The sequence below is a fragment of the Alligator mississippiensis genome, chromosome 3 (genome assembly GCF_030867095.1).
Source record: "Alligator mississippiensis isolate rAllMis1 chromosome 3, rAllMis1, whole genome shotgun sequence".
NCBI classification, from domain to species: domain Eukaryota; kingdom Metazoa; phylum Chordata; order Crocodylia; family Alligatoridae; genus Alligator; species Alligator mississippiensis.
The window spans coordinates 282,441,264-282,512,767 of record NC_081826.1 but is presented as its reverse complement, the minus strand read 5'-3'; the positions used below and the strand labels follow the sequence as shown (position 1 = coordinate 282,512,767).

The following is a 71,504-nucleotide window of genomic DNA, read 5'->3' as shown; positions in this document are numbered from 1 at the left end:
TCTAGTTTTATGATTATTTGGGTAATGCTGATTTGATCCATTGCTATTCTAGTGTCACATTTTGTTCTGTGTGGGTTGACCTAGTTTTGGGGAAAAATAAGAACCAGCTCAAATACTGAACTCGTGACTGTTTACCAGTATGAATTAAGGTAAGCAGGATCTGGGGCAGTACAGATCTTGGATGGTGGAGAAAGGTGTACTGGGGTCTTGAGGCATTAAAATGTAAGTCAGTAGGTGAAACAAAAAGGTGTTTGTATTCCAAGGCAGCAGAAAGGTAAAGGGAACAGCTGGAGAGAGGCAGTAAAAAAAAGGGCTCTTGGGTGACCAGAGGAAAGTACATGGGAAGTTCTAAGTGAGAGAGCCCTTTTTCACCATAATGATAATACTGCTAGCACAACACTCTCTAGTATATTCTTTTGTTCTGGCGAAGGCAGCATGTGGTTCACCCTATTTTTTCAGGCAGACCCAGCATGGCAGCAGTCAAAAAACAGCTAGCAATACATTAGGATGGGTAATGGTCTGGTGAGTAATATATTGCCTTTATATAAGGCAATGGTTTAGCCCTGTTTGGCATGCTGTTTGGCATGCTGTGTGTTGCAAGATTCACCCAATCTCAAAAATAATATTGTGGAGCTACAGGTTGAGAATTCAGGATGAGGAGCTTCCTACAGTCATTGTCTGGGTTCCTGCGGAGCAAATCTAAAACCGTTTTAACCCTTTATTATATGTTAAGCGGCATAACAGCCAGCAAACCCAGACACAGACAACATTCAGAAAATTTAGTATTTCACCCATGTTCTTCATGTTATGCCTATGTTTTCTGTTATTTCTTTCTTTTCATTAAATGCAAGGAATGCTCCTATTTACTCTAGTATGTTTGCACTTCTACATGCTCTTAGTAATGAATAAAAAGCCTATAAACATGATGACCTTGGAGGAATCTCAGATGCTGCACATTGGTCATTTCTTCTCCATGTAAGCTAATATTGCTTTGCTGTCTTAAATAACCTCCTTTGGTAGTACTGCATTGCCATGTGTTCTATTATTTCACTAGCATAAAAGCCTGTAAAAAATGACAGGCAAAAATAGGCTACTTGTTATAGGGTACCATGTTTCTGTTATCCACTGTGTCATTTTTCAACTTGAGCTGTTCTGCCTGGTCTTCTATACAACAGGTATCCATCAACTTTTCCAAGGGTCTCCTCTCTAAACACCTTTGGATATTACTTCAGACATTGATCTTCCGTGCACAGTGCATTCAGTCCTCCACGAAGTCCGTGAATCGTACATCTCATCATAATGATCTTTGCTCAACAGGCAACGCACGGTTGTATAATCATATGTTTGTTTTGAAGTTCTGGTAATGCTCGCTGTTCCGATTTGTCATCAAATCCCTCAAATACTCTGGAAAAGGTCTTCTTGGAGGCAGAATCGCTTTATCCTTATGATAACAACTCTGGAATTGGCTGTGTGATGGTCTTTCAGCTTGGAAATTTAAAGAGCTAAAAAAATTGGACAACACATTCATCAATCCACAGCTCTGTTCCTCAATCTCATCTTCAGTGAATATATTGTCTACTCTTTCAGCCTGTCTTCTATTGCCTCTGTGAACCCTTTGCCCTTCCATTGCATCTCTTTTATGAGTCCTCTTTGCTCATCCATTTAATTTGGTCTTACTCTTGCCATTCTTCCTACATTCTATTGCCATCTATTCTCTGCTTCACCTTGGTAAGGGTGTTATGGGTTAAAGATAAAGTAAGGGCGTTAAGGGACAATTTTTGCTTGGATACCAAGTGTACACCATACCTAAATGAAAATAATCACTAAAAGTCCAGAGTAGTGAGCGCAAACATGGCTTTTTGAGCATGACAGACAGAATGACAAAGACACAACCAAAGCAAATTATTATAGTGGATTGTAGTATCTAAAATAAGAGTGCTTCTTTTCCTTTACTTCTCTGATCCTATAATAGTCTTTTCTTCCTTTTAAACTAGATTGATGCTATGGGTCTGATTCTGTCTTCCATAGAACCCCCATCTTGGCTGCTGCCCTTCATGCTGCCCTGCCAGCTAACACTTTTTCTCCTCCTGGACGGGCTGCGAGGCAGCAAGGATGACTGACTGGGGAGCCAGCATTCTACTTTTATTAAGATTTTTTTTTTTAAGTTGATTTCACAGACAGTTTTGAATTTTGTGGTTTCTGCAAAATCACAAAGTTAGGTCCCTAACAATAGATTTGTGCCAAGTGAGGCATCAGCTCATTGAGCATTTGCAAGTGTAGCTCTATGACAGTCCCTTCTACACTTATCAAACATGAAGTTTGTACCAAAAGCCCTGAATGTGGGGCAAGGGTCTTCCTGAGATTTCTTCTTTCCTCAAAATCCTTCTTTCCATGCTTAATAGACTGTTTCCCATAATCCTCGGCAATCTTCTCCCAATCATTTGGCTCCACATTCATTGTCTTCATATCTCTCTTGCAAACATTTTTGAAATGGAGATAAGGATGTCCTTACTGTAACAGCTGAAAATTGTCTGTGTGATAAAGGTGCTTGCTGAAGGCTCTATGAAGATTAGACCAAGTGTTTTTTCTGTCATTTGTTTAGATATTAAGCTATAAGTTGTTGCTAAGAACCTAATTAAAGTTTAAGATGTAGTAAGGCCTTGTATGAAGTAAAGCCTAGTAAATGTAGCAAAGCCTTGAAGTAGTAAGGCCCTGTGGCATAGTTAAAATTAACCTTATCAGAAGAATGCAAGGCTTGTACTGCTATTGGTCAGTCTAAGGACAGTGGAAGTAAAAAGAATTTGAATGGCTGTAAGTGATCAGCACAGCTCAGAAATTATAAATTGGCTTACACATCCAGAAATCATTCAGAAGGAAGATGCAGTTCTGTGAAAGAGACTAATTAGCTGTTGACCTGGATCAGTGGGCCTGTGGATCTCAAGGAGCCCAAGGACTGAATACCAGGGTCCTTCCTGGTACCTCTTGGACTATGCTGATCGGGAACGCCTGACTTGGCTGAGCTTTGTGGAAAGAGAAACTTGTCATACATCAGGCATCAGAGGGGACTGCCGATAAGTTGCCCATGTGAATTATTACTGTCTGTCATTATCCATCTTAATATACTACGTGTAGTTGTGTTTTTGTTAAGTCAATAAACCTTTCTACCCTCGACCATACTCTCAATCCTGAACCCTCCGCTGGCGGCTGGGACACTTGCGGTTGTCTTCCTGTAATGAGTTCTTCATACAAGAGATCCTTCGGTAAATAGCTGTCATCCATTCTCCGCATATGGCCAAGCCATCGAAGTCCATGCTGACTTAAAGAATGGATGCTTGGAAAGCTGGCTCATTTAAAGCCCTCGGCATAACCAACTTGTTCTGCCATGAAATTCCTAGAATATGGCAAAGGAAACGTAAGTGGAACTTGTTGAGGCACTTTATGCTTGAGTACAGTATGTGGTCCAGGATTCGCTGCCATACAAAAGAGTGTTGATAGGACAAACATGATATGCTTAGACCTAAGTCTTAACAGTCAGTTTGTTCTACACTTGTTTGCTTGGCATGCTCATGATACCTGATGCTTTGCCAGTGTGGGTATTCTGTTCAGCGTTAAGTGACAAACCATTGAGAACAATGGAGCCAAGGTACATAAATTTACTTATAACATCCAATACATTTTTACCTCTTGTGATTTGCTCTTCTTGACCTGATGCTCACAAACAGAGAAAAATTGGTGGGAAATGTACCAGTAGATGGCAACTGTGGCAGCAGTGACTATGAGATGATCGAGTTCCGGATCCTGAGGAAAGGAAGGATGGAGAGCAACAGAGTAATGACTCTGGACTTCAGAAAAGTAGACTTAATTTGCTCAGGGAATTCATGGGCAGGATCCCCTGGGAAGCCAGTCTGAGGGGGAGAAGAGCCAAGGAGAGCTGACTGTACTTTTAAAGAAGCCTTACTGAAAATGCAGGAACAAACCATCCCAATGCTCAGGAAGACTAGCAAGTATGACAGAAGACCAACTTGGCTCAGCAGGGAACTCTTCAGTAAACTAAATCGCAAAAAGAAAGCTTGTAAGAAGTGGAAACTTGGGCAAACAACTAGGGAGGAGTATAAGAGTATTGCTCGGGCATGCAGGGATCAAGTCAGGAAAGCCAAAACACAATTGGAGTTGCAACTAGCAAGGGCTGTGAAGGGTAATCGGAGAGGTTTCTACAAGTATGTTGGTAGCAAGAGGAGGATCAGGGAAAGTGTGGTTCCATTACTGAATGTGGGAGGCAACCTAGTGACAGGATACAGAAAGAGCTAAAGTGCTCAATGCCTTTTTCACCTCAGTCTTCATAGGCAAGGTCAGTTCCCAGACTACTGCACCTGACAACACTGCTTGTTTGGGGAGGAGGTGAGCAGCCAACAGGGGCAAAAGAACAGGTTAGGGACTGTTTAGAAAAGCTGGACATATACAAGTCCATTGGGCCAGACAGGATGCACCCAAGGGTGCTGAGGCATTTGGCTGATGTGATTGCAGAGCCACTGGCCATCTTTGAAAACTTACGGTAATTGGGAGAGATCCTGGATGATTAGAAAAGGGCAACATAGTGCCCATATTTAAGAAAGGGAAAAAGGAGGATCCAGGGAACTACAGACCAGTCAGCCTTACCTCAGACCCTGAAAAATCATGGAGCAGATCCTCAAGGAATTCATTTCTAAGTACTTGGAGGAGAAGAAGGTGATTAGGAACAGTCAACATGGATTCACCAAGGGCAGGTCATGCCTGACCAACCTGATTGCCTTCTATGATAAGATGACTGGCTCTGTGGATGTAGACTAGTGGATGTGATATACCTTGATTTTAGCAGGACTTTAGATACAGTCTCCCACAATGTTTTCATAGGCAAGCTAAAGAAGCATGGGTTGGCTGAATAGACTATAAGATGGATAGAAAACTGGCTGGAGCAGAGGGTAGTAATCAATGGCTCAATGTGTAGTTGGCAGCTGGTATCAAGTAGAGTGCCCCAGGGATCAGTCCTAGGGCTGGTTTTGCTCAATGTCTTCATCAATGACCTGGAAGATGGCATAGAGTGCACCCTCAGAAAGTTTGCAGATAACACCAAGCTAGGAGGGGAACAGTACATACGCTGGAGGGCAGCATCTTCAAATTTGTTGTACAACACTGCTTGCTTTCCTAAGTTCCCTCTCGGTTCCATCTGGGCCTCCACCTTGTGATTTTAACATAGCAGTTCATTGGACTCTGATTAAATTAAATCAATTCATATAAATGTCTCAAACCAATCCTGGTTTCTTTGAACCTGTTTGCTGACTATAGTCAAGAGTGACCTCGTTTTGTTTGTTTGTTTGTTTTGTTGTTTCTTAAGCTTCCCCGCTTCTTCTGTCTCGCACAAAGGCAGCTCTGAAGCAGCCTCCTCCTGAGTCTCAATAAAGGGCAAGGTTTTTCTGATGATCAAAAGTGATGGTGATATTAATGCATGGCAAGCACTGATACTTAGGGCAGAAGGTTTTCTTTAGCTTCTATTTGATTCTGGTGACCACAAGTGAGTGATCAGTGTTGCAATCTGCTCTATGGTAGCTAGGAGTAAAGAGAGTGTTATTGAAATTGGACCGCCTAGTGATGGTGAGGCTCAGCTGGTGCCAGTGGCTGGATCTGGGGTGCCTCCATGATACCTTTGTGTGAAAGAACAAGTTCATGATGGGAGCAGAACTCCAGCAGCCTGTGTCCATTATCATTCATGCTTCCTGTTTTATGTGAGCCAAGGAAAATTGGCCAGGATTCACTCTCAGCACCAACTGTGGCACTGACAACCCCCTAAAGATAAGTTCTCAGTATTAGGAATCTTGCCAATAGCACTAGCCAGTTCTTTGTAAAGCTTGTCTTTAACCTCAGCAGAAGAGTGCTGTGTTGGAGCATAGGCACTTGTTAAGGTAACCGTGCCTTCTGAAGGATAAAGGTGAAGCATGAGGGTCCTCTCAACCATGCTACCCATCTCCCATGCATCAGGGTAAACTAGAAATATGCGGTGGAAATGGCTGGGGGTGGATGTAGTGTGAATGAGTCTCAGATCTCTGGATAGTGAAATTTTGTGGGTCTAAGCGGATCCACTGGGACTGTCCTTTGTTGTTGTTCTGTTGAATACAGATGACAGCAATAATTGGCTTATTTTCCTGCATTAAGTTCTAAATTGGCAATCACTATGTTCAATTTGTGCTCAGTGATTTTTTACGACTCGCAGTCTTGTGTTTTCACTCTAACAAAATTTGGAGGTCTCTAATAACCATGATTACATCTTTGTTCAGGATTAAAGTTAACCTCACACTGCAATTGGTAATAAGAGGCATCAATTCAGCATCTGGCAGTTGAAGTGTATACCTGGGTTTCAATCACATTAGACTCTGACTTCAATTTTAAAATCTAGTGAAATTATATATCCACTCCAAAATATAGGTTCATTGCTGTGGCTTTTTGGTTCCCTTCACAACAAATAGCACATGAGGTGTCAACATTGTATAGCCTTGACCTTCATGGGACAACAAACGTACTTAAATTTAAGCATGTGCTTATATGCTGTTTACAGGGACATTAAAGAAAGCAGGCAGGTGATCTCAAGTAACTCTTATCTATGCTGTTTCTTACTGTGAGGGGAAATAAAGACTCAGAAGGAGATTGAAGCTATTTTACCTATTAACTCTTAGAATATTAGTCAGTCCTGGACTAATAAATTTCTGCATTCTGGGAGCTTACAGACTGCTATAGCATGGCAATATCATCAAGGCATGTGGCAGTATACAGCACAGGTTAGGTCAAACTTAACTGAGCAATGAATAGCCCACTCCATCAATCATAGAAAAATAGGGCTGAAAGGGACCTAATGAGGTTATCTAGTCCAACCCCTGGTCAAGACAGGAGCATCCCTGACTAAACTGTTCCAGCCAAGCATCTATCCAACTCCCTTGAAAATTTCCAGGATGGAGGTTCTGCGACTTCTCTAGGTAGCCTGTTCCAAAACATGACCACCCTCCTCTTACTGCATTCATTTTGTCTAGAAAGAAAGGTTCAATGCAGGGAAGGAGAGGGACAGAGATAGCTGCTTAACTCTGAGCATGCCTAGATTTCATAGACATTTGGGCTGGAAGGGACCCCAGAGGATCATTAAGTCCAGCCCCCTGCCCCAGGGGCAGGAAGTCAGCAGGGATCATAGGATCCCAGCAAGATAAGCATCCAAACATGTCTTGAAGACGTTCAAAGTGGGTGCTTGAACCGCCTCCGGCAGCAGTCTATTCCAAACCTCGGGGGCTCGGACAGTGAAGAAATTCTTCCTTATGTCCAGCCTGAAACAGTCAAGGAGGAGTTTGTGACCGTTCAGTCTTGTCACCTCTTGGGGCGCTCTGGTGAACACACGTTCCCCCAGATCCTGGTGAACACCCTTGATAAACTTATAGGTGGCCATCAGATCACCCCTGAGCCTGCACTTTTCCAGGCTGAAGAGCCCCATGGCTCTCAGCCTCTCTCATAAGGTCTGTTTTCCTGACCTCTGATCATGCGCATGGCTCTCCTCTGCACCCTCTCAAGCTTCTCCACATCATTTTTTTAATTATGGAGCCCAAACCTGGACTCTGTACTCCAGCTGCGGCCTCATCAAGGCCGAGTACAATGGGAGAATGACGTCCCAGGATTTGCTTGAGAAGCATCTATGGATGCAAGCCACCGTTTTGCTTGCTTTACTAGCCGCAGCATCACACTGAAGGCTCATGTTCATCTTGTGGTCAATCATGACCCCCAAGTCCCTTTCATCTGTAGTGCTAACTAGCATAGCACTGCCGAGCCTATAAACATGCTGCAGGTTTTTCCTCCCTTTCATTTTTTGGTGTTGAACACCATCAGGTTCTCATCTGCCCATTTCATGAGCCTGTCAAGATCTGCCTGGATCACTCTCCTGTCCTCAGGTGTGGATGCTTTACCCCAGAGTTTGGTGCCATTGACAAATTTGGCCAGTCCACTTCTGACACCAATGTCCACATCATTGATGAAGATGTTAAATAGTATAGGCCCCAAGACAGAGCCTTGAGGGACCCCACTGGTGACGGCACACCAAGACGATTGCCTCCCGTCAACCACCACCCTCTGGGTCCTACCACAGAGCCAATTCCCCAGCCAGCAGATTGTGGAGAGGTCGAGGCCGCAGTTAGCCAGTTTTGCCAAGAGGTGGTTGTGGGATACCAGATGGAAGGCTTTTTTTAAAGTCAAGATGTACAACATCCATCTCTTCCCCCTTGTCCAGGTGATAAGTCACCTGGTCATAAAAGGAAATGAGACTGGTCAATCAAGACCTACCTGCAACAAACCCATGCTGGGTATCCCTCAGGATATTGCCTTCAGCTAGTCTGTTAAGGATGGCCTCCTTGATAATCTTTTCCAAGACCTTCCCCAGGATAGAGGTCAGGCTGATGAGCCTGTAGTTTGCCAGATCCACTTTCCTCCCTTTCTTGAAGATAGGCACGACATTGGCCCTCTTCCAATCTTCGGGCACTACACCAGAGCGCCAGGAGCTCTCGAAGATCCGTGTCAGGGGCTGGGCTATGATGCTAGCCAGCTCCCTGCATACCCTTGGGTGTAACCCGTCAGGGCCGACTGACTTGAAGGTATCCAGCCTGTCAAGGTGTTCCTTCACAAGGTCAGCTTCAATGCAGGGCAAGGAATCTCCCTCACCCAGGCCTCCCTGACCCACAGTGGGCAGGGCCATCCCATGGGACTGGTGAAAAACTGATGCAAAGTACCCATTTAGCAAGTTTGCTTTTTCCTGGGCATTGGTTGTCAGTTGCCCCATCTGGTTTAGCAGGGGTCCAGTGTTGCCCTTGCTTTTCCTCCAGCTCCCTACATATCTAAAAAAGGACTTTTTATTGTCCTTGATACTTGTAGCCAGTTGGAGTTCCATCACAGCCTTGGCTTTCCTGGTTTGCTCTCTGCAGGTCTGGACCACAGCAGAGTATTCCTTCTTGGTGGCAGTTCTAGTCCTCCATCCTTTGTAGGTTTTCCTTTTAAGATGTAGGAGGTCCGCCAGTTCCCTGGAGAGCCAAAGGTGCTGCTGTGCCCTTTTGCTGCCTTTCCTCCGAGATGGGATGGACTTTGCTTGCGCATCCAGGATTGCTCCCTTGAGAAGCAACCACTTGTCCTGAACTCCCCTCTTCTTTGGGTTGTGGCCTTTTAGGGCCTCTCTGACAAGCCTCCTTAGCTTGTCAAAGCCAGCTTTCCTGAAGTCGAGGACTTCTGTATTACTAACTGACTTCCCAGCTTTATGGCAGATGGTGAAGGTGATCAGCTCATGGTCACTGTCACCCAGCTTCCCTTCAGTCTTTAGGTCGCTGATTAGGTCACCCCTGGTTACCAGTGCAAGGTCAAGCAGCACTTTACCTCTTGTTGGCCCGTAGACTTCCTGCATCAGATTGAGGTCATCCATGCATGAGAGAGAGCTTTGCAACTGCTCAGATTTGGCTGAGTGCTCCTCCCACGCAATGTCTGGGTAGTTAAAGTCTCCCATGACAACCATACACCAGGAGCATGCGGCCTCAGCCAATTCCCTGGTGAACTCCTAGGTATGGGTTTAGGGTTCTACTGGCTAAATCTCACTTCTTAAGCTACCCTTTTTCAATTTGATGGATATTTCCAGGCCATGGACCTAGTGGGGAAGGATGTGTTGAAGAAGTAAACTGACAACTCCGGCCTGTGGTGCTACTGAGAGGACTTCGGTTTATTCGATCACAGTGCACAGTTCACAGAGAGAGGACTCCTAGGAAGGGACAGCATCTACCTCACATGGAGAGGTCCCTGTTCTCAGCCAAGATGGCCAATCTTCTACATAGGGCTTTAAACTAAGATCACTGGGGGATAGGGAAACACTGACTAAAGCATGCCTGGGGACTGGTGCACAAGAAAGCTCCAAAGTTGGGGACAGTAGAATAACCACTCTTGCAAGAGCTGAAGGGTTGGTTCTCCCTTAGTGTGGCAGGAAATTGAGAGTCTCAATTGGAGGACTTAGATGCTTGTACTCTAATGCCAGGAGCATGGGGAACAAGCAGGAAAAGCTATCCCTCTTACTCTTCAATGGGCATTATGATCTAGTAGGGATCACAGAGACCTGATGGGTCTCTTCACATGATTGGAACCATGGGCGACTGGTGCCTCCTGACTTCCCGCCCCTAGTGCCCAGTCAGTGACCGGAGGGGGTCCCCCCAGCTGATCCCACTGGCACTTCTGGGCACACTACTGACACTCCTGGTTGAGCATGATTGGCCGTGGAGGCATGGCGGGGATTGCTTCTTCTGACACCGCCACTCCCCAGCTGGTGCTCTCAGGAGGGGCACCGGCGCTCTTGCTTGGCCTCCCTGCCCAGGAATGCTGGCTGTCGGGGTGCACCAGTGCTCTCAGGGTGTGCACATGCACCTCCGTGCACCTCCTATGCATCACCACTGATTGGAACATAGCCCTAGAGGGCTACACCCTGCACAGAAGAGACCGAGTAGGGAAGAAAAGTGGAGGTGTAGCTCTATTTGAGGGAGCAGTACACCTCCTTGGAGGCCAACATCAACTGCAAAGAAGAGCAGCTCAAAACCCTCTGGGTCAAACTGGGTGGGGGGAAGAAAGAAGGGGGCAGTGAGAGAGACCTAACTGTAGGTGTATACTACAGACCACTAAACCAGGAGGAGGAGCTTGATCTGCAGTTCTCTCAAGAACTGGCAGAGGCCGTGTGCACATGGGACATGGTCATCATGGACAACTTCAATTACCCAGACATTGCTTGGGAGGAACACTTGGCTAAGTTGGATTGGTCGTGTAGCTTCCTCACCTGTATTGAAGAGCTCTACCTGGCTCAGGAAGTGCACAGGCCAACCAGAGGAAATGCTCTCCTAGACTTGGACTTGGTCTTGGCTAAAGGAGACAATCTAAGTGACTTGAACATAGAGAGTAGCCTGGGCAATAGTGACCATGAGATCATCACATTTACTGTCTGTCACAAGGCAGGCATCAGCTACCAGAATTGATGTTTCGGACTTCAAAGAAGTTAAATTCAGCAGGCTCGAGGCAATAGAAGGGGAAGCACTGCAGGACTAGGGACCAAAGGTAAAAGGAGTGCATGAAAAGTGGTCATTCCTTAAGGACACAATCCTCGAAGCACAAAAGGAAACCTTTCCCACGCAGAGGGGCTGATAAGCCCTCTCGGCTTAATAGGGATATCATGGTCCTCTTGAAAAAGAAGAAGGAGGCATATAGACAATGAAAGCTTGGGACAGTTCCCAAGGAGGACTATACAACAGCGGCCTGCACTTGTAGGGAAAAGATTAGAAAGGCAAAGGCAGTGATTGAATTTAAGCTAGCAACGGGATTCAAGGACAATAAGAAGTCCTTCTTTAGGTATGTAGGGAACAGGAAAAAAAATATGGAAGCGTGGGACCACTGCTTAACATCTCAAGACAGCTGGTTACCGACACTCAGGAGAAAACTGAACTCCTGAATGACTACTTTGTTTCAGTATTTCACTGAACTAAGGGGAAAGTCATGCTAGATAAGGTTCAGAATGGGCACGGTGGGAATGACCGCCTTCCTACTGTTGACGCTGAGCTGATGTGTGATCAGTTAGACAAGTTAGACATTTATAAATCAGCAGAACTGGATGAACTTCATTCAAGAGTGCTGAAGGCATTGGCCAGTCATTGAAGGACCTCTGGTGAAACTCTTCCAAAACTCGTGGTGCTTGGGGGAGGTCCCCGAAGACTGGAAGAGGGCCAGTGTTGTGCCCATCATCAAGAAAGGGAGGAGAGAGGACCCAGGCAACTATAGGCCAGTTAACCTAACTTCTATCCCAGGGAAAATCCTGGGAAAATTCATCAAGGAGTCTGTGTAGTACGCTTGCAGAAGGTAGGATTCTGAACGACAACCAGCATGGCTTCATCGCAGGCAGGTCTTGTCTTACCAATCTCATCTCCTTCTATGACCAGGTATCTTGCCACCTGGATAAGAGGGAGGAGGTTGACATTATATACCTAGACTTCCAAAAGGCCTTTGATCTGGTATCCCATGATTGTTTTCACAGGAAATTGAAGGATTGCAGGCTTAACTGCTCAACAGTCAGGTGGGTAGGAAGCTGGCTGTGGGGTAGGACCCAGAGAGCCTAATGAACGGATCTGTGTCGTCCTGGTGAGAAGTAGCCAGCGGTGTCCCTCAGGGGTCCGTGCTTGGCCCAGTGCTTTTCAGCATCTTTATCAATGATTTGGATGTGGGGTTGAAGAGCTCACTGGCCAGTCAAGTTCACGGAAGACACCAAATTATGAGAGAGTGTGGTCACATTTGAAGATAAGCTGTAGATATAGGTGGACCTAGATGGGCTGGCAAGTTGGGCAGATCAGAACCAGATGAAGCTCAACATTGAGAAGTGTAAAGTTCTCCATCTGGGGATGAACAATCCCCAACATACTTACAGGCTCGGTACCACCAAACTGACTAACACCATGACTGAAAGGGACTTAGGTGTAATAATGGACCATAGTATGAACATGAGCCGTCAGTGAGACGCTGTAGCTATCAGGGCAAACAATACTCTGGTGTGCATCAATCGATGCATCTCAAGCAAAACCAAGGAGGTGATTCTTCCATTTTACTTGTCGTTGGTAAGACCGCAACTGGAGTACTGCGTCCAGTTCTGGGCACTGCACTTCAACAAGGATGTGGACAAGCTTGAGAGAGTCCAGAGAAGAGCCACCCGTATAATCAGAGACTTGCAAAGCAAGTCATATGAGGAAAAGCTGAGGGACTTGGGCCTCTTCAGCCTAAAAAAGAGAAGGCTGAAAGGGGACTTGGTAGCAGCTTACTGCTACATCAGAGGAATACATCAAGGGCTCGATGAACAACTGTTCACCAGGGCACCCTTGCGGAAAACCAGAAGTAATGGCCACAAACTCCTGGAAGACCATTTCAGGCTTAAGTCTAAGAAAAACTTCTTCATAGTCAGAGTGTCCAGACTGTTGAATAAATTCCCTCCAGAGGTGGTGCAATTACCTACTCTGGCAATCTTCAAGAAGAGACTAGATGGTCACCTTGCTGGGGTCACCTGACCCCAGTTGTCTTTCCTGCCTAGTGCAAGGGGCTAGACTCGATGATCTTGTGAGGTCCCTTCCAGCCCCTTGCAGTCTATGAAACAGTTACTTGCAGAATTTATCCCAGCAGCGTATTGTTGAAAAAAGGCCACGTTTGTGTTAAATGTGAGGCTTTGGTAATGTTTGCAAATATACATTTATAAGCCAATTAATTATTCATTTGAGAGCTACTTGCACAGTATGCTCATGATCCTGTATATTTTTATGATGTTTAGATGTAATATTTTAAAAGAAAAAGAAAAATGCCTTAACAAGCTGCGCTGTGGGGATCCTTGCTGACAGAACACTATTACACCTCCAGACTAAAGCTGGGAGTTTCAAAGGAGCCAAAATATCCAAATCCTATTGAAAAAATCATGCAATTAGGGTACCAAAGATCCTTTATAGTCCTTTGAAAATCTCATCCTGGGAGTCTGATCAAGAATACAGCTGGGGAGCTTGAGGCTTTGGCCACTGGGTACTGAGGACATGCCTACCCCTCCTCCATATCATGCCTGACAGCACAGTCACGAAGCACATTCCAGTCGTATGCTCCTGCCTAGAAGTAAGATAGTGGAGTTGCCTTAGAGTGGTGCTGAGGACGTATACAGATAAGTCTCAGGTCTGAGGTGTACTCACTGGTGTCCCTCTCGGGGACCTCTAAAGTGGCTACCTGGCCTCACTTTAGGAGCTGGCACATGTGAAGTGGGAATGTGTGAGCAGGGTATGCTTCAGGGTATCGCTCCTGGGTGCAGAACAGAGCAGTGAGGACATGTCCTGAGTCTAGACAGACTGCTGAACTGTGGTTTTTTCAGCCAGCAGAGCTCAAAGCCAGGCCACTATTGTGATCCCTTTGCTGACTATCCTATGGACTGGCATTGGCAGCTGACCATGTACCTGCAAGTGAGGTGGTGTCATGGTGGCCAGTTGTGAAGCAGGGATGGACTTTATTTTTAAGAGCAAAAATAAGAGAGATCTCAGGATATTTCAAAGTGTTACAGAAACTTCAGTGAGGACAGGCTAACAGCCCCTCTTTGCTGACTCGCTCCTCATGCAGCAAATGGCCAGATTCAGACATTTGGGCTGTGTTGAGTAGCGCCTTGCCCAGACAATGGTCCCATCCAAGCCAACAGGGCCTTCTGTAGAGTTAATCATAGTTTAGCTTAGCATCAGTCCAGCACCTAGTGAGCTCTGTACTTTGAGATGCTCTTTTTTTTTTAAAGGGCTTTTGCAGATGCAGAACTTGACCTGCCAAAAGGTCCAAATGTTATCAGTTCTTAAAGGCCTGCAGTGTATCTTTGGGGGATTCGTATGTCAGGCATATTTAGTTTAAAAAGGATTTTTATATAACTCTGACCTTTTCATTCTGTTAATATTACTTTCCTCAGAACACCTAGAGCACACATGTAGATGCCAGGCCAGTACCGGGTCTCTTAAAAACCTACTTTATTTTAAAACCTTTCTCAAATATTAGGGCACTTTAAGAGTGAGGTTTTCTCTATTTGAATTTCAGATTATTATGAGAAGGTTATCTGTCTATCCTCCCACAGGAAAAGGTAGGGATAATGGAGCAGAAAGAGAAACAACATTATATTGTGGCGAGCATATTGTATGCCAAAAGCAACCTACATTCTTAGGTTTCTAATACGAGCACTATGTACAGGTTAGGGGAAGTGAAGAAGGAACTTGAAAGGCTTAATTTCCTCAAATATTACTGCCTTCCACCATATTTCATATAAAAGCCAGCCCTTCATTGTTCTTGTTTCTCCAACAGTAACTAAGGTCAGGTCTCAGTCCGTCTTCTGGCTCCCCTAAAAAACAGGAGGTGAAGCCAAGCAAAGGAATATGGGCCCAAATTATGCTACTAAGATGAAATTTCTCTCTCTGAAGGGGGTTTGTGCATCACTCCAGTCCCACTTGCATTGTACTATACGGCCTTGGCTAAAACTGAATGTGGTGCCCGTTCTTTGTATAGACCCTCTGCCCGGAGGTGAATTTCACCGCACATGGAGAGACAGAATTAGCACACACAAAAATATACCAAGAGGGGAGAGGGATTGGGAGAATGGGGGTGTATGCATTTTATGTTCCAAAACTCTTCCCAAATTAAAAAGAACTTTGCCTCTTCTTCAGACCCTAACTGCTTTTACAAGCAGTTCCCAATTTTTCAGATTGTTTGAATGTTGGTTTGCCAGTAGAAAAGAAATTGGTGCAAGCCCATTGCTCTGACAGAATTTGAGAGGCTTCTAAAACACCAGCAGAGAGTAAGACCCACTGGAGGCCTCATGCTGTAAAATAAATAAATAAATAAATAAAATGCTGCCCTGTTCCCATCCAGGTTAGTTAGTTATTTCTGGGGTTGTGAAAATCCAAGACTTTTTTACTTCAGACTAATCTGACTCTACTCTGGGATGAAGGGGAGTAGATATACAATATGCAGCCCTAAACAAGTGTAAGTCTCTCCACATGGCAATGAAGTTATCCTTTGGACTGTGATGAATAACGATGCAGTGGTGTAAAGTCCATCAGCACATCAGTCCACTCTGCTGGTCATGTGCATCCTGGGAAGCCATCTGCTCCATGCCACCTGTCTGCAATGGGCACAATTACAGCTTGGCAGTGTGGGTTGTGTGTCCACTCTTTTTACTACAGAATAAATTTACTCAAGTACTAATGTCAAGATTTACTTTGGATTTTAATCTTGTCATGTGTCTGTGCCTTGGAAAGCACTGGGTTACTAGGGAGGCAGGTGAGGAACTCGAGCCTTCTCTCCTTCCCCCAACCACAGGAGAATGAATGACTAGAAAACTTTACAGTAAAATGTTCGGGAAGAGGAACAGGGACTCTTACTACCTTCTTCAAGGCCCTTTTCTAGAACTGTTAAACACTTATTAAACTTTCCATTCTGGGATATTGCCCCTTTTCTGCAGGGATATTTCTGCCATGTGGGAAAGAACCCCAGAGAAGTATAGAAAATTGACTGGAAATCATAGCCCAGCCTTCCCAAAGTGTCATCATTGACCAGGTAGTAAGAGGTGCTGGTTAAAGACCAGATTCTAATGTCTCTACTCAAAGCTAAATTATTCCTTACATGGGTCTGAGCAGGGGGGCAAAGAGATGGTGCAAAAAGACTCACCCTATACATAGGACTGGTGACACAACAGCAATCCTTGTGTTCATGGGGCACAAGGACTTTTTCCTTCTTGCACCTCTGAAGGAAGAAATCACCCCAAAGGAAGCCATGTTTTTTCCCTTGCAGATTTTCACAAACCTTCCCTGAGCTCCCTAGGATGCAGAGGGGGGATTATGTCCGTAGGACACCTAAAGCAGGGCATCTCTGCCCCCACATCCCTGCAGAAAGCACCTAGGTGTCTCTCTTTCTCCTGGGCGACCCTTCAGCCTGGGATTCAGGTCCATAACTCTGAACACTGGCAAAGACAGACAAGCTCAGGGACTGTAAGCCCCTCTGAGAGCAAGGTCCAGGAGAAGGTGAGCCCAGTAGAGAGCACCAATCTGATAAATACACCCTAATTTGCTTTTCAATTTCACCAGGAAACTCTGAGAAGTGATAAGGCCTGGCATGGGTGATGGGCTTTGTTCCTGTCTTTTCATCTTTGTTATCCAACCTTCTGATTCCTACTTAGAAGGTGGGAGGAGGGGGGCAAAAAGAAATTTTGAGTAATAATGCGATTATTTGGAAAAAATGAACTGTATTTTGTATCCAGAGATGTGTTTCTTAATGTGATTTTCCAGAAGGCTTTATCCAGTTTGCTTATTTCATGTTCTTCAGTCCAAGTAATTTGTATGCACTGATTCAAATATTTTTATGGTGATAGAGATGTGCTACATTTATAAGCAGAGATCTGCTTGGTCATTGGCTAACACTATCATTGCACTACAGGGCAGAGTAATATTCTAGGCCAAGAGCAACAATATTTTCTGTATTAAGTGACTGTCACTTTCTCAAAGTTAAAATGCAGAGTAGCTCCAGATGAATGCAATTCAGCTGTAATTGAGGAGTTAATTTCTCAAAATATTGCTTGATAGCTCCACATTTCCATCTCATTGCTGTTAGGGAATGAACAATGCCCTTCTTTGTATGCAAAGCAACAGTCCTTCATCAAGCAATTCCAGAAGTATTGTTGACATTTTACATCAGGCCAATCTGTTTCCCTCCATGTCATGCAGAGAGACCATATCCACTCTAGTAATGGTTGGGGATTTGCATACGTGCATAAAAGTTGGGGAATAAGCAGCATCAAAGGGTAAAACCAAAAACTAGAGGTCAAAGTCACCTCTGGAGTAACTCTGTTGGCATCAGCACACAGGGACCATTGTTTCTCATGGGTTTGCTTGTTTGTTTTACAACCCTTGGCACAGTGGGATTTTAGTGAAGACTTTCAAGTGTCACTGTGGAAAATTATTTTAACCTTGTTTTAGGTCAATAAGTAATTTGGCCCAAGTTCTTCAAAATGAATTGAGCAAATAAAATCACACCCCAGCCTAAATGCCCATCAGGCCAACATGTTTAAGACAACTTGTTTTTTTTATAGCCAACAATTTATAGTCATCATCTGATGGCAGAGCAAATGTCTAGCTACCTTTAACTCCCCAGTCTTACTGATGGGGTACCCATCTATAGCAAGATACCCATCTTCAGTATAAGTCTGCAGGGGGAGGGGCAAGGTTTTCCTTACTCCAGAGGCCTGCATACCTATTTGAGATCTCTCTTACATAGCATGCAGGGTCTAGCCCATTCTATGGACAAACTACTTGATTACTGAACTTCCATTCTTAAACACTGCCTTCATTGTGTAGGTGTTTTTTGGGCCTGATCCATAATTGACTGAGGTCAGTGGAACAGTCTCACTAGGCTTTACCTGTATCTACGAATTCCTCTTTGCCTTCTCCTATTCCACTAAAGAAAGAGCTGTGCTGCATCAGCCTTTAACACTTCATCATAAATCTTGCCACCAGTGATTATAGCAACACTGGGAGCACTGGAATAGTTCAAGATATCTTATCAGGATGAAAGGGAACTTAAAACCCCAGGAACTGCCAATACCTTGCCCCCTTTCTTTCATGTCCATGGGAACTAACCTAGTTGTAAAAAGAGTAAAATTTCTAAAGGAAATAAGGGCTAATAAAGGGTCAGTCAGAGGGTGATAATGGAATTGTGTGGTCTGTTCCCTCAGATAATTGTGGAAGTTTTTTGACATCCCCCATGCTGTTGATAAAGCTAGTAATTGGATTCGTTAAAGTTGCTCAAGAAGAGGTAAATTGCTGATAGGTTATTCCATGTTCTATAACTGACATGTAAAGAAAAGCAGTCCCATGGGAGGAGGTTACCTGGATGATGAACTGTGGACTTGAAAGACCCACAGCAATGGATTAAGTAGCCTAAGGGGACTAACTGGAAGTCTTATTCATTAATCCTTCACAGTCAAAGATGATTGTTTTCCACGATTGTCTTATCTGTGCATCTGAAGATGGCTCACGAGGCTGAGCCGGGAATGGCAGATTCTGTGGCAACTTGGGCATGTGTTTCCATGTGGGGTGGGTGGTTCCGGATTTTTGACTCAGTCTGTGACACGCTGTTTCTGCCACTCCCACTTCTCCATCTCCTGTTGTCATGAGGTTTCAAGGTACTGAGACCCTTGCAGCAGACTCTCTTCCTCCATTTGGGGCAGTCCTTGGTGATAGTCTCCTATGAGCTTGATGTCAATGTTGCATTTTTTTAAAGTTGGCCTTGAGGACATCCTTGAAGCCCTTTCTTTGCCCTTTTGAGCGTATACTTTGACTGAGCTGAAAAATAAAATTTGTTTTGGGAGTCCGGAGTCAGACATCCAGATGACTTGGCCAGCCTAGCAAAGTTGATGTCGGATGATCGTTGTCTCAATGCTCATGGAGTTTGCTTGTGAGAGGACACTGACAAATCCCACTGGATTTGAAGGATTTTCTGCAGGCAACTTTGATGGTACTTCTCGAGTTACTTGAAGTGTCCCCTGCACTCTGTCCACATCTTGGCTCCATACAGTAAGGTGGGGATCATGACTGCTTGATAAAACACGAGCTTGGTTTTGGATCTGACATCATGATATTTTAACACCCGTTTCCTCAGGCATCTGAAGGCTGTACTGGCACATTTGAGGCTATGTTGGATTTCTTCATCAATTGTCAGCCTTCTGAGAGAGGTTTTCAGAGGTATAGAAAATACTCAATGTTCTCCAGAGTCTCACCATGAATCTGAATTACTGAAGCCAGGGACCACTCATTAAGAGTTTGTTGATGGAGGACCTTAGCCTTCTGAATGTTAAGCATCAGTCCCATTTTATGTTATGTCTTGGTAAAGATGTTGACAATTGCCTGAAGGTCTATTTCCAAGTGAGCACAGACTATGGGATCATCTGTGTACTGGAGATTGATGATTTGAAGTCGGAGAGGTCTTGGTTTTGGCTCAGTCAGCTGAGATTCAAACAGCTTACCATCCATTTGGGAGTTTAACTCCACTCTGACTGGTAGCTTGTTTGTGGTCAGATGTAGCATCACTATAAGGAGTATCAAGAAGAGTATTGGAGCAATGACTTGGCCTTGCTTTACCACATCTTAACCTTAAAGGAATCTGTGATAAATCCATTACTGAGAACCATTGCTCACATACCATCATGAAGCAGGCAAAGAATAGTGACAAATTTCAGTGGGCTAGAGTCAGAAGGGACCTCAATAGATCATCGAGTCCAACCCCCTGCCCATTGCAGGAAAAAGTGCTTGGGTCATGTGACCCCAGCTAGGTGCTTGTCCAGTCTCCTCTTGAAGACCCCCAAGGTAGGGGAGAGCACCACCTCCCTTGGAAGCCTCCCATTCCAGATTCTGGCAACCCTTACCATGAAGAAGTCCTTTCTAATGACCAACCTAAACCTTCTCTCCATCAGCTTGTGGCCATTGTTCCTGCTTATTCCAAGGGGTGCTCTGGTAAACAAAGCATCTCCTATTCCCTGCTGCCCTCCTCCTCCCTCTCCCCCGGGTGAATTTGTATACTGCCACAAGATCCCCCCTCAGCCTTCTCTTGCAGTGTTTCCACAGTGCTTCTCAGGGGACAGTCAAAGGCTTTTGTGAGATCAAAGACAGCCATGTAGAGAGGTTTATGTTGTTCCTGGCATTTTTTCTAAAGCTGGTGAGCTGTGAAGATGATGTCAGCTCTGCCTCTTGATGCCCTAAACCCACACCGAGATTCTGGGAGGAGCTCTTCAGCAAGTAGCTCTTCTGCACCTGGGGAGGAAGAACCAGCAACATACCTACAGGCTGGGGAACTCCCTTCTCCTCAGTGCCAAGGCAGAAAAGGATTTTGGAGTCATTATTGATGCCAAAATGAACATGGGCCAACAGCGTGGGGACGCGGTCAGGAAGGCCAACTGTACCTTGTCATGCATCTACAGATGCATTTCAGGCAGGTCCAAGGAGGTGATCCTCCACCTCTATGCGACACTGGTCAGGCCACAGCTTGAGTACTGCATCCAGTTCTGGGCACCGGACTTCAGGAGGGATGTGGACAACATGGAGAGGGTCCAGAGGAGGGCCACTCACATGATCGGGGGCAGCAGGGCAGGCCCTATGAGGAGAGGCTGTGGGACCTGAACCTGTTCAGCCTCCACAAGGGAAAGCTGGGGGGGGGGGATGTAATGGCCATTTACAAACTAGTCAGAGGGGACCAGCAGGCATTGGGGGAGTCCCTGTTCCCCTGAGCACTACCAGGAGTGACTAGAAATAACGGTCACAAGCTGGCAGAGGGTAGATTTAGACTAGACATCAGGAGGCGCTACTTCACAGTTAGGGCGGCTAGGACCTGGAACCGACTTCCAAGAGAAGTGGTGCTGGCTCCTACTGGGGGTCTTGAAGAGGAGACTGGATGAACACCTTGCCGGGGTCGTTTGACCCCAGTACTCTTTCCTGCCATGGCAGGGGGTCGGACGTGATGATCTGCTCAGGTCCCTTCCAACCCTACAACTATGAAACTAAGTAGAAGGAGACAGTTCAGGAGGGGCCTCGCAATGATCTTCCCTGTGGTACACAGCAAGGCAATCCATCTAATTTCCAGTCAGACTTGTCTCCTTTCTTGAAAAGGGTTACAATCATGTCCCTGAGGTCATCTAGGATATCCTCATCATTACAAATCCTTAGGATAAGGGATATTTCAGACAGGCTGCACAAGATTTTGTTAAGATCTGATGGTCCCTTTGTCACAGTGTTAAATTACAACATCACGAAGAGAAACAAGTACAATAGTACAAAATCAAATCGGTTCACACCATTCAGTGACTTACCTCCCTTTGCTAAATAGACCTCTATGAGGGCCCAGTAAAATACCCAGTGAAATCAATGAGTCTTTTCACTAAACTCCAGTGAGCTTTAGATGAGCTCCCAAAGGAAGCAAGTGGATTAAAGAAAGGAAGAATAGCTACTTCAGAGAAAGTCACATTTTTATGGTGACTAGTAAATGTGGAAAATACACCAGCTCTTTCTGTAAGCACTGAGGCAGAGACTTTATCCAGGACAAGCCCTCTCTGCGCCTTTCCCTCGCTAATTACTTTAACTGCATGGCCTCCTTCTTATGCTACAGTATTACAAAACCCTGAACCACTTAGTTGCCACTTATTTACACAGAAAACTGCTTCATTAATTTCTCATATTAAACAGGCAGAAGATAAACTGAATCCTCTGGGACATGAAGAATTGCTGTGGAACAAAACTTACAGGCTTCAGTAGGAAGCAGAATTCCCTCTGACGCTCTGGGTGCGCAACTTAGCAGAGCACATAGATCAGGGGTGGGCAAAATGCAGCCCGCGGGCCAGATGTGGCCCGCCAGGCCATTCTATCTGACCTGCGGGTCCCCTAAAAAATTTAGAAAATCAATATATATCTGCCCCTGGCTGCCTGTCATACAGCCCTCAATGGCTTGCCAAAATTCAGTAAGTGGCCCTCCGCCCGAAATAATTGCCCGCCCCGGCATAGATTCTTTTTTAAACTTAGAGGCACTGTCAAGTCCATGGAGCCCATTCCAGTGAATTTAGGAAATAGGGTGTTTTTTGCATATTGAAGCATGAACTTGTATGCATATAATCTGGGTAGCCATTGAATGAACCAGTTTACAGGTGTGAAAAGTGGCTATTTTCATGTGCAAAACTTCAGAAGCTAATAAGCTGATTTTGGAAAATGTGGCCCTATATAATATTCTTATTCCGAGATCTGAGAACCACAATGGTGCCAGAGTTTATCCATATCAGATAGAGTGTGTGCGTGGTGATAAGATACAAGGAGCTGCCTGAAAATAGAGAGAGCCTCACAGAGGTATTTTCTAGTATTTATATCAACCAGTGCAGACTGTCTGTTGCAAGGCTGCCAAGCAAAGGTTGCCTTCCAGTGAAGTAGATGCAGGAGCATTATTGCTGGTATTAATATCAGAATGCGAGCCACTGAGAAAGATGGATAGTTTTTTAGTTAAGGCACAGGACTGAACAAGCCAGGAGATTTAACTTCAGTTAACTACCCCTGCCATTGAGTTCCTTGGTGTTTGTGAAATATGTTGAGCCTCTCCAAAGGTAAAAGCATTATTATTATTATTCAATATATTTTTATCTAGGTGCCCCCAAAACATAATCAGCCTGACAAAAGATGACATAAAGTCCTTGAAACTAACATGTGACTTTCTTTTGCTCCTCCTCAGTTATGCTACTGTTTAGGATTGTGTATTCATTGTAACCAGTATTGTAACCAGTATTATCCAAGGGACAGGGCCTCCCTAAAGGAAAGTGCCATTGCTGTGTCCATAGCAATCTTTTTGCTCATGCTCAGGTGTGTGTGTGTGTGTGTGTGTGTGTGTGTTCTGCTTGCACACACGCAATGCCCGCACAATAGTGTAATACTAGCTGAACATCAAGTCCAGAAGGGGCTTCTCATAACTGGAAGAGCATCCTACTACTTGCATGTGTCCTACTGCTCACTTTGACACCAGTTGTAGGAGGCACATTAAACGAGAAATCATTTGGGGCTCTGTTAAGGACCTGGCTCTTGTAGAAACAAAAAACCAGAAGAGTGTGTAAGGGATTTATTTGGTTTTATTTGAAAACAATGTAGAAGTGGAAACAGTCTGGATGGCCTTGCAAGTAGTGCAGTCAGAGTAGATGGTGAGTAGGGTTTTTTGTTTGGTTGGTTGGTTTTTGTCTTGGCCAGGAAGAAAGTTTTAATCGTCTGTTTTTTCCAATCAAAACTGTACAAGTGAACTTGCCTCAGCACATCAGCTCTGTCTTCCTCAGGCTGATAGGAGAGAGATATAAAGAACAAGTTCACCTATGTACCTTGACTATCAACGCTTTATTAAGAGTTATTAAGTTAAAAAAATGCTCAAGAAACTGAAGGTGTAGAGAAGGATGCAGTCTGCAAGAACTGTTTCCATCTGTTGGCAGAAAGGACAAGCTAAGGGAGGATCTGAAATAAACAAATGTAAATGACAATTAGTGGAGACCAAGAGCAATTAAGTTAAGGATCTGATTACACTGCATGTCAGGCAATGTTCTGAATGAAGTATGTGGTAGATAACCAGAGAGGCCTTTCTCATCTCTGCATAATTCTAGAGGGATTATCTGCTTTGCCAAAGCAGCAAGCAATACTTCTTGATTTAAAGCAGCGATCAGTTAAAAGGCACATTTATATGCAAGCCACCAAGGCTGTGAGTTGATGCAGGCAATGGAGACACGATAAAGACATATGAAAATTAAGTATTTTTAATTAAAATTTTAGAATAATATTTCCTAATTAAAACTGGATAATAATGAAAAGTGTATCTGTTTTTTCCTCCCTAGGGAAATTAAAATATTATTTCAGGAAAAATTAGCTTATTGACAAAATAGAAATATTGCAATGAGGGTGGGTAACATTTTGCTTAAGCTGGTGGGCATGACAGACACCTGTCTGTCAGGCTGAATGAAAGAAGTGCATTGGGCTCCTTTGCAGAACATGGCTGCATGTAAAGGCTAAACTGAGGAAAAGAGGCATTTTGGTAGGACCGGAATGAAAACGCAGAAGGCTGGATAGTGTGTGCTGTTCAGATGAAAGTTTGTTTGGAGGAGGAGGAGGGAATCTGTGACAAGACAGACAGCTGGAAGCAGCAAAAAGAAGAGGAGATAGCTAGAAAAGCCCTGAGAGTGAACCTAGAAAGCAGGAAGGCTCCCTGGGTAGAGTGCTGGCTCAAAAGAGGCTTATACCTATGAGTGAAGGAATGGTCTCCTGTCATTTGAATCCCACTGGCCTCAGAGAAATAGGACCTGGCAGAGGAGGTACCACTGTGAGGGTGGTTTTCAGCCCAGGTGGTTTTACTTACTTGGAAGGGGAGATGCCATTCTTCTTGGCCTTGAATGACTTGGTGTAGCTAGGGGATGGAGACCTGCTCACTGCACTGTGAGCATGCACCCCTGCAAGAGTCTACCAGTACCTCCAAATGCAAGGATCCTGGCTACACAATTTATGCAGGATTGCACTTGGGCTTTCCCTCTAGCTTGCTCCTTTGGCCTTTTGGCTAGGGGCAAGTGAAACTAGGGGCATCTGAACTCTGGGGCTTGCCTGCCATAGGTTTGAGAGTGTGTGACTGGCGTAGCCTGTAGCCCCACACAGACTTGAATGATTGAGCTCTACTCAGACAATAGAATTCAGAACTTATTTGGCTGGTTTGGCCTGAGACATGAAGTTTAAAAGAGAGAGAGAGAAATAGGCCTTTCTGTACATTTCCTGTAGAGGAACAGAACTGCATGAAAAAGCCCAAAGAAGCCTGACTGCATCTTTAGTTTCTTCCAAGAGAAACAGCCTGCAAAACCAGGTCTAGGAAGGGTATGCAGTTGTCCTGTGTTCCCACCAGCCATTCTTGCTAGGAAGCGACTCCATGGGGACTGTAACTGGGGACTAGAGGGACTGGATGCTCAACTCTCTTTTCTTTTTCTTTCTTTGAAATTTAGCACTTAGTTTGTTTTGGCTGGTTTTTGCTTCAACCTTTCTTTTTCTTCCTCCTCCTTGCTGTTTTGGGGTTCCTCTTACTAACATTCAACTCAAATTTACTTAAATCATTGCTTGACCAGCTGGACACATTTGAAGAAGCAGTTTTTCAGCTTAGTGCAGCTGAACTTCGGTAGCTCATGGGATAAAATAAGATGATCATTCATTGCTTCAGACTGAATAATAATCTTTGCTTGCTTACAGGAGGGAGAGTTTTTGGGGGCAATAGATATTGGCAGACATGCTAATAGACCACTTCTACTGCTGGGCAAAGGACTTATCACAACAATCACAATACTTCTCAGAGCCTCCAGGTAGGCACCCAAAAACAGAGGTAACCAAAATGTGTAGATGTTTTTATAGAACCACTGCTAGGGCCATAGATCTGCCTGTAGATGTTACCCTGATGTCTGTGAATGTTCTGCATGTGAAATGTGGATAAAATACAGCTGTCAAGTCAGTGAGAAAGGAAAGCAGTCTAAACCAGTCGCTGACATTAAAAGGAACAAACTAGACTCTGCCTCTGCAGCCTGAGGCAGGAAAGGGAACCCCTTCATATTTCCCCACTCCTCAATGCACATAATCTGATATCAACTTAATTGAGTCTGGGCTACATCCCAAACAATCATCAGGTAAATCCTTCCCAATCCTTAATTCAGCTTTATGCACCATAGTATGGTAGTGGTGGACAGAAGTTGAATGTGTTTTAAATTACGAGGCAGGTGAAATTGTTTTGCAGACCAGCGTATAACTGTTAAAGCTGACTCTTTGTGTATTCATTTAAGTCTTTTGAGCCAGACAGAAGTATCTTGTGATGCCAAGGCAAGCTTCTTTGGGTAGATGTTATATCTTTTATTAGACCAACGAAGTAGTTGGAAAACATCATTTGTAAGCTTTTGGGTACAAATACCCTTCTTCAGGCATAGGGAATCTCTGCTGTGCTGAGATCTCCAAGGAGTGAAAGAAGCTAAAAGTGTGACAGGAGGTCAGTGGGAAAGTAAATAGGAAAACAAAAGGTAGTGAAGGAAAGGGAGAGGGAGAAAAGGAGGGGGAAATAATGCCAAAGATAAGTAAGAGAGACTCCACTGTAGTTGAGTTCTCGAAGGCAGAAAAGAGGCAATCTGTGAAAAAGTAAATAGCTGGAAATTAGGAAGACAAAGGGTAGAAAAGGAGGGGAGGGGAGGGGAGAAAGAGGCAGGGTATAAATGGTAAGGTCAGGCAGGGACCTGGTAAATCAGATGTCAGGCAGGTTGTAATGTGTTATAAATCCAATGTCTATATTGAGTCCATGATTTTTTGTATCCAGTAGATTTATGAAGTGAAGTTTGTAAGCTCATTTATGAAAGGTGTTTTGTAAGTTCCCTTTGAGGATTAGAACTGAGAGATCGGAGATGGAGACTGGGGACAGACATTCAAAAAGCCTGAGCCTGAATGTATTCAATCTTTGCAGGTTAGTCTAACCTGCAAAGCTTAAACCAATTTGGAGGTGGATAGACATTCCTTTTTAATTCCAGAAATGCCAGCACATGCCTGCAGTGGCTCAGGCTAGAAGTCGGGGGTGAGGGGCACTAGAGTAGCCCTCCCTTCTCTTCCACAGTTCTGAGCTGGGGGGCAGGGGTGGCCCTGGCAGGATGCTCTGATTAGGGAGGGGTTCCCCCCCCCTTGCTGGTCAGTGAGGGAGCAGGGATTTACAGAGCATTGAGTTACACAGCTGGGAGTTACACAGGACCATTTATTACTCCATCAGAAAACAAAAGCCTCTCTCATTAGGTCAAGCTCTACTTAAACAACTGTTTCCAAGGAAGGAACAGAGGGGTATTGCCAACTACCTGTTTATTAGCTCCAAAGAGCCCAAAGCTGCCACTGTGCTGTCTACCTTTGTCCTGTCTCTCACAGCACCAACCCTAGCCCGAATGTGGTCTGCTAGCTAATGCTGAGAGGTATCTGTATAAGGCAGAGTGGGGAAATCCCTGATTCAGCAGGGAATGGTGAGGGAGGAGAGGGAGTAGCAAGAGGAAGCCAGTGCCAGAGCTGCCACCAGGGAACAGAGGGAGGAGCCAGCTCTGTTGTGGAGCAGAAAGCCCTGCCCAGTCCAGGGAGCATGCCGGGATGCTGGGGGACTCTGATTTTAGCTTAAACAAGGAAGAGGTCTGGGACAGACATTGCATAAACCGGTTTGATCCAAATCAGTTAAGTCTGATACTATATTCAACCAGGTTTATCTCAAACCAGTTTCATCTATTTTCAAACTGGTTTATGTACACTGAACATCTGTTCTGTTACAGGTTTAAACCAGTTTCTGATCACTTCAACTGGTTTATGTGTAATGTCTATCCCTAGCCAGAGTGATTGTCTTCTGAGAAATGTGCCCCCACAGGTAATTGGATATTTTTGTCTTTGGATTTTTAGTGTGCGTTTATTCTGGTGCACAGTTGTTGTTTGGTTTCTCCTATGTATTTTCCATCAGGGCATTTGGTACACTGGGTGAGATGCATAACATTTCTGGAGGTACAGGTGTAAGATCCAGGAATGGTGATGGTTCTGTTGTGGGGTGTGGGAATTGTGGGAGTGGTAGAAATGTGTTGGTAGGTTTTGCATTTCTTGTCCTGGCATGGTCTGGATCCATTAGGTGTGGCTTGGGTCATAGGGAGCTTGCTTCTGATGATGAAGTTAGCAAGGTTTGCTGCTTGTTTAAAGGCTGGGATGGGTGGTTCTGGAAAGATCTCCTTAAGAGTTGGGTCTTCTAGTATGGGTTGCAGTTGTTTGAGCATTTTGCGAGTAGGTTCCAGGGAAGTGTGATAATGCCATAACTAATGAAAGCGTATGAACTGGGCAGGAACTACAGGGGATCTGATCTTGCATTAATGACACACCGCTGCAATATCACCCAGTTCTTCCCACTGATAGCAGTAGGAGCAAGGATTAGAAGATGTGGTAAATGCATGCTTCAGTTTGCAGGCTGCACACTTAAAACCTTATCTTCTAAAATAGATGCATTCACCTCTTTTAGCTCCATTCTTCTGAAGTAACAGGAACAATTTACTTCCACTCATAGTGAAAGGATTAAGCATTATTGCTTAACTTTTTTTGGCATACAGGTGTAAAATGCATTCACATTTGGAACCATACATACCAGGGACTGGAGGATGAAGATCACCGTGTGTTATTGGTAAAAGCTATGTTGCTTTGGACACGTGCTATATATATTATCATCTGCTGGTGACTTCAGCGTTACAGCGGAATTGTTTGAAATGCTTTTGAAAAGATGCTTAGTGGAATCAGCAATTACGAAGGTGGTTTTCTTTTGCTTTGCAGCCATGAGGCTGTAAATGCGGTTTGTATAGCTTTCCCTGTTAACCTACATTTTTCAGCTCAGATGCAAGCTGCTGGCTAATAGAACTTGAACACCTTTCTTGCAAGCAAATACTTGGGAGTCCAAATATTGACGTATTTGATGTATAGGTAGCAATAATGCTTGGATGTTTGCAAAGGCCACTATGTAACAAGGCAGACAGAATGGAAGAAGCTATATAGTTGGGTATATTAAAAAAGAAAAGAATGATTTGCTAGCTATGGAGTTCAGAAAGTTCTACTCTGCAAATATTGAAGTCAAATAACTAGAGAATGTGTAGGTTTCAAAATACATGTAACCTTCAGTAATCCAAAACCATGAGCCTCTTGTGAGTAAAATAACAAACAAAGCCACAGATGAAAGTGTGGAAGCCTTGTAGCATCTTGGTAATAAGGAAGAAGAAATTTTTTTCTAATACGATCTCCTTGATTCACTAAGAACTATGTGCAATCAGAAATATTTTCTGAAGTCTACTTGGGCAAACTCCTAATTATAAGCAGACAATTTGGCAGTGACACTACCTCAAACCTGGTTTCATATTTAGGTGTGGGTTTTGTACCTCATATAGATGGATCCAGCACTTGTATGAGGAAAAATTAAGCAAATGAAGTTTATTCCTCCTTTGTCTGTTCAAAGTTACCCTCCTGATTTTTCCAAATTCTCTACACACTTTTCATCCCAACTCTCTACTCCAGTAGTTCAGCCTGCTTAGGAATCTCTACAAGGAGCTTCTCTTTACTTATGCTGCCAAACTATTGCATCCTCTGTCTAAGTTACTGTGGCTTCTTCCCTTAGATTTTTGTGTTGAACCAAGCTCCAGCCTATCATGTCTTCAAACTGATTAATAATAGATTTTGTACACAAAAGGGCAAAGAATTCATTTGAAGCCTGTGTATTATTAGGAAACCTATCTCACTAAATTCCCAGGCAAGTCTTGCAAGGCAAGTGAGAGATTTTGATTTTTCTCTTCCTTTTAACCTATCTCTGAGCAAAAAGCAGGAGTGGATACCCACATCTTTCACAAAGAACATCTTTATATGTTTGGAGTTCTTTGTGAAGGATTACGTAGGAATAATAGTACCCAGTAGTATCAACCTGCTGTTACAGCCACTTACACCTCATGCTCATGTTTGAACCAGCTGTAAATGAATTACTGGTCATTTGGGTTGGAGAGCTGAAGGTGATGCTAACCATGTCACTCCCTATGGGCTGCTAGGTTTGGGAGGACCTTTAACCCATCTCTCATGAACACACTACTGATGTCAGACTAGTTGCAACTCCTCAACTTCAGCAGAACTGGCACAGAGCAGGAGTCTGCATGTCAGACTGAGCACACAATGGTGTCTAAAGCTGTGCACTTGCTTTGTGTCAGCTCAACTCTGCAGCTGAGCTGTGCAGAGAAGGTTGCCCATTGCTGAATCGAGCAAACCAAGAACTACTTTGATTTATTCTGGGCTCCAAGAAAAACACAGCTAGCTGTCAACTAGCAAAGGGTCATCGTCTCCATGCCTTCCTCTATACCAGTGGTTCTCAACCTTTTTAGACACAAGCACCCTTTGGAAAGTGCCAGCTCTTAGTTTTAACTCTTTTTTGCCTACAGGAAAATAATAGAGCAGTTTTTCTGTTGTAAAAAAACTCGGAAAGAGCACAAGTATGGGTTTTTATTTGAAATCTTGGGGTTTATCTTGTGAATTGTGTTTGTAAACCCAACGATCCTAGCATTGTGCGGTAACCTTCAAAGAATCTCAAGGCATCCCAGGGTGCTATGGCACCTTGGTTGAGAGTCACGGATCTATAACTTTTTCCCCTGTTATTGGAGCAGTTTGGGGCTGTGAAAAAGTCCCTATATTATATAGTTATGCTTCGTAGTACCAAACCTTCTTAAAACAGTTAAACCCACTGAAAAGCCAGGTTAGGCTAGTGGTTGACTTCAATGGAAGATATATATCCAAAACGCTTAGGTTGAAAATCTCATTGTACATACAGATCTAATTATAGAATAGCAGAAACAACACAAAAGTGCTTGACAACGTTGAAAAATAGAAGGCCAAGCTGAGCCAAGGACTGCCGCTAATAAAACCTCACCATTTATTCACACCTGTTCTGCCTGAGCCAGGCAGCTTGTTCGGAGGGGCCCTGCACCTCAGTACTGTTCTCAGGATTTCTGTCTCAGTGAGCAAGACTGAGATAAGTGCTTTGGATCCCTTCATACTGTCTTCCTGCCTTATTTCTAGGCTCAGATGACAGAGAAATGAATAGGAGGTGCAGTTTTCTCCTGGCAGTTCTGGATTCAGGAGGGAGGTGGTACAGACATGGTTAATGTGTGCTAATATTCATAATTAAATGTGAATTCAAAGTGATTGGCATTTAATTATAGACTCAGAAATAGTCTTATTGGAAGAGAATCTGGCTGTAATACATTAGATATCAGAGCAAAAACATGCCCGTTTAAATGGGTTTCTGCATTAAACACACACAAGAATTTGTCATATCAGTGCTGCAAAACAGATCTAAAACCCAAGACATGGAGTGGCAGAAGACGTTTTGCACATAGTAATGTGAATTTCACAGAGTCTTAACCACCAGTTAATTTATGTAAAAATGCTCTAGAGTCCCTGCCCCAAATGTTGCTCTGTTATACCAGTTGGAAATCAGCAGCTTAGAATTATTCTAGATTTACACTGGTATAAAAGAGAACAGAGTTTGGCCCAACTTAGGTTTAAAAACAGCAGCTCTGAAATGGAGAAATGTAACTGGGAAATATGATTGCCTCATTTGTTTTATTTTAGTTAAAGGTTGTGTCACCCTCCTCTTCCAGTTATATAAATATCAGGCATATGGGGAAATGTTTTTCTGAGAGAGAGCTTCCATCGGAAAATGGGATTTAGCAATTATCAGTTTCCCAGCACTGAAAAGTTCTGCAGAAAGGATTTACAGGCTTATAAACCAACCAGGGCTCTAAATCAATCTTGCTGTGCGAGTCCAACGGCCATTCAATTAGGTAGTCATTGAAAACTGACTTACGAGGAGATTTTTGAAACAGAAGAACAGATGAGGAATTATTGGGTCTTTTAACGGATTTTCTGCAAAATGAGAATCGGAAAGCAGCAGCTTACACACTAATAGGTGAAAACTCAGAAACCTGAATCACTCAGAAGCAGCCTTTCATGACATTAGCAAATCAGATTGTTGTGATATGAGCAGAAGATTTCACAGAGGTGCCTGGGTTTGTACTAAATGTTTGCCTAACTTTTTACTTTGGATCTTTTCTTGATTTCCTTTTTGCCTTATCTGTGGCCATCTGCAAGCTGTGCAAAAGGATTCAATATGTTTTGGAAGATGTATGAAAAGCAAGTTGAGGCTACAAGCTGTTTTGATAACACATTCAACACAAAGACACCATGATTTGTCAGCTTCTCTTCTATTGATTGTTTTCCCTGATCAAGTTGCCCCAAACACTCTTCTAACCTTTATTGTGTCATGTCTTCAAACTGATTAATAATAGATTTTGTACACAAAAGGGCAAAGAATTCCTTTGAAGCCTAGGTATTATTAGGAAGGCTATTTCACTAAAATCCCAGGCAATTCTTGCAAGGCAAGTGAGAGATTTTGATTTTTGTCTTCCTGTTAACCTTTTGAAGGATGAATCCCTCTGGAAGAGCGGAACTTCATTCATTCCAGAACCTTTTCCTTAATTCAGATCTTAACAATGCTTCCCAAATCCAGAAATCTTAGAGACATTTTTGATACTGTCCTCCCGCATCTTCCTTGTCTGCTTCCATGTTTCTTTTGCTTATTACTATAGTGGAATATTAAAGCTGCTATCTATTTGGGGAGGGAAGAGAGAGGTAGGCTGTTCCCAATTGCTACCCGGCACAGCTGTCCTGCTGTGCGCTCCTAGGTGGTAAGGAAAGAGTAATCTGGAGTCTAGGTCCTAGAGATATGCTTGAAATCCTATGAGAGAGCACAGAGATCAGTGTGAAATCCATCTGGGGCATATTTAATCCTCTAAAAGGCAGTTGTCAAAAGCAAATATTACTAGGCAGGAAGCCAAGGATAATCTTTCGGTAGCTATAAAAGTTACACATTTTGAAACACCTGTTGAGTCAGTTCCTTGTTACACTGCCCTTACAAACTTTCAGGACCTGGATCTCTTCCACAGATAATTCTTGATGCTGGCCCTTCAGATATGGGTAATGCAGTAGATCAACTTTAACAAGGGTTTTCTTCTCCAAGCAGTTAAAGGGCATCAAAGGAGGAAGCAGACTCAAGGATGGAAGAGTGAGGGGGATTTTTATCTCAGCTAGTCTGATGCTAATCTGCAGTCACTCCGGCATAACTGCTGATGGACTCATGCTGGTGTTCCTAGGATAAGCTGTATTTTGTGAAGATTTTTGGTGCTGGGAAGAGACATTTTCTTGCTGGGCAGGACTGGGCCTGCCAGTGAATTACAGATACTACCTGGACGAGATGGATTACAATATGGAAATGTGCATCTTGGAGTCTGAGGGCCCTGAACCACGTATGAGCCTGAAGAGAAATGAAGGAGCATGAAGAGGAAGCCTGCCTCTGTAGCCAAGTTGTTAAAGCAGTTGGTGAGGAGGGTGGAGTTTGATATTTTGGCCCCTGCTCCAGCATTGTTTATGCATTTTACAAGACTATCAGACACAAAAGAAAGAAATCACCTGACATCATGGATTGGAACCCAGGACTGTCTCTCTCCCCAGGAGTGCTGTAACCACTAGGGTACACAGTCATCCCCCCTTCCTTCTGACCCCACCGCTGCTCTGTTCTCACCTGCCTCGTGGTCAGATCCCTTCAGGATGGGGTAGACACTGAACCCATCACCCTTCCTGAAGGAGTACCCTGACCTCTAGCATACTGAGCAAAAGTGCCTGCACCACCCCTGGCACCATATTTGTACTGATTTCAAAGCTGTGGATGCAAGAGGGATGCGTGACATGTGTTTGTTCTACGAAGCAGGGGCTTTGCTGGGATGGAAGTGCTCTCAGCACCAACATGAGAGACAATAGAGCTTCAGATCATGCACGGGGGCCCAGGGAACTTGGTGGCCCAAACGGGAGGCAAGCAGTAGGAGGAAAGGGCTGGTGGCAAACCCAAAAGTCAGTTACAACTCATCAAGAGTGGCCCAGGTTTGGCATATGCTGCATTAATTTGCTGCTTCAAAAATTATGGTATATTTTGGACTGGTAGTAAAGATGATATCTTTTATTAGACCAACAACATTTTGGCAAAAAATTGCAAATAATCTTGTTGGTCTAATAAAAGATATCATCTCTAGTATCAGTCCTGATGGCTTTTTTCTCTAGATCAATACGGCTGCAACGTGGACATATGGTACATTTAAGTTGGTCTAATAAAAGATATGAGATTCACCTAAAGAACCTGGGCTGGTACATTTTGAACACTTTTACTATGATTGAGAGGTTGAAATTATCTTATAAATACGGTAATCGTACTAGACGTGGCAACACCGCACCTCCACCTGCAACTCCCGCCCCTTAGCACCACCCAGCCAATCCCCTCCCTCTCAACAGTAGCCACGCCCCCATCTCCTAGCCCCGCTCTTTCCACAGCCCGCGGCTCCTCCCCTCTTTTCTCCCGCCCAGCCAATGAGCTACGTCCACGGCACAGAGCCTTGGATACGGAGCTGCCCCACCGCCTGCCTGCTCCGAACAGCGACACTTTCAAACGCCATGAGCGCCGCCGAACCAGCCCCCCAGCGGACCCGGCGCTGCTGCAGGGGCTGACCACCAAAGGGGAGGCAGGTGCGCGGACACCCCAGGGGGCTTTATCCCAGCAGGCCCCCTTGTTTTGCTGGCATTCTGGGAGTTGTCGTTTTCCCCCGCCCTCCGCTCCCTCCGCTTGGCTGGAGGGCGGGGTCGGCCCGGACTACAATTCCCAGAGAGCGAAGCAGCCCGGTGTTGCTGGGGCCTGCTGTGGCCGTAGCCTAGGCGGGCGCGCGCGCGCTGCGCGCTGGGCCCGGTTCCCGCCCGGCCATGGACCTCTTCGGGGACCTGCGGCGCATGAACAAGCGCCAGGTAGGGGGGGGCTTGTGCCTGAAGCCGCAGGCTGCCCAGTCTGGGGTGGGGGACCTTGCTGGCAGCGGGGCCGCGTGTGGGCCTGGGGCGGGTTGGGAGCGATCGGGCTCGTTTGACCCGGGACGCGCACACATTATTCCTTAAAAATAAAGAATAAAATAAAAAACCCATCTTGCTGAGCTTGTCCCTGTGGCTTAATGTGCTTTGAAACCCAGGGCGTTGCGGGGTGAGGCAGTTACCCCTGCCCGGAGGCTGCCCCTGCCCGTCCTCATGTCGCTGCCCGCCAGGACCCCGCTTAGTCTGGGCAGGAGCGGGTGTTGAGGTGAAGCCAGCTTGAGCGTCTTAATGGCAAACCGCTTTTAATTTCGTGCGGGGCGCAGGGGAACGAAGAGTCGTCACGTCCGCCCTCGTGGCATTCGGGGACGGCTGGCTCGCCTCGCAGATGGAAAACGCCCCGAAGCCTAAATGCAAAGTAGACACGAGTGCAAATCCTAGCACCTGCCAGGTATGCTGGTCTAGAGGAAAAAGCAGTCAAGACTCGTAGCAGAGATCGAGCTTTCTCAGGTCTAGTTCCCAAGTCTCCGAAGATGCGTTCGCAGGACGGCCTTGTTGAGGAAGGCAGCAAAGGTGAAGTTAGTTTCCAGTTTAGCACTTTTATTTCTAGGCTTTTAGACTTCCCCGGGGGGTTTCCGGGTCACTCGGAGATGCCGAGGCGGGCGGGTTATTTGTAATAAGCCGAGTGCTTTGGAGTAACGGTCTGAAAAGAAATAAAACCCTGCGAAGGCAGGTGCCAAGCACTTTATTTAGGAAAGAGTAAACAAACGCACCCATACAAGCGGGGAATGACCGGCTTAGACTGCAGGACCGTCCGGATGGACCTGAGGGTTACGGCTGACGGCAAGCAGAACGCGAGTCAGCGTCATCTGGCTGCAAAACAGCTAGTAGCATCCTAGGGTGTATTAGCAAGGACGTGTGCGTGTTGCAAAAGTTCATTTCAGCATTGGTGAGGCCTGTTTTGGGCAGTGCACCTGGACTGATTGGAGGCCAGGGAAAAGCATAATTTTTTTTTTTTTAAGGAGTTTAGAAAATACACGCTTTCAGACTGGAAGAGCTGAGATGATGTAGTCTAGAATGGAGAAAATGGAGAGGGATTTATAATACATCTTCACATACAGGAAAAAGGTTTCCTAAAGAGAATGGTGATCCCTGTCATAGTGGACACGTAGAAAAAAAGAAGGGGGGGGGGCTTAATTGTTTAATTTACAGGGAGATGTGATTTGGATACTAGGAAGAATTCTTTTAATTAAGAGAGTGGACAAGCACTAGAACAGATTAGGTAGAGAGGGCAAGGAGTTGCTGTTAAGACTTTTCAAGAACAAGTCAGACCAATGTTTCCCCAACTGGGGGGCAGACTTCCCCAGGGGAGAGGACGTAAAGCATTCCGCCAAGGGGTGCATGCGAGCTGTGGTGGCTGTTGACCACCTCCCTCCCACTTCAGCTGTTGCTGATTTGCCGTCAGTGAGGTAAGCAGCAGCTGAAGTAGGTAGGTGTGAGAGTGCCTGACTTTATCGTGGTAGCATGTAAATCCACAAGATTTAGGAAACACTGGGTTACACAAACACTTAGCAGGAATGGTTTAGATGGGGGTTGATCTTGCCTTGAACCAGAAGGTTGGATTAAATGACTTCCTGAGGTCCCTCCCAGACTAATTTTTGATGATTCTGTGAACTTCTACTTTCTTAAGTAAGAATTGTCCTTTAGAGTCTGAAAAGGGGAGTACATCTCAGACTCTCAAAAATACAAAACCTGACCCTATTTTTGGCAAAAGCAAATCATGCCTATTTACAACATATTTTGCAGATGTGAATTGCATACATGAGAGAACAGGATGAGTCATACAGCCCTCCTCTCCAGCTCCTGAAACTACAGGGACTGTTGCTGATAGGTTCACAACAAGGGGCCTTTTTTTCTCCTCCATATGCTTTAGGAACCTGTAGGACCTCTAAGGGTTAGGAAAGCATAGTCAATCATGAACAGGATAGCACTTTGCAAAACACCAAGTTTTTTTCTTCTCTTTCTATTTTTCTTTTTTTTTCTTGGTTAAAGAGAAGGGTAAAGTCTTGGCTAGAGATGGAGGGTATTGGCAGAGAGATGGAGAAGTGTAAATCTGATCCTGCAGGATAGTTCTGGATACATGGGACTCCCTGCAGGTATAGCAGTCAACTGATATCAGCCTGGCTCTCTGGGTGAAGTCTGCACCATGAAGTCCATTTGTAGTGGGACATAGTACAGTTTTGAAAGCCTCAGATGCTCTGGTTGAGATTCTCTGTAGAATAAGCAGTGTAGCATAGAACTTGCAGCCCAGGAGGAGGTAGGGTCACCATTGCATCTAAACCAGTAGGGGCGAACCTTTTTTGGTAGGTTTGCCACAAATTAGCTTTGCAACCTCTCCAAAGTTTTACTCCAACCCCCTTCCCCTGCACAACCTGCTGCTCTGATTTCTGATTCCTGCCCAGTTCTCTCTGTCTTATCTGCTGCCTGCTTCATACACCTGCCACTGCTATCTGCCTTTTCCCCAGTCTGTGTCGTACGCAAACTGTCCATGCTGCTTGTGGCTACATGCCATAGATTGGCCATCTCTGTGCTAAATCATGGTTCTGGAGGCTGGTAAAGCCATACTGGGTTGTTTCTGAGTTACAGCAGCACCCAGGCTGTGCTACTAAAATCCAGGCTCTCTACTGCAAACCCTTTTCTGTTGTGGGCCCTTGAGAATCATGGAGTTGGAAGGGACCTCACAGGTTGTCGGGTTTAACCCTCTGCACAGATGCAGGATTCACTGTTCTTTGCTAAAGTACACCATCCATGCACAGCTAGTTTTGATGACAGACCTCATGTCTAGTTATAGGACTTACCCTACGTCCTATATTGTGTAAAAGGTTGGAGCAGAGGTGAGGATCTTGCCTTTGGGTGAAATCTAGACCCTGTGAAAAAGTCAATGGTAGAAGGACTTTGATTGGCTTCAGTGGCTCAAGAATGGTGCAGAGCTTCCTGTATTAACACACTTGGCCCAATTTAATTATTTGTGAGCATCTAACAAAGTGCTGTACATATCAGTATTGTTATATATTAATTTTTTGCTTATGATTTGCTTTCAAATACTGGATATTACCTTGTGCCTTTACACTGTGTTAAAACATTTAAGTTTCATATACCAAATAGTGGTTTAGTTTTGCAGAGTTTTTCTGTCTCCTCTGAAAGTATGGGTGTGGTGGTGTTAAAAGGGTGCAGGTGCTGAAATGATGACATCAGTGAAAACTAGTTGGTAGCAGGCATTTCTACTCTTGTTTCTTTGCTCAACCCATGTTAACTGGATTTTTCCCCCAATCATTTGGTTTGTTTGTGTCTTTGCAGTTATATTACCAAGTTCTAAATTTTGCCATGATTGTGTCTTCTGCACTTATGATATGGAAAGGTCTGATCGTCGTCACAGGAAGTGAAAGCCCCATTGTTGTTGTACTCAGGTATGCGTAAGTCCCTTTTTTTAGCAGGGAACCACCTGTGTCTTTTTGATGTTGATATACTTCAAGTGATATTTTTATCTAATAGTAAAATCTAATTGCATGGATAAACAAGTACACAGGCCAACATTTCCTGAGGTCCCTAAATTTAACTCCAACTTGTGTTTAGATGCCTACATAAGTAGGGCCCTACTGAATTCACAGCAGAAGTGGGGTGTGCTGTGGCTCCTTTAATCTTGCAGGTTCCCTGACATGCCCCCTCCTGCCCACCCACTGATTGGTGGAGGGGCCCCACTTGCAGGTCACTCCTGATTGGCAGGGACGCAAAAACTGTTGTTTTAAATATGATGCCATTTTTACCTCCTGCCACTGATTGGCAAAGGGGCCCTGGCAGCCCCGCCATTGACCAGCAGGGAGGTAAAAACAGAATCCCCCTTCCCTCACCCCCAGCTGTCAGCAGCTCACCAAAACTCACTGAGTGGCTCTCTCCTAGGGCCTGGCCCCATGCTGTCACTGCCTGGCGATCCCAGGGTCTCCATGGAGACTGGCCCATGACCTAAGTGGACTGAGCATGCACAGCCCGACAGATGGGTGGGGGGCCGCAGGCAGGCAGGAAGTGGGTGGGGTAGCTGGGGCTGGGATTGCAGAGCGATGACAGTGCAGGGCAAGGGCCTTTATCCGATCCCTGCCTGTGGAACTGGTGCCTATTGCAGGGGCAGGCAGGCAGAGGATTGTGGCTCTGCCCCAGGACCTGGCCCCATGCTGTCACCACCCCAGGAACCCAGCACTGGATACCACTCCCTGCCTGCCCACAGCCCCATCTCATCCACCTGTCTGAGCATCCCTTATCCTCACAGGTCCCGGACCAGTCTCCATGGAGGCCCTGTCTGCCCACTCCGTCTGCTGCTCCCAGTGGTTGGCGGACCGAGGTGCCTGGGCAGCAGGGCCAGGTCTGGCGGCAACAGCAATACTGGCAGCTCCCTGCACCTGAGCCAGGTGGGACTGAGGGACCTGCCATGGGCCAGATGAAGTCCTTTTGCAGGCTATATTTTGCTTGCACCTGGTTTAAACATCTGTCACCAAATAAAGTATATCAGCTGTGACAAGGTGTTCAGCTACAGATCCTCTTCGTGGGGCAAAATGTACACCAGCTGTTGTTCCACATGGGGGCAGCCATCCTGCAGGACAGTGGGCAGTGTGTTCCCCCATGCCCTGGGTCATCTCTAGGGTGTCTCTCTCTAAGCAGAAAAAAAACGGGGTTCCCTGCATACAGAGCTGTCCCAGTGATTGCCCAAGGTGCATCTCTGCAAGAGAGGAAAGCCGCAGGTTTTTCCCTGACTTTACAAGCCCAGTCCTGTGCAGAAATTCCCAGGGCACACAGGATTGGGCCCTCAGTCCCTGAGAGTGTCTGCCTGGAGCAGCTGGAGAGTAGGCAGCTGCAATAAAGCAGCAGAAACTATTACCACCTTTGCCACGGCCAGAAATTTTGGGCCTTTGTGGCATGACAATGGATATGGACATCTTTTGCTCAGCCTTTGTGTCGCCATAATAATTTTTCTACCTTAAAGTAATGAATTAGAAGTACTTGGTATTGTCAGTTTATCATCTAAATGGCTTTTATAGAAATAATATTTCTCTTGCTTGGAGATCTTGGTTTTTATAATCTTGTTATGTTGATGTTAGAGCTGGCACCAACTGCTGCTGGCACCAACTGTTCCCTGAAGAGGTATTTATAAATATCTGTGGTATAGATCAGGGGTTCCCAGCCCTTAGGCTGCAAAGGTTTGGAAGCCAGTCTGCAGGCGGGCTGGCTACTGAGGACTGGAAGTGACCGTGTACCTGCAAACTGTGGCCTGGAAGTGACTGACATGCTGCAGACCAGCAGCCATACTCAGCCATACTAAGTATAAAAAAGGTTTGGCTGCCTGCCCGGAGGATGCTGGTCCACGGCCACTTCCAGTCCGTGGTTTGCCGGTCCTTAGCATAAAAAGGTTGGGAACCCCTGGAGTAGATCTCTTAATGGCTATAGGTAATTTTATACTTTTGCCAAATAAATGCTTCATCCTGCAAACCCATTAGGGCTCTACAAACATACAAAGCTAACATATTATGTCAAGTATATCGGTGTTTGTTGGGTTGGAACCCAAGTGCGTTGGAATTAGGTCAAGAAAGATAGGTTGTAATAAACAGTAGGATTTTTGATAGTAAATGTCTGTCCATTTGTCTGGCTTTAGGTGCAGCCAAGTTTCTGTACTGGCTTTTAGCAAATCCTTGAATGACTTTGTCTGGATATTTGTAAGATAGAACTATGCTATAAATCAAGGGAGTCAAACTTGTTTGACCCTCCAGGCCAGTGTAGACTAGGGCTTCCAGCGGGCCAGATCAGGGCCCGTCTCTGGTGGCAGGGTGAGCATTGACACCAGAGAGCGATTGGGAGTTAACATTGACAATGCTCGGGCTGCCACTGCTGAAACACGTTCCCAAGAGGGCTCCATACTCTGGAATTCAGCAGCAGGCTTCACCCCTTCTCTCCTTGGTCTTTCCAAAAGCTCCACAGGTTGGATGGCTCCCTTACCCACAGTATTCAAGGGTGGCTCCTGCCTTGTAACACCTCAGTCAAAATGTGGCGATTCAAAGCACTTCCATATGAAGCCATTAAGGTTCTTGTTCTTGTAGTAGATTTTAGACTGACACTGGAATTGGATTCTGCAAGAGATTGGGAATGGGATCTGCAGGCTCTCTCCTCCAGGCTGCTGCGTTTTAAGTCGAACGCTGCAGCTGGCTTTGAAAAGAGAACTGAACCCTTATGATGGTTACTGTCTAGAACTATACAATTTCAGGCTAATCAGGTCTGCATGATGCAAGTGAGAGGCTGACTGCAAGAGTTAAGCCTTTTCTGTGCATAATATTATTAGGGGTGCACCAATAGAGATTTTGGGGGCCAGTACCGATAGCTGATATTTAAGGAGGCATATTGGCCAATATCTATCCGATTTCCAATACAGCTGCATGCAGCTGGTAAGTCTGTTGTGGTGGGAAGGGGAGGTGGGGGAATGAAGGGGTGGGTGGGGGAGTTGCAGATCAATGTCCCCCATGGTGATGGTTGAGGCAGACACTGGTGCTGCCCAGCCAGGGTGGGGCAGGATACAGGATGGAGCCGTGGCTCGTTGGGGGGGGGGGGAAGCTCCTGCCACTGCATGCACCTGGGAGGGCATGGGGGGATGGGGCGTGTGCCCCCAGATCTGCGTGGGGTGGGGTGGGGTGGGGTGGGGCAGGCAGGCTGCAGCTGTGGGCTGGAGCCAAGGCTGCACCAGGCTCTTCTCCATGGGGGCTGGGCTTGTGGCAGGCAGAGGTGACTCTGGGAAGGGGGCTATGGAGGAGGCTGCAGCCACCAGAAATTTCACCTTAGCCTCCCGTAGCTGTGCTCTCAGCACCACTGCTGCTTGCCCAGTACAGCCCTGGCTCGTCCTGGTGCAATGGGGGTTAATCTAGGTCTGCACCGGGTGGGCGGGGGTGGATCTGGGAACAGGGTATGGGGGGACTACAGTGAAACTTGGGGTGGCTGCAACCCCCTTCGTAGCCCCCCTCCAGGCACTGCTGCTGCCTGCCCCGAGCCCATTCCCACAGAAAAGAAGCTATGCAGCCCTGTCTCCAGCCCTCCAGCCTTGTGCAAATGCAGGCGGCACATGCCCCCCTGTGCCCTCCCAGGATGGGTGCAGCAGCGGGAGCTGCTCCCTCCCTCCCCTCCCCCTTCTCCCCCCTGACAAGCCACAGCTCTGTCCTGCACCTCATCCCACCCTGGCTGGGCAGCACCTACCCCTGCCCCCCCTCCCTCCCTCCCTCACCATGGGGGGCATTGATCTGCTCCCCTCCCCCACACCTTGTCCACCACAACAGACTTACCAGCTGCACGCGGCTCTCCACGCTGCCAGGCTGTGCTCCTTGCTGCCTGTGTGCTGCACTGTGGCTGTGCGCATGCATGGGCCTTTATCAGCCAAATTATTGGGCGCTTCAGACCAATTTCTGGTGCAGCCAATTTTCTTTATATTAGTACTGATCCGATATCAGACTGATGTATTGGTGCGCCTCAATATTATATTTTCTTTTGCTGTTTCATCCAAGTAATACAACTTATTTACTCTAACTTGTTCATTGGAACCTAAGGATTAGGTTTTCACAGGCTGTTACTTATATCGGGATTTCTTGATAAATAGCTTTGTGATCATGGTTCTTTGGAGGTTTTTTCCCTAAGGAGGTGTTTAATGAAAGGACAAAACTTGAGGTTGGTTAAAATAATAAATTTGTCCAGAGTTGTTAGTTTTTGTATTACTTTCTGAGTTCTTGTATTCAGCCTTATGACTGCAGTATAATCTTGTTATTTCTCTTTCTGTTTGCAGTGGCAGTATGGAACCAGCATTTCACAGGGGAGACTTGTTATTCTTAACGAACTTCCAAGATGACCCAATCAGAGCTGGTGAAATAGTTGTTTTTAAAGTCGAAGGCAGAGATATCCCTATAGTTCACCGAGTAATCAAAATTCATGAAAAGTAATGAAACTTTGGCATGTTCATTATTTCTAAATATGATAATGCTTCTATGTAATTTGATACTGTCTCCTGAAAATGGGCAGACATCATGCATCGTAAAAGAAACTACTTTGTCTTCTTTATTTTTACAACCAGAGTCGTGCCATAGGCTTTTTACTAGCAGACCTCTTTGCCTGGGTGAACTGCCACCAGCTTACCTTGTGTGTGCATGCCTAAAGAGGAGCCTAGTAACAAAGACTCTGGTCCTTGAAGTCAGCATGTGTTTGTCAGAGCAGTGGTCCAAAGTGACTGTTGTGGATTTGGGACCTTTTTTTACTGGAAAAAGTGACTCAACACACATTTTCAAAAATGATAGTACAAGGGTGCTGGTTTTCAGAATTGTGCAGTGAATTCTGTTGAATACAAGGCCATTGATAAATGGAGCTTTCCAAAAGCAATAGTAGATTTGACACAAAATGAATGAAAAAAGCCTTTTTTGCTTTCCTTGTGTGAAGTAATACTAGTCGCAGTCCCACAGATGATTTATTCTCTCCAAAAAGAGCTAGTGAAAAATCTGTTTTATCTTTCATAAACATCTGACATGTTTATTAGAAATAACTGAATAATGATGCAACCAACACAGACACCCATATGCTGCACATGATGGAAAACTCTTTCCAAAAGAATATGTGTTAATTTTTTTGCCATTAAAGAGTAATGGTATAATCTGGGACTTTGGATGTTGTTCCAGTTGCCTCTCTGAGCTTAGTGAACTGAAGATATTGTTTGTTCTTTCAGCAAGTGCCGGCTGTTAAATTTATAGTTCTAACTGAAAGTTCCATTCTTAGTATTTTGTTAGGCAAATTTCTGCACTATGGTTAATTTTGAGTGAGTACTTGAAACTGTGGTCCTCCAGAAAACTCCCTGGAAGATCCCCAGATAAAGCAGTGCCTTTTTCAACTCCTTTTTTTTTTTTTATATTAATATCAAATGGGAGCAGACAGCAGTATTACTGTAGATATAGTAGAATGAGTTATTTTGTGTCGGTTGGTATGCTCATTCAAAGTAGCTTACACCCTAACTGAGTGGGGAACCACTTTACCTGCTGCCAATGCAGCCCTTTCTGGAGTGAAAAGTGGCAGCTTTTTAACAAGGCACAGTAACGAGTGCAATGTTCAGAACAAAGCAAAGACTACTTTTTCAATGTGAAGCAACAGGAAGAGAATAGAATTTAGCCAAGACACATAGACAACTGAGGGCTTTCTAACAGCTGTAAGGGACTAGGACTTCCTGAAGAGCACTGCCTGTTGAATTGCCAGTACAACTTCTGTTATACCATAAAAGTTTTTTATCCAAGTCATGTCTGTAATGAAAGCCCCTTACATGTCCAGAGTTCCTCATATGATTTCCTCTAAACGGACCATTATGATTTAGTTTTGGGTTTTTTTACTCAAAATCAATAACGCATAATTGATTCTGCCTGTAAAGAAGCGATTGCACTGCAGAACAGCGAGTTTTACGTGGCTTCTCATTTGTGGTGCACTCTTGTGTGGTATTAGTGCTGAGTCTGATATAGATGTAATCCTTTCTCCAGTTTAAAAGGATACCAAAAGTTCATTGAATCAAGAAAAGCCTTACAGTTCTTATCCTCAGAAAAGCATAGTGTATCAGTACTGTTCACTGCTGTGAATTGAACAAGTATATAGGAATCAGTCCAATCTATTAGTTAATTTCCAACTATCAGGCCCATTCTGGTACTTTAGCTACTATTTCAGCAAAAACAAACTTCAAATACCTTAAACCTGATTAATCTAGTTAGTCCTTCATACAAGATGATTGTGATACTGCTCTGGGAATCTTGGCTGCTGACAGACACGGAAAAGGAAAAAAACTCACTTTACTGGAAGAGGCAGCATGCTAGTTCAACCCAGCTCCACAGTTTTAAAGTAAAGTGCCATTTTTGTGTGGGGGGTTTATGTCTGTAAGCCAAAATGAAAATGCCCTATAATTTGCTAGTTGGTTCGACTTCCTCAGACATTTTTAAACCAGTATTTCATGGTTCTTGCTAGGCCAGCATTTAGCAGTAGAGTAGGAATCCTAAAATACTAGTAACAGAGCTCTGTTTTCCACACCTGTGCATGTATGCCTCCCATTGATCCTAATAGGAATTATTTACATGTGTCTGGTGCTGGTGGCAAGTGTATGATCTAGCGTTGAGTGTTTAAGTGCTTGCTTTTAAACTATTAACAATTTAAAAACAGTTCTGTATTGAATTACCAAATCTGTCAATAAAAAACATAAAATGAATGCCTTGATATTTATTAAACAGAACAAGCAGAACTAGATGTGAAGACTGATATAAAATTTTTAAGTACCTTGTATGTAGGCAGGATTTTTCATCTTTGTTGTCTTTTGCAAATGTTAATTAATAGGATTTTATATTAAGTAGTAATCTGCCATTTGTTGCCTTCCAGAGAGAATGGAAATATCAAGTTTCTGACTAAAGGTGACAATAATGAAGTTGATGATAGAGGACTGTACAAAAAAGGGCAGAACTGGCTAGAAAAGAAAGATGTTGTGGGAAGAGCAAGAGGGTAAGAGAAATATCTTTATCTTTTTTCCCTAAACATATTTTTCCTGCACCGGGAAAACAAAAATATATGCTAGAAAGGATTTTGTGTTATAGTTGGTACTAATAGATTTTTAGAGCTAGTTGGAAAACTCCAAACTATGCCCGTCAGAAAAGGGCAAGTCAAAACAAAAACTCTTTGCAGGGAAAAATCAGTTTCAATAAAACTACCAATTTGAAAAGATTTTTCAGAAAAGTTTAGAAATTGTTGGTGTCTTTTTTCAGTCGTTTATAATAAAAAGTTTTATTTTCCAGCTTGAAATTGCCATACATTTTGAATTAGTCTTTATTTTTAAATTGGTTTAAAATCAAAATGAAATGTTTTGAGTAATGTTGTCTGAAATGAAATCAAAATTAGTTAGCTAAAATCTTTAAGACTTATTTTCATCCTGAACCGGGTCGGGAAGGAGGAAAAAATAATTTCAGACTCTTAGAATTGGAAAGTAATTCCCTACCTGCTTCCTAGTAGAATTACAGGAAAAATTCAGATTTGTTTTTATTTTTATCCTCTTCTCATAAGGGTGTAAATGCACCTAAAGATTCATTTATCTTTTAGACCACAGGTACTCAACTTTTGGCCTGTGGGCCAAATGTGGCATGAAGAGCTATTGCATCTGGCCCACAGGGCTCCCCAGGTCAGAAAATCTTGCAGCAGGGGAGAGTGGTGGTATTAAAGGACACTGCTCCCCTGCTGCCAAATTCCCATGCGTCCTTCCCTCCAGGCAGCAGGATTGGGGCCAGGCCATGCCCCCTGCTCTCCTCCATGTGGCCAGATAGGGCCCTGTGGCACCCACCCAAGCACTGACTCAGGGCCACTGATCAGGGCCAGATGGAAACTGCCCATCTGGCCTGTTGTGGAAAAAGGTAGGGCACCACTGTTTTAGACTGATCGTATTGGTTGTTTGCCATAAGACTAACTGCCAGAAAACACTTTTAAAGTAATCCACAACCCTGAGCCAAGCATTTGGTGCCAAGATCATTTTTACTATTCCAGTTTGAAGCTCTAAAGCTGCGTAAAGACCTAGCCCAAAATCTGCTGATGCCTCAGGCTGTTTCCTGTTATCTTCAGTGGGCTTCACATCAGGCCTGATGTGTCTTGACAGCCTGAGAGACATATTTGTACTGGGCCATCTAGCCACTCTTGATGGCTTGTAGGTTTTTCGTGTGATATGTTTATTCTTGAATTGACAGTCTTTATGTAGACACCCAGAAATTCATTGCTGTTATCGCTATGTTCATGCTGACTCAAAAGCACCTACCTCTTTTTCTATTTGTAAGGATTTTGGGTTCCTATCTTTGCACTCAAAATTATTTTTTAGAAGCCTTTCAGTTCTAATAGGTTATTTTTATACTAAATTACATCACTCACCCATGTTAAACGATGATACTTTTATAGCTGTATAACAGGTACTTAACTGTCATTCTTGTGTACATATAGATAGATATAGATATTGTCTGACCAAATATTAAGTAACGTGCAGCAGGATGAAGCTTTTTCTAATGGGAGGAAAAGAGCTATAGAGTTACCTTTTTCCCCCACCACCATCCCATTGCTGCGTTTTCAAATACACATGCTCTGTGGAATAATTTAAGTCTTGCAGTATCTTTATAATCGCTTTTGTTTCAATGAAACAGCTTGCTCTAACCTATTTATTTTAGACTGTATTTAGGCATCTCAGACACTCAATGACTAAGAATTTTACATTGGTCTGTTTATCTTTTGTCCATTAGGTTTTTGCCTTACGTTGGAATGGTTACCATAATAATGAATGACTATCCCAAATTTAAGGTATGTAAGCACTATTTTCTATATTCAAACTATAAAATTATACAAGCCATAACAACTTAAACTCTGTAAAGGAGCAATTACTCCACATACATAAAATATCTAGTTAGCTAATCTGTATCCACTATTTTGATTGCCATGGGAAAAACTAGCCATATGGTATATTTTCATGCAGACTTCTTGTGTTTTCAGTCTGCTCAGGAGCAATTAATATTAGATAATCAGTGTTTACTACAGTAATGGGCAGCCTAGACATACCTTTGTCATATGATATCAGCTTGCCTATATGAATATATTTTTATGCTCAAATCAACATGTACTACATCTTTTGTACATATTTTGCAATAAATATGGTCATACAAAATATCTTTTCAATCCCTCTGTAGTCCTAATACCACAACTATCAGCTAGTCCAGGAAGCTTAATGTTGGAAAGAGATTTTTTTTCCCTGCATAGCAGGTACCTCCTTTAGAACTTTTACATGGAACTAGCATAATCATTCTTTGTTTTCTTCACAGTATGCTCTTTTGGCAGTAATGGGAGCATATGTATTACTGAAACGGGAATCCTAAAGAAGAAAGAAAATGTCTTGCCCAAGATCGAAGTTAATTATATTGGAAAAACTAATATATTTCAGATGTTCCAATTTCTTTATAAGACTGTGCAAACTGTGTCTTGTACAAATAAATTGTAAAATTAAGAAGTACATATGTTGTTTATTTGCTCATTTTACATTCTAAATTTTACCCATTTTATTTTCTTCGATGAGCAAAGTGACTGGCTTGCATACTGTTAACCCAGGTACTTCCAGAGTTCATTGCCATGATGGTGAATTTATCCAAATGACAGACTTTATGTATAGGATTGGATTTGACCAGGAATGCCTAACATGATGATTTAATATAGTTGTGCTCTGAGAAATTGAAAGGGGGAGAGATTTTACTTTATGACCTCTCTGCTGATTATCTTTAAGATTTCTGGTTAGTGGAAATGAAAGAGTCGTAATCTAGTATTCTGAAGTATCATGCAAATACGTTACTATGAGGTAAGCCAAGCTGCAAATTCACATCATGTGGTAACCTACTCTGTGTACACTGCTATATTCTGCATTTACCACAGGATAAGTTACCTGTCACTGTGGCATTAGAGTATGCACTCAGAAATGACCATGGTTGATATAGTCTATACCCTAGCTTACCTCACAGTGGGCGTGTCCACATATGAAACTAATGTGATGCAATAAACTCTGGTGCATGTTGCACTGGAGTTTATTGCTCCCAGGTGCAGCATTTACACGTGCACCCAGGACCGCAACACTTTAAGCTGGGTCAGAGCAGCCTTGGCCCAGGGCTGCTCCAACCCACTCAACGTCCAGCAGAGGGGCTGGCTAGGTCACAGGGGTGCTCCAGTGTGGGGCTAGGTGGCAAGCAGCCCCTGCGCTGTAGCACCCTCATGCCCCAGCCAGCCCCATCAGCATCTACCCACGCACTGCACACTAAAAAATGCCACTGTGTTCACAAGTACTAATGTCACAGTTAGTTTCCTACTGCCTAATAGAGCCACATGTGTAGATGCTGAGACTACTGCAGCGCTAATTGGGCAAGCCCACAGTAAACGTCTTGTGTAAATGCATCCAGTGACTCATTTGTAATCCATGCTTTGAATAAAGGACTGAGAAGGGAGGACCTTTTGGAGTTGGGTCCTAAGCTGTAAACTTGATTCAAATTTCTTGTCCAAGGCTTCAACGTGTAGTCTGAGTTTCAGAAGTACACAGCATTCATATCTCTGAAAATCAAATTGTTAACATCTTCATTATTTATGTATGTAAAATGAAGTAGTGTATCTGTACTTGGATCTAAGATGAGGGTTTTTATCCTCCACAGTTAGCACCAGGGGGATGTAACCTTGACTTGGATTAGAGTACTGCCCAGATCAGACAGCTTCTGTGGCCTCTGCTTCAGGCCTGGGATGAAGCCAAGGTCAAACCACTACCTGACCCAGGCCAGGGTGGCCCATGCTAGTGAGGGAGGGGGTGTGCGGTGAGGGAAGCACAGGAGATGGCAAAGCGGGGCAAGGCCGGGTTGAGACCCACAGCGTCTGGCTTGTGAAGGGTGTAAGGAAGACTATGAATCCTGCTCACACCCATCCTCTGCCTGCCCGCCCACTTACTTTCTGCTCTAGCTCCACGCCTGACCTGGACCTGCTGTCTGTCTGGGTTTGGGCTGCTGCTGACTGCCCCAGAGCTGCTTTAAAACCCAAGTGGCCAGGGGGAGTGAGGCTAGGGGCAAGTAGACAGTGGGTGGGCAAGTGGTCTGGGGAGGAAGAGGAAATGGGGCAAGGGGTGGGGGTTTGGTTGCCTGCCTTCTCCTCTACTGCTTCCTGTTGCAGTGGTAGTGGCAGGGGATAGTTTTAAGACAACCCCCCAATGATTAGATAATATACATGACGAATTATAAAAAATATAATAATGCATAGAGTCTGTTTATGGGGATTGTCTTAAATTTCAAGTCATTTTAGATTTAGGCAAATATACTAATACGAAGGTCTTGTGAGGTTTACTTAATACTTGACAATTGTTAAATGAAAAGCACTGGGAGTACTTAAGTGATGTTACTACTAATAGAACGGCAAGAAATATATTCAGATTCCCGTCCTGACTATACTGTTCTCTCCCCATCATGGTATTTCATAAGAATGTTAAACAAAAAATCTGAAAGCCATTCTAAAATTTCCTTTAATTTAACCTTGTCATGAAATTTCTGGATTTGTTTCTTTCCTTGGTTCTTAATGTTGTTGATATTGTTGTCTGCACTAAATTGGAGGTGATTTTCCTTGCATCCTTTCTGCAGTTTGATAAAGAACAGCATGAGCTTTCTACAAGGAGTTTTGTTTCCACTCTAATGTCTTACCTCTATGAAAGTTTGCTATTATACAATAATGGCCCCCCTTCTGTTGAAACGAGCGTTGCTGAAAGGCAGTCTACCACTTCATCCTTCCAAGAAGCATTATTTTTCTCTGTCGCTTAGTAAACTGTTTCCCCAACAAATGGGATTACAAAAAAGCCCTTTTATGACAATAATGCAGACATGAATTTGAAGATACTAAAAACACATCAGAATAATTTAGATAGTTAATGCAATCTTCCTGGTGGGGTGCCTTCAAAGATAGGAAAACTAAATAACTTTTGAAGGTAACAGATACGTGACTTGACAGATTTGATATCAAATGTTAATGGTGATAATGAAGGGTTGTTCTCACCTAGGAAAGATTTGATTCCACTTTTTTCCTAGTGGTGATAATTACAAGTTATTTTTGTCTCCCTATAATTATGTGTATGCCATCACAGTTAATTTCTGGTTTTGTGGAGATGTTTGTTTGGTTGTGCTTTGGGAGGAATGGCATGTTTTCTGTAGGGAAGCTGTGTGCTAGATAGGCTAGACTGGTAAGGGCTCAGGTATAGAAAATTTGAAGGTGTCCATGTAGTTGACTCTCAGTAAAGGATGCTTAGTTTTAAGTTCTCTTCACAAATCCAGACAAGGTTCCTTGGGTGAATTTGATATCTTTCATTAGACCATCCCAAATAGTTGGAGAATAGTTATTAAGCAAGCTTTCGGGTTCAAAAACCCTTCATCAGGCTAAGGAAGTTTCAGCAGCTGGTGTGTGCTCTTCCTGGTTTCTTTACTTTTCATTCCATCCAGGAAGAGCGCACACCTACTGCTGAAACCTCCTTAGCCTGAATAAGGGTTTTTGAACTCGAAAACTTGCTTAATAACTTTTCTCCAACTATTTGGGTTGGTCTAATGAAAGATATCAAATTCACCCAAGGAACCTTGTCTGCCTATGTCCTTAGACCAACACAGCTAAAACCTACACCCCTTCACAAATCCAGCACTCTTCAAATAATCAGATTTTATTTAGGTCTAATTATACCAGACTTGGTTCCAGACAGGTATCTGAAGATCCACAAACTTCATCCAAAAAAGTAAGAATTTGTCAGTCAAATCCACCACTTTATCTAAACATATGTTTGTTTGCAGTACAGCAAACGTAGGGATAAAGTTTGTGATTTTGCTTGTAAGTGCCCTAGCTCACAGACCAGAATCCGTGGTGGTAGGTGCTGTCCAAACACAGACCAAAAAAAAAACGGTTCTTGCTCCTACAAGCTTACCACCAAGTTTGGGAGCAAAGGGGAAGAGAATTTCAGAAATGTAGATGTGAGCTTGAATGAGCTATCCGCTCTCCAAGTGAAGGATGGCGTAGGCCACACCCCAAAGGTCAAGGAGAAGTCTCATAAAGCTGACCGTTTGTTTGATCTTGTCCTTGGTTATTTTGGATTCATGAGTCATCCTTTGGGATGCTCCCACCATCTTCTCCATGTGTTTCAATGAAGAAATAGTCCACTGTTCTCTCTGTAGCAGAGCTCTAATATTTCAGCCTAGATCCAAAGAAGTCTGGCCTCATGGGCTGACAAGGCAACATTTGATATCTTCGTGGCAAGAGAGAGATGAAAGGTAGCATGAGGAATAGGTCCTGAAGGGCAAAAATGAAAAAAAGCAGCTTGCATTTGTTGTGATAGAGAAAAGTGAGACAGTGGGGAGTATGCAGAGAGATGGGCAGTGTATTCATAGTGCCAGGCTAGGAAAATGATCTTTGCTGCAACATTCAGAATGGATGTAATTAGGAAAGGTTGTTTGTCAAAGTCAAAGAAAAGGTTGCTGTGCTTCTATACGTTTGGCCCTATTGTCTCTTTTGAGATGAGGGCTACTTCTTTTATATGTCTATATGGCACTTCTCAAATGTAAATGCACCTCCAGTCCCTTTTTCTATATATGAATTTAGGCCTAGATCCAGTGGCCAACTTTATTCTGGGTTCCATGTTGTAAATTGAAAAAACATTAGCTTAGTGTCTGTAAAGGTATATGTTACGGAGCGAGCTTGTTGTATACATTAAGAAGGGAAACAGAACTGAGGTCGATTTTCATTTCGGAGGAAATGGAAACAATTTTGTGAAAAATTTTTTCAAAGTGTTTCAGTTCTAACAAAATTTTCTATTGATTTCAATTTGAGCTGATGTTGTTTCAGTCTCTATTTTTCCCTTTCTTCCCCTGGAAAATATGGAAGGAGAAACAACAAGAGAAATCGCACACAGATTCACTCTAGTTTATTGCCTTAAAATTCACTTCACTTAATATCCCATAAAGTACTCACCTTTGGCTTTAAGAAATTTATAACCAATTATCTTCTATAGTTATACAAATATTTTCCTTGCTGTTTTTGTTATGAAAGCACTTTAGCAACCTCTGTCAGTTATACTTGCATCATAATCAACATTGTGTTTCTTTTAATGTCCTATGTCATACACTCATCAAGATCAGCTAATGTGTTCAGATTATGTAATATCCTTATGTGCATTCTCCTATTGACACAGCAGATTAGCTAATACTGAGTAACTTGTCAGGGACTATGAAATGTTTTAGAGACACTTGACGTGCAGAAACATGATGTTACCAAAGTATGTGGTGTTTCTAGATGGTATTTAGAATATGATACTTTAAAAGATTCAAGGTCTGCTGGTACCATTCTTATTCATGTAATTTCTGCCAGATGCCAGACTATGCCCTGATAAAGGCATGCATATAGAGAAAGAACATAGGTCTGGAAGGGACCTTGAGATGACCTTCCATATAATACACACACACACACACACGAGAGCAGCCCTGGGCTGGCACGCTGACCCCTACCGTGTCCCCCACCAGCCAAGGCAGCTCTGCATGGCATGTTGAGCTGGGTGCATGTGTAAATGCTGTACCTGGGAGCAATAAACTCCAGTGCAATGTACACCAGAGTTCATTGCGTTGTATTAGTTTCAGGTTTAGACATGCCCACTTTGTGTGCGTGCGAGTGTGTGTATAATATATGTGTATACACACACACACACACACACACACACACACACTCTACATAATTTATTAACAGAAATATTGTAAGAGACTCATGTAATCCTTCAACTCGCTCAACCATGGCAAGGTCACATCTGGAGTAGCATCCAGTTTTGAGCACTATACTGCAAGAAAGATGTGGACCAATCAGGGTTTCCAAAGGAAATCAGCAAAAATGGTTAGAGATTCAAATGCATGTTGAGGAAAGATGGAAAGAAATGGGTTTGTTCCTTCTAGAGAGAAAGTGCTGAGGTGAAAAATGAGTCTTCTAAAAGTTCACTACAAAGGGGATGTTTTATAAACTGCCCTCTGTGTCCAATGGAAATAGGACAAGAAGTCAGGAAGATTTTGGTTAGACCTTAGGAAGTGCATTCTAAGTATAAAGATAGATCAGCACTGAAACAAGCTGTAGAATTTCCATCATGAAGTTTGGGGGGCAAGGAAGTGTTAAAATCAGAGTATACAACTACAGTATAGGCAGTCCTGCTTTGGGGAAGGAAAATAGACTAGACCTCCTAAGGTCCCTTCCAGACCTATGTTCTGTAATCCTATAAAGCCCTAAATTCCCAAATCCTGGTAATATGACCTGCAAAGGGATGTGTGGATCTTGTGGGGGGGGGGGTTTGTGGGTTTTTTACTGTCCACAAAAAGGCTTTTTGACACAAACTTTGATCATTACCTTAGAAAATTTGGTCTTGTGTACACTTTTTTCAGCCAGAGCAAGGTGTAGGAATACTTGGTCCTTATCTGTTTGGTTTGTTGTTTTGGGTGTTTTTGTTGTTTTTGGGTGGGGGGGGTTGTGTGTATTTTTTTTTGTTTGGTTTTTTTGGGGGGTTTTTTGCATCCCTTTGGTAGTGGAGGTAAATCTATCAGCCAGCCTTGATGGCAAAATAATCTTGCAACTTGGTTAAGAAAATGTTTTCTTCCTGCTGTGACTAAATTACTCTGCATTAGAATTATTTAATGTCTGCTTGGAACATCGTTAGTCATATTTACAGTGGCCTGGGAGTTCTTTGTAGCTGAATGTTACAGGGTTTTCTGACTCTGCCACTAGCAATGAATCTCGTTTACCACATATTTATATCACAAATATTAAATGTCTTATGTTAGGAGTAATAGCCTCACTGAAGTCTGGAAAAAACAGATGTTAGTGTTAGGCAGAAATCAGGCAGAAGACAGGGCAGGGTGGCACCTTAGGCTAAAAATAGATGTTGGGTTTCTTCCTGAACAAAGTCTTTTATCTCAGTTCTGGGTACCACACTTCAAGAAGTACATGAAGAAGCTCGAGAGAGTCCAGAGGAGAGCCACGCATGATTAGAGGCCTGGAGACCAAGACATATGAGGAGAAGCTGAGGGACTTGGGGCTGTTCAGCCTGGAGAAGAGAAGACTTAGGAGGGACTTGGGTGCAGCATATAAGTATATCGGTTGGGTACATCAGGGCTTAGGGGAGCATCTGTTTACCAAGGCCCCCCAGGGGATGGCAAGAAATAGTGGGCACAAGCTGTTTGAAGATCGCTTCAGGCTAGACATAAGGAAAAACTTTACAAGCTGAGTGCCAGGGGTTTGGAACAGGCTCTACCCAGAAGCGGTATAGTCATCTACCCTGGCGATCTTCAAAAAACGTCTTGACGCCCATCATGCTGGGGTCATCTGATCCCAGCAGTCTTTCCTGCCCACATGCAGGGGGAGCTGGACCCGATGATCTGTAAGGTCCCTATCGGCCCTTAACAGCTATGAAACTATCCCAGATTCCTACAGATGTATAAGCCCATTATCCGACTTTTAAGTACCTGTGAAGTAACAGAACGCTTTTTCTCCCCCCCCCAGGACAACCTGGGGTAATTTGAATTAACTGCCATTCAAGCTGCATCTTTAAATGGTTGTCCAGCGCATGCTTTGTGTCAGAGCCTGGGACAGGGGAGAAATTCAACATCTGGTTTTTAGCTGAAGTGATTCAAATTGTCCTTCAAATTGTTAAAGAAAAAGGGGAACGTAGCAAAGTCAAAGAACATGGTAGAAGAGCTGGCAGAGCAAGTTTTTAATGTATGAGGAAAATGGCCAGGCAATGTTGTTAGCCGAGTGCAAAGATGTCAAAATACTCAAAATGGGACAAAAGTTAAAACGCAGGATGCCCTACCTGCTCTACCCAGCACTTTGTGCTCCTGGCTCCGTTTGCAAGGTGAGCATGAGCCACCCAGGCCTTGCAAAAATGGCATCTTGCTGCCAGAGCTACTTGTTTGATGCAAATATCTTTTTTTTTTGAGTTGGGGAAAAGTGGAGAAGGGATGTTCCACTTTAGTCTTGTTCCTTGAAGTAAACTCAATGAAATAGACTCTGGATTAAATGCTCAAACAAGGTTTGCATAGGTGTAACTAAACCAGCACTCAGCTGGGCACTCGCCTCCCAAGGTCTTGTCAGCCCATTTTTGGAACTTGGACAGCCCCCGTCTGCCAGGACTTTTATGCTCCTTTCACTGCAGTCCAAACAGCATGTTTAAAATACCTGGGACCTGTGGCTCCAAGCTGAGGTGAGTGGACCTCTTTGATCTTGAACAGATTGCTCTTTCTGACTACAGGCAGAGTCTACTGAAGATCTTGGGATTCCTTTCATGACAGTCTGGACCTGGTCAGTTGGGAAGTTTAGTGATAAACAACTTGAAACGTGACATCAAGGAGTGAGCCCCTAGAGTGAAAATCGCCAGAGAGATGCCCTGCTGCATTTACTAAGCTGTGCCCACGGTCCTGGCTAGCCAAAACTTGAATTCTTACTTGTAGTGTGCTAGTTCCTGGAGATGTCATGGTCTGTGAATAGGATCCCATTTTCTCAGGCTTTGTGCAAGCAAGTAAGGGGCGGTTCCTGGCACTGTGAATGTAGCAATAATCCCAGAGCACTTGGAAAGTATGAATGATGTTAACTGTCAAAGGAGAAATAACTATACTGATGGGTGAGGTCATATCTGCTTCCTTCCTCAGAGTGCTTTCTGCTTCCTACTAATACAACTTGCATCTTGCACCATCTGCTTTTCATCTAGGTGCAATTTCTTCAGGCAAATCAGAAACCCCTGCACTTGGTATGAGTGGTGGGGCTCGGTGCCTTTAGGAATCCAGTAGCTTTGTTACAACTCAGTCCCTGCAGCTTGCCCAGTAATAAATATTGAATAAAAGGGATGGAGTGGAGGGTGGCTTCCCTTATTTGGGTTTATATCAGCTTTATTTCTCTTTGTCACTTAGAAACAGGTTTAAGCTAAATGGAAGCAAACCTCCCTGCTGGAATAAGTGTATGAACATTTGTATTGGTTTATACAATTGTATTGGTTTATATGAGGGATGTCAATGATACAGCCCAGAAGCCATGTTATCCAGCCAGCCTGTGGGGCTCCTGAAAGGGGCAGGGCAAGTGGGGGCTGTCCCGCTCCACCACACAGCAAGTGAGGGAGCTGCAGCAGTTAACACCACTACCATTCATCGTGCCACTGGAGATGGGTCTGGATCTTGCCCACAAGGAGCTCTGTACTGTGGATCTAGCTTAGGAGGACTGGAAAAGGGCCAATGTGGTCCCCATTTTCAAGAAGGGGAGGAAGGAGGACCCGGGCAACTATAGGCCAGTCAGTCTCACCTCCATCCTAGGCAAAGTCTTTGAAAAAATTATCAAGGCTCACATTTGCAAGAGCCCGGCAGGACAAATTATGCTGAGGGGAAACCAGCACGGGTTCGTAGCAGGCAGATCGTGCCTGACTAATCTAGTCTCTTTTTATGACCAGGTTACAAAATGCCTGGACGCAGGAGTAGGGGTGGATGTCGTATACTTAAATTTCAGGAAGGTCTTCGATACGGTATCCCACCCCATACTGGTGAACAAGTTAAGAGGCTGTGACTTGGACAACTACACAGTCCGGTGGGTGGCGAATTGGCTGGAGGGTCGCACCCAGAGAGTCGTGGTGGATGGGTCGGTTTCGACCTGGAAGGGTGTGGGCAGTGGGGTCCCGCAGGGCTCGGTCCTTGGACCCATACTCTTCAATGTCTTCATCAGTGACTTGGACGAGGGAGTGAAGTGTACTCTGTCCAAGTTTGCAGATGACACAAAACTGTGGGGAGAAGTGGACATGCCGGAAGGCAGGGAAAAGCTGCAAGCAGACCTGGACAGGTTGGACAAGTGGGCAGAAAACAACAGAATGCAATTCAACAAGGAGAAATGCAAAGTGCTGCACCTAGAGAGGAAAAATGTCCAGCACAACTACAGCCTAGGGAATGACCTGCTGGGTGGCACGGAAGCGGAAAGGGATCTTGGAGTCCTAGTGGACTGCAAGATGAACATGAGTCGGCAGTGTGACAAAGCCATCAGAAAAGCTAATGGCACTTTATCGTGCATCAGCAGATGCATGACGAACAGATCCAAGGAGGTGATACTTCCCCTTTATCGGGCCCTGGTCAGACCGTAGTTGGAGTACTGCGTGCAATTCTGGGCGCCACACTTCAAGAGAGATGTGGATAACCTGGAGAGGGTCCAGAGAAGGGCCATTCGTATGGTTAAGGGCTTGCCAGCCAAGCCCTGCAAGGAGAGACTAGAGAACCTGGACCTCTTCAGCCTCCGCAAGAGAAGGTTAAGAGGCGACCTTGTGGCTGCCTATAAGTTCATCACGGGGGCACAGAAGGGAATTGGTGAGGTTTTATTCACCAAGGCGCCCCTGGGGGTTACAAGAAATAATGGCCACAAGCTAGCAGAGAGCAGATTTAGATTGGACATTAGGGAGAACTTCTTCACAGTTCGAGTGGCCAAGGTCTGGAACGGGCTCCCAAGGGAGGTGGTGCTCTCCCCTACCCTGGGGGTCTTCAAGAGGAGGTTAGATATGCATCTAGCTGGGGTCATTTAGACCCAGCACTCTTTCCTGCCTATGCAGGGGGTCGGACTCGATGATCTATTGAGGTCCCTTCCGACCCTAACATCTATGAATCTAGGGGGCCAAGTGTCTTTGATATTCCTGATTTAAATAACTAATTGTGAATAGTGCATTATGATCATTAAGAACTGATCTCAGAACTGAACTAAACCAACTCCCTCCATTTAATGCAACTTCTTCCATTCCAGCGAAGCCAGCAGGTTGTGTTTTTGGAGAGGGGCCAAGAATTTGCAAGTACAGGAAGGAATTTTATCCTGGAATCTCAGTTGAAAACCCTACTGCTTGCTTGTAGGTACACTCCTGCAGGATGAATCAAAGAGTGTCTCTGTGTATGCAAAGCCTTTATTACCTTGGCAGGTACCAGGTAGTCCCACATCTTGACATTCATGACTATGGAAGTGGGTAGTTTAGCTGGAGCCAGAGTGGCTTCCAAGACCCCCTTGAGCTAAGAAAACTATTGTTGCTGTGAAAGTTGACTTGTGTAGGGCTCACTGGAAGGACTCTATAAGAACAGGTGATTTCGACAGAAATGCAGGGGCTTTTCCCATATTTTTAATTTAGTCAAATATAAAAGAACTAATGCAAAAAAACTGGTAATGTAGAATCCTGTCCATTTTAAGATCGCTTCGCCACAGAAGTGTAGACTCAACTAGACTGCACTGTAGGACATGCTGGGACGCTGGCCTGATCACATGACAGTTTGTGAGTGATATTTGTCAGTGGCATTTTGCTGCTTGACACTTCAACGTTGCCCCTCTGACTGCAATGGGCCATACATGCCTGCATTCACACCAATCACACAGCAAAGGAAAGCGATCATCTTGGCTGTCTCAAAACAGCCAGGTACAATAAATCCAGGAGACTTAGTGTTTTTCTTCTCTTGTATGCTTCTGTTGCTGTTACTTCCATAAAATGAAATTAAAAAGCATCAAGGAAAGAAGATGAGTTTTTGAAAAACCAATCACCTTTCATCACTTAACTTAATCTTTCAAATGGTGGATAAGTTATAAGATAGGAAAATGTAGGATTTAGTAAAATAGCCTTAGCATCTCTTCCTGGTGCACTGGAAATATATATTTGACTGGAGCAGGAACAGCTAATATAATTTCTCTTCTCTTCCTCTTGGAACAAAGCAAATGCCTTCTCTCTGCCATTCACCACTGGCAGTTTCATTCCCCAAGCAATCCTCATGGCCATACTGATGACCAGGAATCTTAGTTTTCTCTGTTAAAAGAAATCCAATGCTCTCTGATTAAAACCCCCAAAATCTGCATTTTTCTGTGATTTAAAATGAAATGCCACTAGATATATATATAGGTATCAATTGACCACAGTGTTATATTGATATATTTACAATTTTAAAACAATTTGGAAGCCTACTAGTACCTCATTCATTATGATAAAATACATTCTAAATGCCTTTATATTTTGGTGTTTGATTTTTGGGTTTTTTTATCATAGGAAATCAGAGCTCCCCCTGGCCCCTCCTCTTACTAGGACGAGGGTACAGCTGCAGCTGCTTTGGGCACTGAGCAGCCTTGATATGCTGGTGCCTCACACTCCCAAGTCACAGCCCCCAGCCCTGCCAGTGCCCATCACTCCTGACCTGCAGCCTACCATCTCTGCTGACCCGCAGCCCTCTGTCCCTGCCAGTGCCGTTCACTCCTGACCTGCTGCCCACCTCTCCCCCCTAGCCCTGTCACAGGGCCATGGGGGGACACATGCTCCCCCCCCCCCCCCAGATTTGTGCACCCACAGTGTGGTGTGGGTCTGCAGCCTAGCCAGACCGGCATGAACAGGAGCCACCTCCACAGCCCAGTGAACAGGACCCAGTGCAGGAGGGCGGAGTGGGGTGGTGAGGCTGCCCCGCCCCTAGACTTACCGGGGGAGACCTGTTCTCCACTACGCTGCCTGGCTGCCACGTGCAAGTGGCACCCCCTGCCTGTGATCTCCCTCCTCCTGCTCCCCGCAGCCCCTTGCAGCCTGGAACTCTGCCAGCCTGCAATGGGAAACCCATAGTTTCCCTCATTTTTCTCCATTAAAAGAGAAACACCATGATTTTTTTTTTTCCTTTAAGAGAGAAAATCCATATTTTTCCATGGCAAACAGAAAACCCAGATTCTTGCTGATGACTTATGTGTAGATTCGGATTCTAATGGAGATGTCTTGGGGACTCTTAAGTGCAATTCAGGACATACTGTTAATTTGTGCTGCTGTGTATTCCTACAGTGCATAGCATAATAGGGTTCTTGCCCATAGCTACGTCTTGTAGGTGCTACAGGTGGCAAGGCAGTGCGGCAGCTTTATAGCTAATTTGTTCAGAGAGATATGAGCTTTTGTAGGCTACAGCCTACATCAGTGGGGCCTACTCTTCTGGCAGGTGTGCCACAAATTGATCTTCATGCCTTCCCCAAATGCCACTCCAATCCCCTGCTGCCTCCCTGATCTGCTGCAAACCACACACACAGACTGCCCATGCCATTTGTGGTGTACATGCTGCAGTTGGCCACCCAGGCCTGCTTCATTAGATAGATGCCATCATTGTAATAGAGAAGATATCTCTTCAGATGAGCAATAATATATATTTTAGTTATATAGCAATAATATATATTTTAGTTAGTAGACTTTCTTCAGGCCAGAATGGTTTGCTGGAATAACTAGAATAACAATTTCTAAAGTGCCTGAGTGCCTTAGAAGCCCAGGTCTCAGTTTCAAAACTAACTTATATTCTTGTGGCTAGATCACCCAAAGGGTGTAGGCACTGCCATAGTGATCACTCAGCCTAGGCTCAGGTGCCCAGGATCTCCATGTATGCCTGGTAGCCCCTACAACATTCCTTGGAGTAGTCATTATTGTGGCATGCACAGTAGGGGGCTCTACTATGCAGAGCCACCCACCTCACTGTGCCAGGCCCAAAACCTCATGTTGGGAGTCTCTCTTGGGGAGACTACAGCCAGCTGTCCTTCTTCCTGGAGAACACCCAGAAGCCTGGGGTAATGGTGCCACCACCCGAGCACTGGTCTCTGGTAGGGCTCTATGCAGCCCAGGGCGCACAGACCCCATGAGCCATTGGGGTGCTTTGCCCATGGTAATATTTCTGGGTACTTCTTTCAGCCCGAAGCATCCCAAGATAGCATCAGGTAGAACTGAGGGAAAATAAAAAGACAAACTCTGCTGGCCAAGCTAGGAGTGAAAGGCCTCCTCTCCCTCTCTCCACAGTAGCACAGCAAGGCAAGCTGTAACCCAACACGTTTATTGATCGGGTGGGGGGTGGAGGGGGTTTAGAATGAGGAAGTCAGAATAGACTTCAAGCAAACGTAAGCCACTTGAGTCTTTACAGAGATTGGACACTGGTCCTTTCAAGACGTGACTGGCGTAGATATAATTCCTAACTCCTGGCAGGTTTCCAGGTTTTTACTTGCAGAGAATCACCAGGCAGCAGCCTGGGACATTTTCTTGTAGCTTTCAAAATGCCCACTGAAAGGAAGAGAGCACTCCCCGCTTCCTCCTAGGAATGTTATCGGGCCAGGTCACCTGGTTGACCAGCCTGAACCAAGAAGAAAAGAAGGAGAGAGAAGGATCACCCGGGCTGACCCAAGTGAGGGGCAGAGAGAAGGGGAGGGGATTTCTTCACAATTATAACCTCCATTTACATCTTGCCTTTGTTTCTACTGCAGTTAGTCTTTTTTTTCCCCTTTTTTATTTCGGTAGAATGACTCCTAGTGACGCAAGATCAGAACCAAACCCTCCAGGTGTAGGATACCTGTTGATAATCTACCAAGGTTTTGGGGAACTGCTTTGCTGTTGGAAGCACTGAAACATCTGGAAAGAGACACTTCCCTTTTGAAAACCACTCTTATAAATGAATGCTGATTCCACTGCTGCTGTTTCTTCCAACAGCAATCAGGCTGGATGCTTTCCCAAATTCTTTGGTTTTTTAATCCTACTTACTTGAGTTTGAGCCACCTGATAACCCTCCAGTTTTCTACCTCTGCCCTTACTACCTCACCTACGCTTGTCCTACTTTTTGCCTCATTGCTATCAAAACTTCTGTCACACATTCTCCCCAGCTCTATTTTCTCAAACACATATGGTGTTTATGAACTCGGCAGCAGCAGCTATATGTGGAAGAAAGTTGGCATTTGGAAAACCAAACATATTTGTATGTGTATTTCCTGGACATCTTTTGCCTTAGTTTTAACTGCAAATTTACGAATACCAGATGAGTCATCTACCTGAATGACTCAATAAAATCATTGACCCTTTCCTGCCACCCCAGGGCCCTTAGCTATTGTAGGGAAAGCCTAATCCGATGCCAAAAGGAACTCCATGTTCTAATGGCTTCTGTAACTCAGGTTTTACCACTTCACAAGCTGATGAAACTAACACTTTGCATATTGACCTGTTCTGTCTGAAGCTTTCCTGAAGGAGATGTTCCAGCACCTGAGAATGTCATCTTACCATACAGGTAGCGAATGCAATTATGAAACAAAAAGAGAAAATGTTTTTCATATGGTTGAACCCTAAATTCATACTTCAAAGTTAATACTGAACCTCCTGAACTGTGCTTGGAGATGAAAAGGTAGCCATTTCAGAGCCCAGAGCACTACTTTTATCAAGCTGTATCCCACTGCAGATGAATATTTTGAAATATCTGTATGCACTCACATGGTCATTCTACATCTGAGAATGACCTGAAAGGTCCTGTTTCAAGGGAGGGATTTGAATGTGCTATATTACTGCAAAACACAAACAGGGTAACAAACTACTTCTGAACTGACCTTTTAAAATATGGCTATGTAGCCTATTCCTCCAAAGTCTGAAATGTAAGAGACATGGAAAAATCATTATACCCAATGGCTCTCCCACACAGATCATGTCTTTGAAACAGAATGCACATGAACATATTGAGACAAATTGATATGCTTTACACTTGCCTCATGATATCTGAATCACCAGAAGAGAAATGGTTCCTTTGAACAATGGAAAACTTTGGGCATCCTGTAAGGTGAGTGTGATTGACTGAATAGATCATTTTCAGTTTTGGGCACATAGAGAAATAACTCTAGATGTCTGCCTCTGTGTGGAGACTGCCAAATCCTCTTGAGCTCCTGGCAATTCTCCACCACACTATACGTGGGTTGCTACTTCATAGGCGCAATCTGGCTCTTTGTCTGTTTAACAATGAACCTAATGTACAAATCAGGGTCAGTGCACCATTTTGCTTAGCACAGAGGTAGACATGGCTCCAACCCAAAAGAACTTACAACTTTAGTTCCAAACATTGACCAAACTTTGTCTGTTCTATGAAAGCAAGCTAACCATTGCTTGGAAGCTTGGATCTGGATGTGAACTTTCTCCATGTGCCAGGAAGTTTGTACCTAGGAGAACAATTTGGTCCAGAGTCTAGCTTCACTGTTAGTGTGTAAAGTAGCCTATCAGATTCCTACCTGCCTGTACTTTCAAAGTTCATGAGTCCTGTCCTTTCTTTAACTTTGTCTCAGCAGTAATAGGGGTCCGATCAGTTCCTGTTGACTTTAGAGGGGCTGGAGACCAATAATGGTTCTTGAGCATTTCAGAAAATAAACACTTCCTACTTGCAGTCTGCAAATGTCAAGCACTTCCTTCCCAAATACTGCAGAGGAAAAAACTGGCACATCTAAACAAGCAATGACATATGCAGGGGTATAATAAGAAATCCCTTTTGTTAGAATTAAACTAGCTAAATTTAGTGCTTCATAAAATACAAGACCAAATGCTGGTAAATAAATATTTATAATTTCATGTTGTTCAGCCACAGCTAAACTGTATTGTGCTTCTGTTCTCACCACTTCTGAAAAAGCTGGTGATTCTTTAGTTATAGCAAAAAAAAAAAAAAATCAATTTGCAGATTATTTAAGAAATACCTTTGGGTCCTCAGATTCTAAAAACTGAAACTTTAGCATTTTAGATGCTTACAAAATTTTCCATACTGATTATGACTCAATCATTGCTTCTGCATTCAAGCCAGCATTGATGTTCTTCATATATCCTAATGTTTCAGGTTCTGACTATAAGCAAGATGGTGAAAGAAATATAGCATTTTTCATTTTTGTTATTTCCCTAAAATCTGCCTTAATGGGTAAACAATCATATTTGCCTGAAATGTAAAGGAAGCAAATTAAATAATAGTATAGTAATAATGTGATTACTGAAATTATAGGCTATTAAAGTTTTCCTGTCTTGAAGCTGCATTATGGTTTATTTTGCCAGTAGATGGACATAAGAAAAATGTCTTAAAATTAAGAGGACTATTACCTGAAGTTCATATGCAAACATTACTGGTTTTCTTCTTTAAACACTATCTCAAATGAATAATAGTGACTCACTCACAAATTAATTATATGTACTTCTTATACTTGGTTCTTTCCTGAATGTGTGGGTTCCTGTGCATTATTTCTGTGAATTATCCACTTATTATGTTCTGTAAAGTTTAACAGGAAAATACAAATTATAGTCAGTAACTATGCTAGCATTCTTTTTCTTCTAGACATATAAAGTGGAACCACTAGCAGAATATAAAACCACAGAAAAATAAGTCTGAATCCTCAGCTGTGGCTGAGATATGCTCCGTGATGGTGAGGAGAGAGGGGGGTACAGGTCACTTTTGTGTTCTTCTGACCCTGAGGTCTACCTTTTTTCAGACACAGTTTAGCGTCTCTGAGCTTGCTTTTTGATTTGAATTTTGAAGACCTCAAACTTTATGGATGTGTGTTTTCAGTTCAGTGTATGAGAATTTTTAATCTAATTCCAGGGTCAGATTTCAATTTGACAATATTCAAACTAAAATTTGTAACCAGGATGCTATCTGTTTAGATTAGCACAAAAGAAAGATGGAAAAATATCTAGAAACAGTAATGGGTGTTCAGCTCAAGCTGTGCTGGTGGGTGATGTGTACTGATATCCAAATTCCAGAAGAGCCAGAAGCACGGGTAAACCTGGAGAGTTTTTTGAGAAATTATAGATTTGCCTTTGAAAAGTTTTAGTGAAAAAAGAAAATTCTGTAAAAAATTTTGTGTTATCTAAAACAATGACCTTTCCCCCCAGCTGCTTTTTATTTTTATCATATCAAAATTGAAAAAGTTGTGGGGGGGGAGTCTAATACATTTGAATTCTTTACACAAAAAAATTCCATTTAGTAGTAAAGGCATTTTTTCATTTAAAAAAAACAAAACCCTCAATATAACTTTTTTTCAACCAGCTTTTTTGACCAGCTCTATGAACCTAAATTATTCAGTCTATTCATTTATGACCTAAAGGATCAAATAAATTAAACTCCCATTAAATCTATGGCACCAAGATAATATCAAAAAACAAATGTAGATAAAACAATGTAAAATTAAAATTGCCTGAGGAGAAATGCAATGAGATTTAATGTAAGGAAGTACAGTTGAATACCTTAAAGGCATTAGTTGATGCATGTATATATGCTAAATAGGAGGACAGTTGTGTGTGTGTGTGTGGTATTTGCATAGTGTTTGTGAGAAAAGAGACTTGGGGCCAACTGTGGATAATAAAACAAATATGAATTTATAGTGTGCTGCTGCTGAAAGATTAATAAAGTTTGGGGGGTTATATGCAGAACTATGTCTGCTGCGAGAAATTAGTATCACTTCATACTGCAGCTCTTGTGTTCTTGGGGACGTTAAGCATAATTATAGTGACATAAAGCATCCCTTTTCTTAGTTTTCTATAACTCAGAAACCGTGTCCAGCAGCATAATGAACTTGTAAAAAGGGTATACCACCCAAACATATGTGCCACCCGCAAGGGTAGACTCCTGATGCTTCAGTTACATTCCTCGTGTTCCTCGCCCGCCAGTTCTATTCTGCAAGAATCTCTCTGCTTTCTCTAATACCTTATTTAGGGGGAGAAACAGAAGCATGAATTTTAAAATGAATCAAGGTAGGACAAATAAATACAATTCCCAGGAGCCATCACAGGAATTCTGCAGCATGTCAAGGGACATGAAGATCAGAAAGGGAGCATGGCCTGCCTGGGTTACTATGGGCAGGAGAGATGTTGATGGGGTAAAGCAATGGATTGAGGATAAAGAACAATTCCAAAGCAATCTTTATGATACATGAGAGCCAAGGCAAAGGAAGGCATCTGAAACAGCACATTGTAACTGGGGAAAACCAAAACAGTTTAAGCTGTTTCAGAGTTTATTAGCATGTGCACACAGCATTTACAAGGAGGTGGATATGCTACTTCTGGTTTGCAAGGTAATGTGAAGACTGAGTGCAGCAAATCATTGTGACACCCCGCAAATTCCTATATCCAGGTACCTCAGTTACCTTTGGCTTCTTTGGGAATAGCCTGTTCATACGTTTAAGCTAAGTACTCATTGAAATGCTCTACTGGACCGCAGCCTTTACTGACTCCTTCCTCCATTCTCGTTCACTGCGGCTTTCTTCTCGGATCTGTATTGAAATTGGTTCATCTGTTCACTTTTAGCAAAGTGGCTAGTCCTGGGCATCTTAGAGTTTGAGAGATCCTGCAGGACCTCTGAGCCAAGTAAACTGTAGCCGTTTCATAGACTTGTAAATCATGCTACCCTAAGAAATCCGAGATATGGCAAAAATATGACATAGGAAGAAATCAAAGGAAAACCCTTTGTACCAGGCCATGCCCCTGAATGTTCAAACTATGTTGCAGTCTTCATTCTTTCTGTTTCACAGTGAGCTGGCCAGGCAAAAACTGGTTTTCAATTCATTTCCAAGAAAAATATTGCTACCAAATGTGAGGTTAAATGGCTATTTCCTCCAGTTTTTGTATATCTCTGTGACTTAATTTTGTATTTTTCAGCAGTATGTGTGTCCCCCCTCCCAATAATTCTAGCAGTTTTCAATTTCTTCTACAACAGTGAGATTGATTTTAATGACAAACTTCCTTTGATGCACCTGGCCTCCAACACAAAACCATAAATCAGCTGTACCTGTTGTGCACTAGCTGAGGCTTTGATAACCAAATAAGCTTATCGGTGTTACCCAATCCTCCCCCTTCTTCCTATTGTTTGCAAAACCCACTGGTGTCTTGTCTTAGGTTTTAGCTGCCAGCTCTGGAGGGGAGGGACTTGCCTTCATCTGTGCGTACCTGATACACTGGGACCTCAATCCTGATCAGATGCTCGAGGAGCTACTTTTCGAGCAGTAATAAAGTAGAACAAAAATAAGAGAAGTTCACACAGTAACTAGGCACAAGACGCACAGTGGGCCACATGCGGAGAGAAGCGGAGATGAAATCTTGACTCAAAAGAAACCCAGTCTACCTTTGACCCTATTCAAACTCAGAGTTGTAACCGGGACGCTCTCTGTTCAGGCTGGCTTGAAAGAAAGCAGGAAAAATCCCTAGAACTAGTCGTGGGTGTTCAGCAAAAGCTTTGCAGGTGTCTAGCAGCCCTCAGGCACACTTCTCTCGCCAGCCCGCTTGGCATTAGCTTGTTCACTGAGGCGGGGAAGTGCGGGGACAGCCATCCTTCGGAAGGGAGAGAGGGCCAGGCGCTGGATGAAGCTCGTGGCAAAACAAAGTGTCAGTGGAAGTGGAGTGGGGGACAGATGGTGTTAAAACCAGCTGTGACTGTCTGGCCCCTCAGAGCCTGGCAGCTCCCAGAGCCACAGCAAGCCCGGTCTGGGGGGCGGGAAGGCTTCCTCGCCCCGACACGAAGCCGCGCGGAGCGGAGCGGACCCGGCGCCGCAGGACGGGGCGGGCGGGGGGCGGGCGGGCGCCGGGGGCTTCCTCGATGCTCCTGGAGCCCCGGGCGGCCAAGATACCGGCCTGGCGGTGCCGCGGCCATCAATCAGGGGCCGCCTGTGCCATTATCAGCCGCAATAAAGCCTCCCCCAGCCCTCGGCTGCGCCCCCGGCCCCGGGGGTGGGCAGGGTGATAAGAAGGCGCTGACAGGGGCGAAGCCAAGCGCTTATCGAGCCCGGCAACCCGCGGCGGGAACAAAGCGCCGTGAGGAGGGGGCTGCGGGGGCGGCCGGGGGCTTTGTCCGCGCCGGGGGGTTGGGGGGGGGAGGGTGCACGTGCCCCCCCATCTCCACCCCCGAGGTCTGGGGGGGGGGGTGGAGAGGGGCTGGGCTGGACGGCGCCCACAGAGGCGGCAGCATGGGCGGGGGGGGCGGGCGAGCAGTGTGGGCGGCTGGGGGATCCCGGGGGCCCGCCCCGCCCCGGAGCAGCCCCCGCCTCGCCGGAGCCACCTCCAGGGGAGGCGTCAGACGCTTGAACCCGGCTGTCACCTCGTCCCGGCGCCTCATAAATGCGGGGCAGCGGTGGCCGCGGCGGCAGCAGCAGCCGGAGCCGGAGGCGGGCACCGCTCGGCATGGGGGAGCTCGGCATGGGGGGCTGCGAGTGGGTGCTGCCCGGCAAGCGCCGCTCGCCGCTGCCGCTCTGCGCCCTGCTGCTGCTGCTGCTGCTGGCGGCGGCCGGCGCCGCGGCTCCCGCGCCGTCGGGGGGCGGCTCCGCGCCGCTGGCCAAGATCTACCCGCGGGGCAGCCACTGGGCCGTGGGTAAGTGTCCCCGGCCGGGCCGGGCCGGGCCCCGCCGCCCCCCGCAGCGCAGCGCGGCCGGGGCTGCCCCGGGCGGGACCCGACGGGCGCGGGGTTGTGGCGCCCAGCCTGGCTGCGGGCGGCCCCCAGACCAGCGGGGCCCAAACGGCGGGTGGAGACCACCCCCCCCAGCGGGGCGGCAACATGGAGGGATGGGGTCGCGGGGGGAGTTTGGGACGCTGTGCCCTAGACGGCGGCACGTCCCTGCGCTGCCGCGGGTTGGGCGCGGGTCCGGCTGAGCCTCCTCTGGCCCCGGGTCCGGGGGCGGCCGCACGAGCCCCGAGCGAGAGGCCGAAGGGCCCGCGCCCCCCCGCCGGGCTCGGACGGGTCATCGCAGCTGGCCTGGCGGGTCGGACCGCGGCTCCTGTGTCCTTGTGGCAGAGGGAGGCGAACTGGGTCTGCCAGGGTTTCCCCCACCCACTCGTTACACCCTGGTTTGCAGCCTCCAGCGATTAGGGTCTAGGAAGGTCTGGTGCAGAGGCTGCGCCCCTCGCTGGGCTGGGGTAATTGCCTTGGCTTGGTCCGGTGTCACCACCCCCGGTGTCTGTCCCGATCACAAGAATCACCGTGACTGCAGCCACACGGCAGGACCTCTTGGCATCGCACTCTCCTCACCTGTGTAAAGGGCAAAGCACCACTCCTCCACCTGCCTGGAGGCTGGGAAGCCTGTTTCTAAAGCTGGAGTGTAAAACTTGCTAGCAAAATGCAAAGATCTGGAGTGAGACAAACACAGGGTTGGCAGGTTCATTTATTGCTTATTTTTAAGATGAAACAAACAAACAAAAAAGACTTCCCGAGATCAGTCCTGGGTTTTAGAGGATGGCTTTAAAAGCTGTGCACGGATAATAGAACCGCATGGCAGGTGACAGAAGCAGCAGCAGCGGTCTCAAGTCGCAGAAAGGGAAGTTGAGGTTAGTTATTAGGACAAACTTTCTCACTGGGAAGGTAGTAAAGCACTGGACCAGGCTACCCAGAGAGTTTGTGGAAGCTTCATCCTTAGAGGTTTTTAAGACCCGGGGAGATAAAGCTTTGGTTGGGATGATTTAGGTGGGATGGTCCTGCTTTGAGCAGAGGGTTAGACTGGATGACTTCCTGAGGTCCCTTCGAGTCCTCTTTTTCTATGATTCTGTTATTTATCCCTTCCTTTAGAGTTCATGGGCAAATAGGAAAAGTAGTTTTCTAAAGCTTATGTTAGTCATTAAAATTCCATGCAACAAGAAATACGGCTGCTTGCTTGTTTCATGTATTCTGAAAGAACTGGGCTAATTTTACCTAGTGTGCAAAAAACAGAGGATCCATCTGTTTTCAAAGGCTTACTGCACCATGTATTAAGTACTACTCTTCCTCCACCACAGCAAGGAATCCACCTTAGATCAGGTATTTTAGTTTCCTACTTCTGGATGGCTCATATTAACAAGCTGATTAAAGCAGAGGGGACTACTTGCAGCAGCCACTAGATTAAGTTCTGAAATTTCTCTTTCTTCATCTTCCAGATTGCCAAAATGATCTGAATTTTGGAATTCAGTTTAAAAAGTTACCTCTTTTGGCAAGCCAACTGTGTCTGGCCATTTATGTAGATTATGTGGATTACGGTTTGATTTCTTGATCAATATTTGTTGACACAGAAATAACTTGTTTTACTTTTTTTTGACTGGGGGTGAACAACCTGGTAAATTTAGTGTAGCATATGCAGTGGCTCAACTATTTCACTATTAATCTTGGAATGTTTTATTGCTACTAATGTTTCATTAACACCCTGATTCAGCAAAGCATTTAAACTAGCATGTTCTTAAGATCTTCTCTATTTAGGAAAGCAATTAAACATTTGAGTCTAAACGCTTTAAAACTTGCTTAAGAATTTTCCCAGGCTGGCACTTGATGATGTACTTAAGCGTTAAATTCAACAGAACTCAAGCACCTAAATTAAACACAAGCCTAAGTCCATTGCTGAACTAGGGCTAATAAGAGAACACAGCCCAAACTAGCATTGTGAAGGGGGTGATGTAGCATAGCCTCAGGGTCTGAAATGCAGGCCCTAAGAAAAACAATGACAGGAAACAACTGAAGGATACGTCCCCTCCAGCCCACGCGCTATTCTTTTGAATGTAGTTGCTCTTTGTTCTATTCCTACTTTTTCTGTTTTAAGAAAACATCTCATCTTCCTGCTGATTGCTCATGAGCCCTATTTCATTTCAGAACATCAACATGTAGAATATTGCTTTTAGCTTTTTTTAATTCAAATTACTATTCTTAGTGAATTTTATAATTTATTTCAATTTAGCTTTTTGAAGCAAAAATGGTGCAGAAGCCACTTCATGCTAAAGTCAAGGTTTAAAACTGTCATGATCTGTTTCAGCTCCTCACACTCATCCTTGCTCACAACCATCTCTTTCTAGCTCCAGCCTCAGCACCTTATCTCCTTCTCATCATAATTTCTTTCACCCACATAACCCAAGGAACATGGGTTATTTTTTGTGTGAGTCTGTGACAAAAATCCCACGTTGCCCCACTGGGCATGGTATGACATCACCTACCTGTCACTCAGAATGTGACTTTGAGCAATCGCATCCATTCAGTTTTGGTTAATTTCACAATATTCTGATTGTTTTTCACAGGGCATTTAATGGGGAAAAAGAGCACTGAAGATTTGCCTTATGTTTATGAAGAAGGAAACAAGAATTCATTTTCAGCATTACCTGAAAATATCAAGCAGCTAGAAGATTACCTTCAATGGGAAGAAACATTTAAGTACTTGCTAAAGCTGTTAGAAGGGAATGAAAACAGAAACGCTCAGATCCTAAGAGAAGAGCTTCCGTGGTACACCAAGAATACCTGGGAGACAGATGACAACAGCAGCCCAAAAAATGTAAGTTTAAAATAAGAAGGTACAGTATTTTTTTACTGAACATGATCAAATTAATCTCTTCAAACTCTGGGATTGTTGGTAGAACTGGTTGAGTAAATGGTTGTGAACAGTGAACATCATGAATCCAGCTCTTATTCCTGATCACAAATTGTCAGCAAATTGCCA

General features: G+C 44.5%; 2 protein-coding genes across 3 annotated transcripts in view; both read left to right on the top strand.

Annotated features, from left to right (window-relative positions):
- Positions 1–34,477: 34,477 nt before the first annotated feature.
- Positions 34,478–47,754, top strand: SEC11C (SEC11 homolog C, signal peptidase complex subunit). Of its 2 annotated transcripts, none has more exons than XM_006276041.3 (6): positions 34,478–34,589; positions 38,001–38,110; positions 42,505–42,654; positions 45,108–45,227; positions 46,994–47,051; positions 47,567–47,754. In XM_006276041.3, the coding sequence occupies exons 1-6, from the start codon at positions 34,548–34,550 to the stop codon at positions 47,618–47,620; spliced, it is 534 nt and encodes a 177-aa protein (XP_006276103.1). In that variant the 5' UTR covers positions 34,478–34,547; the 3' UTR covers positions 47,621–47,754. The 2 variants fall into 2 exon arrangements, with proteins under 2 accessions (XP_006276103.1, XP_059581242.1); XM_059725259.1 differs by lacking the exon at positions 34,478–34,589 and adding an exon at positions 35,017–35,094.
- A 20,364-nt stretch (positions 47,755–68,118) lies between these two features.
- Positions 68,119–71,504, top strand: part of GRP (gastrin releasing peptide) — an 8,000-nt gene continuing 4,614 nt past the window's right edge. Inside the window, exons 1-2 of the mRNA XM_059725258.1 lie at positions 68,119–68,434; positions 71,089–71,339. Of these exons, the coding sequence (XP_059581241.1) occupies positions 68,185–68,434; positions 71,089–71,339 (501 nt within the window). The 5' untranslated portion in view covers positions 68,119–68,184. The remainder of the gene's footprint in view (positions 68,435–71,088; positions 71,340–71,504) is intronic.

What these genes read in the sequence shown, in the direction of transcription:
- SEC11C (XM_059725259.1), top strand. Translation starts at nt 35,032, where the DNA reads ATGGAAAACGCCCCGAAGCCTAAATGCAAAGTAGACACGAGTGCAAAT. An exon ending in GTTGTGGGAAGAGCAAGAGG is followed by an intron (nt 45,228 to 46,993) that starts GTAAGAGAAATA and finishes TTTGTCCATTAG; the next exon opens with GTTTTTGCCTTACGTTGGAA. An exon ending in ATGACTATCCCAAATTTAAG is followed by an intron (nt 47,052 to 47,566) that starts GTATGTAAGCAC and finishes TTTTCTTCACAG; the next exon opens with TATGCTCTTTTGGCAGTAAT.